General features: G+C 45.1%; 1 protein-coding gene and 1 long non-coding RNA gene across 4 annotated transcripts; one reads left to right on the top strand and one right to left on the bottom strand.

Annotated features, from left to right (window-relative positions):
• Nucleotides 1–13,043: 13,043 nt before the first annotated feature.
• On the bottom strand, nt 13,044–38,544 carry LOC134356966 (GATA-binding factor 2-like). Of its 3 annotated transcripts, none has more exons than XM_063068249.1 (6): nt 38,453–38,544; nt 33,825–34,184; nt 32,955–33,317; nt 30,108–30,253; nt 27,631–27,756; nt 13,044–18,463 (listed from the first exon to the last, which is right to left on the bottom strand). In XM_063068249.1, the coding sequence occupies exons 2-6, from the start codon at nt 34,060–34,062 to the stop codon at nt 18,173–18,175; spliced, it is 1,164 nt and encodes a 387-aa protein (XP_062924319.1). In that variant the 5' UTR covers nt 34,063–34,184; nt 38,453–38,544; the 3' UTR covers nt 13,044–18,172. The 3 variants fall into 3 exon arrangements, with proteins under 3 accessions (XP_062924319.1, XP_062924317.1, XP_062924318.1); XM_063068247.1 differs by having other exon boundaries at nt 32,709–33,317; XM_063068248.1 differs by lacking the exon at nt 38,453–38,544 and adding an exon at nt 34,360–34,507 and having other exon boundaries at nt 32,709–33,317.
• Nucleotides 38,545–38,622: 78 nt separating this feature from the next.
• LOC134356967 (uncharacterized) lies at nt 38,623–40,072 on the top strand. Its single transcript, XR_010020476.1, has 3 exons — nt 38,623–38,720; nt 39,205–39,329; nt 39,795–40,072. It is a non-coding gene; the product is annotated as an uncharacterized LOC134356967 (long non-coding RNA).
• The last annotated feature ends 32,017 nt before the right edge of the window (nt 40,073–72,089 follow it).

The following is a 72,089-nucleotide window of genomic DNA, read 5'->3' on the forward strand; positions in this document are numbered from 1 at the left end:
AAGAAGGCACATCAGCAGCTATACTTCATTAGGAGTTTGAGGAAATCTGACAAGTCATCAAAGACTCTAGCAGATGTACTGTGGAGGGCATTCTAACTGGTTGCATCACCGTCTGGTATGGAGGGGCCACTGCACAGGATCAAAAAAAAGCTACAAAGGGTTGTAGGCTCTGCCAGCTCCATCATGGTCACTAACCTCCCCAGCATCAAGAACGTCTCCAATAGACTGTGCTTCAAGGCAGCATCCCACTACTCAGGGCTCACACCATTCGGGACACGCCTTATTCTCATTACTGCCATCAGCTTCTTCCCCTCTTCCATCAGATTTCTCAACAGTCCATGAACCCATGAACACTACGTCAAATAGTTTCCTCTCATTTTACACAATTATCTGTTTTTCTTTAATATATATTCTTATTATAGTATAGTATAGTATAGTATAGTAATACTTTATTGATCCTGGGGGAAACTGGTTTTCATTACAGTTGTGCCATAAATAATAAATAGTGTTAGAACCATAAATAGTTAAATAGTAATATGTAAATTATGCCAGTAAATTATGAAGTAAGTCCAGGACCAGCCTATTGGCTCAGGGTGTCTGACCCTCCAAGGGAGGAGTTGTAAAGTTTGATGGCCACAGGCAGGAATGACTTCCTATGACGCCTTGTGTTGCATCTCGGTGGAATGAGTCTCTGGCTGAATGTACTCCTGTGCCCAACCAGTACATTATGTAGTGGATGGGAGACATTGTCCAAGATGGCATGCAACTTGGACAGCATCCTCTTTTCAGACACCACCGTGACAGAGTCCAGTTCCACCCCCACAACATCACTGGCCTTACGAATGAGTTTGTTGATTCTGTTGGTGTCTGCTACCCTCAGCCTGCTGCCCCAGCACACAACAGCAAACATGATAGCACTGGCCACCGCAGACTCGTAGAACATCCTCAGCATCGTCCGGCAGATGTTAAAGGACCTCAGTCTCCTCAGGAAATAGAGACGGCTCTAATGTAATTTTTTATGTATTACACTGTACTGCTGCCACAAAACAACACATTTCACAACATCTGTCGGTGAAAATAAACCTGATTCTGAATGGTAGGACACTTGACAGCACGGATGTACAGAGGAGTCTTTGGGTCCAAGTCCACAGCTCCCCAGTCACACAGGTCGATCGGGTGGTACAGAAGGTGTACGGCGCCTCTCTCCTCTGGTCAGAGTGTTGAGTTTAAGAGCCAGCAGGTCCTGTTGCAGCTGTACAATGGTCAGGTCGCGCTTGCAGTATTGTGTACAGTTCTGGTCGCCCGGTTACAGGAAGGATGTCGAGGCTTTGGAGAGGAGGTTCACCAGGATGCTGCCTGGACTTATTTATACAGAGAGGTTGGACACACTTGGACTGTTTTCTCTGGAGCAGCAGAGTTTGAGGGGCGACCTGATAGAAGTTTATAAGATTCTAAGAGGCACGGAGAGGGTGGACGGACAGACTATATCCCCAGAAGCTGAGGGTGTGCATTTAAATTGAGTGACTATAAATCTTACGACTTGGGAGCAGAATTAGCCCACTCCCCGCTCGGCCCATCATTCTGTTCTGACAATCTGTCATGGCTGATTTATTATCCCCCTCAACCCCAAACTCCTGCTGTCTCCCCGTAACCTTTGACACCCTGACTAATCAAGAACCTACCACTCTAAATATACCCAATGACTTGGCCTCCTCATCCGTCTGTAGCAATGAATTCCACAGACTCTCTGCTCTCTAGTTTAAAAAAATTCCACCTCATCGCTGTTCTAAATTGATGTCGCTCTATTCTGATGCTGTGCCCTCTGGCCCTAGACTTCCCCACTGTAGGAAATATCCTCTCCACATGCACTCTAACTAGGTCTTTAAATACTCTATAGATTTCAATGAAATCCCTCCTCATTCTTCTAAACTCTGGCGAGTACAGGCCCAGAGCTTCAAACACTCCTCATACGTTAACCTTTTCATTCCCGGAATCATTCTCATGAACCTCCTCTAGACCCTCTCCAATGCCATCGTATCTTTTCTTAGATAAAGTACCCAAAACTGATACAATACTCCAAGTGCGGACTGACCAATGCTTTACAAAGCTCACTATTACATTCCTGCTTTTATATTGTCCTCTTGAAATGAATGCTAACATTGCATTTGCCTTCCTCACCACCGATTCAACCTGCAAGTTAACCTTTAGGGAATCCTGCATAAGGACTCCCAAGTCCCTTTGCATCTGTGGTGTGGTGGGTCTGTGGTGGCCAGTGCTATCATGTTTGCTGTTGTGTGCTGGGGCAGCAGGCTGAGGGTAGCAGACACCAACAGAATCAACAAACTCATTCGTAAGGCCAGTGATGTTGTGGGGATGGAACTGGACTCTCTGACGGTGGTGTCTGAAAAGAGGATGCTGTCCAAGTTGCATGCCATCTTGGACAATGTCTCCCATCCACTACATAATTTACTGGGTGGGCACAGGTGTACATTCAGCCAGAGACTCATTCCACCGAGATGCAGCACAGAGCGTCATAGGAAGTCATTCCTGCCTGTGGCCATCAAACTTTACAACTCCTCCCTTGGAGGGTCAGACACCCTGAGCCAATAGGCTGGTCCTGGACTTATTTCCTGGCATAATTTACATATTACTATTTAACTATTTATGGTTCTATTACTATTTATTATTTATGGAGCAACTATAACGAAAACCAATTTCCCCCGGGATCAATAAAGTATGACTACTACTACTACTATCTGTGAAGGTGAGATCAGAGGTTGGTCAAGGGGACAGCCAGAGGTATTTTCCCAGGGTGGACTTATGAGAGGGAACAACTTTAAGGTGAGTGGAGGAAAGTATGGGGGGGAGTGTCAGAGGTAGGTTTTTTACACAGAGAGTGGTGGATGCGTGGAACTTGCTGCCGGGGTGGTGACAGAGGCAGATACACTAGGAGCATTTAAGAGACTCCTAGGTAGACACATGGATGAAAGGAAAATGAAAGGCTATGTAGAAGGGACGGGTTAGATTATTCTTGGAGTAGGTTAAAAGATCGACACAACATCGTGGACTGAAGGGCCTGTATGGTGCTGTACTGTTCTATGTTCCAGAACACAGTGCATAGAATACTACAGCACAGTGTCATCAGGGTTTTCTAGAGCTGCAACATTACCTCGCGGCTCTTCAACTCAAACCCCAACACAAAATACAAGTTCAAGTTCAGGTTTATCATTATTCAACTGTACACATGTATACAGCTAAACGAAGCATCGTTTCTCAGGGATCAAGGAGCAAACACAGTACATATATCATATACAGCACATAACATAATATTAACAGATAATAAAAATATCTATAGGTGTACAAGTTGACATAAAGTGCTTATGCAACATTAGATTAGATTATGAGGACACGCAGTCCTCTTTTATTGTCATTTAGTAATGCATGCATTAAGAAAGATAAAATATTCCATATAGATAAATATACTACAGTATAACACTACTGTATAATGTCATAAACAATGTGTACTGGGTGGGAACAGGGTATTCAGTAGTCTCACAGCCTCGGGGAAGAAGCTGTTGCCCAGCTTGACTGCCCTTGTTCTTCTACCTGACGTCAAGAGTTCGAAGATATTGTGGGACAGATGCAAAGGGCCCTCAACAATGCTGAGCGTCCTATAAATACAATGCTTCTGGTATACATTTGTCCTGGCTTGGGGGGAGATGATTCTCTCAGCGGTCCTCGCAATCCGTTGCAGGGTCTTGCAGTCAGATGCCTTGTGATTCCCACGCCAGGTGGTGATACAGCAGGTCAGGACACTCTCGGTGGTACTCTGGTAGAATGGGGTTAGGATGAGGACGGGGAGCTTCGCTCGCCTCAGTTTTCTGAGGAATTGGAGACACTGGTGTGCTTTCTTGATGGGACTGAGGAACCAGGAAGCATCATCTGTAATGTGCACACCTGGAACCTTGGTGCTCCTGGCTTTCTCCACAGAGGAGCCATTGATGTGCCATAGGGAGTGGTCAATCTGCACCTTCTTGAAGTCCTACACTCATCTCTTTTGTCTTGTTGAGTCACGTTGAGACTCAAGTTATTGTATTTGCACCAGTCCACCCACCTCCTCTCTCAGGGTGAAGGAGCAACACCTTATATTCCGTCTAGGTAGCCTCCAACCTGATAGCATAAGTATTGATTTCTCCAACTTCTGGTAATTTCTCCCCTCTCTCACTTCTTGCTTTTTCCATTCTCCATTCAGGTTCCCCTCTCACCCCTTCCTTCTCCTCACCTGCTCATTACTTCTCCCTGGTGCCCCTCCTCATTCCCTTTCTCCCATGGTCCACTCTCCTCTCATATCAGATCCTTCTTCTTCAACCCTTTACCTTTTCCACCTATCACCTCCCAGCTACTTACTTCATCTCCTCCTGCATCCACCTACCTTCCCCCTCACCTTGCCTTACCTAACAAAAACCAATTTCCCCCGGGATCAATAAAGTATGACTATGACTATGACTATCTCCTGCCAGACTGTACTCCTTCCCGTCCTACCTACCTTCCTATTCTCCCCACTGCCTTTCCAGTCCTGATGAAGGGTCTCAGCATGAAACGTCAGCTCTATTCCTCTCCATGGATGCTGCCTGACCTGCTGAGTTCCTCCAGCATTTTGAGTGTTGCTCTGGATTTCCAGCATCTGCAGAATCTCGTGTGTTTACTTACTTACTGCCTGTTATGCCGCTGGCTCGCAGGGCAGCAATAAAGCTCCTCCATCACTCTGTCCATACCGTCGCACACAGATAAATAAGGATTCTATACTGCTGTTTCCATAACAATCGTTTTTTGACCAGTCAGTGTTGTTAGCCCTGAGGTGAACCCCTGAACCAGGAGGGTCAGTAGACTACTTTTAGTCTGGCTTCGACTCTTTGACATGGGTGACCCTACCAAGAGCCAAACCACAAGGCCCTGACTCCGGCTAACAGAGCTCTCTGGGTCATTGAAGCACGCAAGCCTCCAAACCCTACGACAAGGTTGTGGTCTTCTTCGAAGGTTTACCGAAGAGTTCAACCTGAAAGTCACCGCATTCAAATGCAAGTCAGATTCAGCTCTGCCTGGCGATACGTAGCTGAACAAAATGACTCAAGCAGAGGAAATCAAACTTTATCTTTCAGCATCAATAGTGCTTATTGTAAAACCATTACAGGGCATATTCAGGAAATATTATTTGTGCTTACGATCTGCCGCTATTTATAACACTAGCATAGGAAACAATCAGACTGCAATGCGTTCATTTGCAAGGTTTCAGCCGGCTTGGTTTGTTGTAGACCAGATAACTGCCACTCTCTCTCTCTCCTTGTCCACGTTACCACACTTCAAACCGCAGCCGTGAGACACCAACAAGAAACATCTGAGTTCTCCACAACAGTTGGGACTCCTTTAAACGGGGCCTAATTTTTGGATGCATTCTTACTTCAAGGAAAGCTCACTGAAGAGGCAGTTTTTTGAGATTATATCTGTGGATGGGAGGCGGGCTAAGGGCTGGGATCCGACGCGATGGGGTAGGCGCAAGGGGCAGTTAACGCGATAACCACTTCCTGGTGGGTATTAGCTTCCGGTTTCTGCAGTTCAAATCACAGCTGGTTAAGGTTCTGCTTGTGAAAAAAATTGTGGCCGGTTAGGCAGCAAAGGGGAAGTTGGCCTTAGTTGTGATTCTGTCACAGTCCCTATGGTCTGAGGGAGTCGGAGATCAGGCCAGGGACTAGCAGTCAAAATGGCGCGCTGGCTAGTTCAAGCCAGTGAGGCGAAGGGGTGGAACAAGAGCTGGTAGGCAATAGGTGGATCCAGATTAACGGGATGGGGGAGTGTTGTGTTTTTAATGTACCAGAGATAAGTTGAATAAAGTTGAAAATATATTAGACCATTAGACTATAAGTTATAAGAGCAGAATTAGGCCATTTGGCCCATCGAGTCTGCTCCACTATTTCATCATGGCTGATCCATTTTCCCTCTCAGCCCTAATCTCCTGCCTTCTCCCCGTATCCCTTCATGCCCTGACCAATCAAGAATCTATTAGCCTTAAGAATACATAAAGACTTGGCCTCCACAGCTGCCTATAGCAACAAATTCCACAGATTTGCCACTCTGTGGCTAAAGAAATTCCTTCTCATCTCCATTCTGAGGCTGTGATCCATGGGAAACATCCTCTCCACATCCACTCTGTCACCATTCCGTAGGTTTCACTGAGACCCCTCCTCATTCTTCTGAATTCCAGTGAGTAGAGGTCCAGAGCCATCAAACGTTCCTCATATGACAAGCCTTTCTATCCCGGAATCATTATCGTGAACCTCGTTGCACCCTTCTCCAGTGTCATCGTGTTCTATCTAAGATAAGGGGTGTTAAACCGCTCACAATACTCTAAGTGAGGCATCACCAGTGCTTTATAAAGCCTCAACATTACATCCTTGCTTTTATTGTTTGCTTAAGCATTCTTTATTTGTTTAAATCATTCATTACGGATTATATGTATAAATACATGATTTGCATATGTCATCATGCTACTGAGCGATATGTGCTCACTTCACTTAAAGTAAAAACAAAGTGAGACTCACATTTCGGACTTCCATCTTTTCCTTTCAAGTAGTTTAATGTTTCGGACTTAATGTGTGGGCACGTGGCCAAGTGGTTAAGGCATTGGACTAGCGACCTGAAGGTCGTGAGTTCGAGCCCCAGCCGAGGGAACATGTTGTGTCCTTGAGCAAGGCAGTTAATCACACATTGCTCTGCGACGACACTGGTGCCAAGCTGTACGGGTCCTAATGCCCTTCCCTTGGACAACATTGGTGTCGTGGAGAGGGGAGACTTGCAGCATGGGCAACTGCTGGTCTTCCATACAACCTTGCCCAGGCCTGCGCCCTGGAGAGTGAAGACTTTCCAGGCGCAGATCCATGGTCTCGCAAGACTAACGGATGCCTTTTTAATGTAACGGGGGTGTTGATAGGCAGAGGGTGAGGGAGGAGTGGAAAGTTGAGGGTTGGAGCTACACCTCATTTGCCGTCTAGGTAGCCTCCAACCTGATGGCATGAACATCAATTTCTCCAAATTCCAGTAATTTCTCTCCCCTCCCCCCCTTATTTCTTTTCCATTCTCCATTCTGGTTCCCCCCTTCCCCCTTCTCCTCTCCTCACCTGCCTATCACCTCTCCTCCTTCCCTTCCTCTCATGGTCAACTCTCCTCTTCTATCAAATTCCTTCTTCTTCAGACTTCCACCTATGCCCTCCCAGTTTCTCACTTCATCCCCTCCCACATCAACAACTGATGCTGAGAGATAATGATCCCCCTGTCTCTTCCCCCTCCTCCAGCTACCCTCCACCTGCCCATCACCCACACACTCCTCCCACTCAGTCCCCACCTCACCATTCAGCTTCATTACATTTAATGTTCCATGAAATTTATTGTTTTGCGGCAGCAGTTCAGTGCAATATATAAATTACAGTAAGAAATATGAATGTTAAAAATTAAGTTAAATAAGTGTAAAATGAGTGCAAAGAAAGAAAAAAATAGTGAGGTAGTGTTCATGGGTTCATCGTTCATGCAGAAATCTGATGGCAGAGGGGAAGAAGCTGTTCCTGAATGATTGAGGGTGTGTCTTCAGAGTCTTGTATTTCCTCACTGATGGTAGCAATGAGGAGGGGGCACGTACTGGGTGATGGGGGTCCTGAATGATGGAAGCCTCCTTTTTGAGACATCACCTCTGCCTTCCTCTCCTGTTCGTTCTCTCCATCCGCACTTCTCACTTCTATCCATGGCTTCCATGGTAGGCTGGACAGAGTAAATTTATTATCACCTGGGTCAGGGGCATGATGTTGAAGTTTTCCGTGCTGGGTCAGGAGTCTGATGTTGAGATTATCCGTGCCGGGTCAGGAGTCTGATGTTGAGATTATCCGTGCCGGGTCAGGAGCCTGATGTTGAAGTTATCCGTGCCGGGTCAGGAGTCTGATGTTGAAGCTTTCCATGCTGGGTCAGGAGCCTGATGTTGAAGTTATCCGTGTCGGGTCAGGAGTTTGATGTTGAGATTATCCGTGCCGGGTCAGGAGTCTGATGTTGAAGTTATCCGTGCCGGGTCAGGAGTCTGATGTTGAAGTTTTCCGTGCCGGGTCAGGGGCATGATGTTGAAGTTATCCGTGCTGGGTCAGGAGCCTGATGTTGAAGTTATCCGTGTTGGGTCAGGAGTTTGATGTTGAAGTTATCCGTGTTGGGTCAGGAGTTTGATGCTGAAGTTATCCATGTTGGGTCAGGAGTTTGATGCTGAAGTTATCCGTGCTGGGTCAGGAGCCTGATGTTGAAGTTATCCGTGCCGGGTCAGGAGTCTGATGTTGAGATTATCTGTGCCGGGTCAGGGGCATGATGTTGAAGTTTTCCGTGCCGGGTCAGGGGCACGATGGTTGCAGGGTAACAGTGATTCCTGTAGTTGAGACTGAAACTGCAGACAAGTGATGCTGATAAGGCTGTTTGCATCACATCACCGCGTGCCCTCGTGTCTTAGAAAGCACCGCATCAAGTCCAGCTTGTTGACTGGTTTGGAGATGGCAGTGCAAACAAGGCAAATGTTGTTTGTCGCTGTTCTCGCACTCACGACCAGTTCCTCTTTTTATGGAAGTAAATCAACTCAAACCACTGAAAAGGAACACAAATAAATCAACAGCTTCTCCTTCACCTCGACCTGAAAGAGGAATAAAATGGGTGACGAAGCTTACATTAGGTTGAAGCAAAGCATGCGAGTGTGAAATTTGTGCTAGGTCTTTCAACTACTGCACAAACCACAGAAAGCAAGGGTGGGTGGATGGGTGAGAGGCTTGTGGCAGGAGGGGATAGTGAGAAGGCAGCAACCATAATCAAAAACCTCCACCATCCAGGCCACGCTCTCTTCATGCTGCTGCCATCAAGCAGAATGTACCTTAGGTTCCACACCACCAGGTTCAGGAACAGTTATTAGCCTCCACCCATCAGGCTCCTGAACCAGTGTGGATAACTTCACTCACCTCAACATTAAACTGTTTCCACAGCCCACACACTCTCTTTCAGGGACCCGACAAACGCATATTCTCGGTGTTAACGACTCAGTACAGACAGGAGAGATCCAATTTCCCATCAGTGAAAACTTCTGACTGCTGCCATCAGGAAGGAGGTACAGGAACCTCAGGTCCCACACCAGCAGGTTCAGGAACAGTTATTACCCCTCAATCATCAAGCTCTTGAACCACAAGACCATAAGACAGATGAGCAGATCTGGGCTGATTAAGTCCACTCCACTATTCTATCATCACACATCAAAGTTGCTGGTGAACGCAGCAGGCCAGGCAGCATCTCTAGGAAGAGGTACAGTCGACGTTTCGGGCCGAGACCCTTCGTCAGGACTAACTGAAAGAAGAGTTAGTAAGAGATTTGAAAGTGGGAGGGGGAGGGGGAGATCCGAAATGATAGGAGAAGACAGGAGGGGGAGGGATGGAGCCAAGAGCTGGACAGGTATTGGCAAAAGGGAGATGAGAGGATCATGGGACAAGAGGCCGAGGGAGAAAGACAAGGCAGGGGCGGGGAAACCCAGAGGATGGGCAAGGGGTATAGTCAGAGGGACAGAGGGAGAAAAAGGAGAGTGAGAGAAAGAATGTGTGTATAAAAATAAATAACGGATGGGGTACGAGGGGGAGGTGGGGCATTAGCGGAAGTTAGAGAAGTCGATGTTCATGCTGTCAGGTTGGAGGCTACCCAGACCATTCTATCATGACTGATTTATTTTCCCTCTCAACCCTATTTTTCTGACTCCCCCACCCCACAACCTTTGATGTCCTTACTAATCAAGAACCCATGAACCTTAGCATTAAATATACCCATTGGCTTAGTCTCTATAGCCAGCTGTGGCAATTTCCCTTGGTAGGAAGAGATGGGGGAGTTACGGTTGGAGAGGTGGTGGTGTAGATTGAGTTTATACCTGTAACCAGCAGTTTTTTGGTTCCTCCATCCCAGTTAACCAGACCCAGTGATCGTTTCCACCGCCCTCCCAAGCCATCCAAGACCTCCCTTCCCTTTGACCTCTCTTCCCTTTGACCCTGACCCCATGACAAAATCCGAGAATCAGGACAAAACCCCCCGTAAAATGAGATAAAATATTGCACAACATGAATTAATTAAAACAATTCAAATGGAAAGAAATATACTTCAAAGTTAAGTGGCCTTGCTTAATTTTTTGAGTGTTTTTGTTTAACTGCAAGTAACAGCATATGCTATTAGGTTTTTGCAAACCTTTTACCCCCAACTTCTCTGATTTAGACCAGGGTGGATAACTTCACTCATCCCAACACTGAACTGATTCCACAACCTATAGTCTCACTTCCAAGGACTCTTTCAACTCATGTTCTCAAAATTTGTTTATTATTGTTCGTTTTTTTTCTTTTTGTTGTTGCACAAGTTGTTGTCTTTTGCTTGTTGGTTGTTTGTCCATTTCGGTTGTGAGTGGTTTCTCATTGGTTCTATTGTGTTTCTCTGTATTTACTGTGCATGCCCACAAGAAAATCTTAGGGTTGTGTATGGAGACGTATATCTTCTTTGATCAAAAAATTTACTTTGAACTCTGACCTTCCCTCCTGTGAAATGCTCTTTCATGTCACTCTACGACTGCAGTTCTAATATGGTGCCCACACCTCCTTCCTTCCTAGTTAACTCATTAGTAAGCCTCGTTTCTCTGTCACAACCCAAAAGAACCTTTGCAACTGATCAGAACCAAGTATTGACAGCCTGTAGAACATAGAACATAGAATAGTACAGCACAGTACAGGCCCTTTGGCCCACAATGTTGTGCCGAGCCTCAAACCCTGCCTCCCATATAAGCCCCCACCTTAAATTCCTCCATATACCTGTCCAGCAGTCTCTTAAACTTCACTAGTGTATCTGCCTCCACCACTGACTCAGGCAGTGCATTCCATGCACCAACCACTCTCTGAGTAAAAAACCTTCCTCTAATATCCCCCTTGAACTTCCCATCCCTTACCTTAAAGCCATGTCCTCTTGTACTGAGCAGTGGTGCCCTGGGGAACTATCTATTCCTCTTAATATCTTGTACACCTCTATCATGTCTCCTCTCATCCTCCTTCTCTCCAAAGAGTAAAGCCCTAGCTCCCTTAATCTCTGATCATAATCCATACTCTCTAAACCAGGCAGCATCCTGGTAAATCTCCTCTGTACCCTTTCCAATGCTTCCACATCCTTCCTATAGTGAGGTGACCAGAACTGGACACAGTACTGGACAAGTATGGCCTAACCAGAGTTTTATAGAGCTGCATCATTACATCGCGACTCTTAAACTCTATCCCTCGACTTACGAAAGCTAACACCCCATAAGCTTTCTTAACTACACTATTCACCTGTGAGGCAACTTTCAGGGATCTGTGGACATGTACCCCTAGATCCCTCTGCTCCTCCACACTACCAAGTATCCTGCCATTTACTTTGTACTCTGCCTGGAGTTTGTCCTTCCAAAGTGTACCACCTCACACTTCTCTGGGTTGAACTCCATCTGCCACTTCTCAGCCCACTTCTGCATCCTATCAATGTCTCTCTGCAATCTTTGACAATCCTCTACACTATCTACAACACCACCAACCTTTGTGTCATCTGCAAACTTACCAAACCACCCTTCTACCCTCACATCCAGGTCGTTAATAAAAATCACAAAAAGTAGAGGTCCCAGAACAGATCCTTGTGGGACACCACTAGTCACAATCCTCCAATCTGAATGTACTCCCTCCACCATGACCCTCTGCCTTCTGCAGGCAAGCCAATTCTGAATCCACCTGGCCAAACTTCCCTGGATCCCATGCCTTCTAACTTTCTGAATAAGCCTACCATGTGGACACAGTTCTAGCCGACACAGTTCTCTGTAAAACAGCCTGGGGTACCCTGAAGGAGTGAGTTCCAGCCACATTAGGGCTTGCTTGAAGCCCAAGGTTACAAGGCATATCGAGAAGGAGGACAAGAGAGTACGAGGTTTAGATGGGAATTTCACAGCTTAGGTCCGAGGCAGAGTTAGCATTGATGGTGAGGGCAGGCTACAAGATTATTGTTGAAACAAAGTGATCACTGGGGTCCGGACAAGGTTATAATGGTGGTGAATCCAGCAGGACTGTGGAGAATTCTGGCCATTCAGTGAGAACTTTATCATCAAACTCTGCCCAGATGGAATTCAAGCAGCTGTCCATGTTCGGGGGCAATGGTGTCCAGGAGGGAATGAGGGTGGATGTAGCAAGCTGGTTCCCGTAGCTCCTGGGGAGATCCAACATGGGCCCCAAATTAAAGGCAAGAAAGGCAGCTGCTTGGCCACCAACCGGCCCTCACCACTCAGTGACAATCTCATTCCGATCCTGGGGCTTTTGCGTATTGGTTGGCACAACACTTTACATCACCAGGTGTAAAATCGGGGTTCATTTCCCTCCGCTGTCTGTAAGAGCGTGTATGTTCTCCCCGGGACCGTGTGGGTTTCCTCCCACACTCCAGAGACACATGGGTTAGACATAGTAAGTGCAAGCATGCTATTTTGGCACCAGTAGTGTGGCAACGCCAGTGGGCTGCCCCCAGCCCATATTGGGATCCAGTTGGTCATCGACACAAACAACGCATTTCCCTACATGCGACAAGTAAAGCTAATCTTTAATAAAGATCTTTATATTTTCTCCCTAAGGGAGATTGCTAGGGCAGTTTGTGTGGGGTGGCTCAGTAGGGCAGTGCTTCGCACAACATTTTACAGTACAGGCAACCCAAGTTCAATTTGCTGCTTGTAAGGCGTTTGTATGTTCTCACCGTGACCATGGGGGTTTCCTCCTGGTGCTCCGGTTTCCTCCCACAGTCCAAAGACGTACTAGTTGGTAGGTTAACTGGTCATTGTAAATTGTCCCATAATTAGGCTAGGATGAAATTGGAAGTTGCTGGGAAAAGCTCCCTCACTCATAATCAACAGAAGAGGATAACAATGAACAGATATCACTTTCAAAAGCAGATTTCTTTTTACATCTTTTTTATTAATGTTAGCAATGTCCATGAGGAATAATGGTGGTAACATACACATTTATACAGATAATTGTATGAACATGTTGTACATATTTAAACAATAACTTAATCTACCAACAAAAAAATTAACAAGAAGAATGTAAATACTGCAAGAAACCAAAATCTGTTTATGATGACATGATAAAAATAACTTAAAAAAACTCACTGCTTCCAACTACACCACAGTGAGTGACAATATATTGCACTTTGTCCTCTCAACTCTGATTTTTTTTTGCATTTTTTTCTTAAAAAATATTTTTGTCAGTAACTCTCCCATTTTGACATTCCCAGATGAAAATTCAGCTTAATTTCAAATTAATATTCACTGTACCATTACTTTAAGAAACGCATACGCTGGGTTCCAAATCGCTCGGCAAGAAAGGAAAAATAATAAAATCGGTAGAAGATAAAACCGTCTCACAAGACATTGACCTCTGCCCTCTGATATATATAACCAATACAAAGTACAGCTTTATATGTCAAGGACCATTTTAGAAACATTCAAAACAGATTTTTTAATATGGCTGTTCAGTCCTTGAAAAATAATCTTTATAAAATTGCAAAGTAAAAGATCCTCCATTTTGCTTTCTCAGACTGCTGAAGGGCTTGTTAATTGAGATATATATAAAATACTCCCTCTGTGTGTTAGACACAAAGTCTGTCACATGATGGCCAAGTCGGACAGACCTGCATCTGCTCAGAGAACTGGTGATCAAGGAGTTAATCACTGTTACAATGAACACTACAGACCACACACACCTGTTGATATATTTTTGATATTCAGCATTCAAAGGGAAAAGGTGCCCTGGATTGGAATTTCTGTGGTCTTATGTTCCAGCCTTCCAGACTAATAGTTCACCAATGAAGTTCAGTTCTGGTCACCTCATTATAGCAGGTTGATAGGGCGGCTAAGAAGGCGTGTAGTGTATTGGCCTTCAGTTATCGGGGGGATTGAGTTCAAGAGCCATGTTACACCTCAATAAAACTCTAGTTAGACCAGACACCGAATATCCTGTTCAGTTCTGGTCCCCTCATTAAAGGAACGGTGTGGAAGCTTTAGAGAGGGTGCAGAGATTTACCAGGATGCTGCGTGGATTAGACAGCGTGCCTTATGAGGATAGGTTGAGCGAGCTAGGGATTTTCTCTTTGCAGTGAAGGAGGAAGAGATATGACATGAGGTGTACAAGATGATAAGATGCAGAGATCCAGTGTTCAACCAGATACTTTTTCCTGGGGAGGAAATGGCTAATACCATTAGACATAATTTTAAGGTTATTGGAGGAAAATGTAGGGAGGATGTTAGAGTTAGGAACTTTACACAGAGGGCAGTGAGTGTGTGGATCGCATTGCCAAGATAGAGGCAAATACAGTACGGGCATTCAAGACTCTTAGATAGGCACATGGGTGAGGGAAAAATGGAGGGTTATGTGGGTAGAAAGAGTTAGATTGATCTTTAAGAGTAGGTTAAAAAGTCAGTACAGCATCACAGGTTGAAGGGCCTGTACAGTGCTGTAATGTTCTATGTTTTGTGTTCACTTGCCCTTCCCAACCTCAAGATTTGAACCACAGAGATCTAAGAACATTCAACTAAGTCCTCATCCCTCCACCAATACCTCAGGGTCAGCAAAGCAATCAGAACAGGGTAACTCGGTCCGAGCTTCATTCTGCGTGGTGTTGAAGGCCAAACATGGGTAATTTCCTTTTAGTTAGAGACAAGGAAAGGGAATGGAGAAAGAAAACTGCTTTGCAAAACTAAATCTTAGCTGAGATATCTCCCGGTTGAACAGGCTCGGACCTTATTCCCTGGAGCACGGGGAATGAGGGGAGATTTGATAGAGGTATACAGTATTTTGAGTATAGATAGGATAAATGCAAGCAGGCTTTTTCCACTGAGGTTGTGTGAGACGGCAACTAGAGGTCACAAGGAAGAAAAGTGCAATATCTAAGGGGAACCTGAGATGGAACTTTCTCACTCGGAGGTTCGAGTGAGTATGTAACAAGTTGCCAGTGGAAGCGGTGGATGCGGGTTTGGTTGCAACATTTAAGGGAGGTTTGGATAGGTGCGTGGGTGGGAAGGGTATAGAGGGCCATGGTCCCGGTGTGTGTTAATGGAACTGAGCAGAGTAAGAGTTCAGCAAGGAACAGATGGACTGAATGGCCTGTTTCTGTACTGTAGCACTAATACGATTCTCCATCACTCTATATTTGCAGTAGGTAAGTTGCTAGTGGGATTCTGAGGGATAAGCATTTGGAAAGAAAGGGACTGATTAGGGATAGCTGGCATAGCTTTGTGCATGAGCAAACATGCTTTGAAAATTTGGCTGAGTTTTTTGAAGATGTAAACAAGAAGCTATGATCCAGGTATAGGTCCATGGGACTAAGCAGAATAAGAGGACTGTTTATTCCTCTCTATTGATGTTGCCTGACCTGCTGAGCTCTTCCAGCATTTTGTGTGTTACTCTGGATTTCCAGCATCTGCAGAATCTCTTATGTTTATGATTTCCTCCTACTGTTAAGTCCTGAGGATATAGCTAGCAAGATTTAACTGAAATCTCATGTTGCTTTTGGATCTTATCATAGAGAAATTAGACCCATGTCTAATCCTCCTCTCAGATCTTGAAAAACCTCATCTTGATATGCTGTCAAGTTCCCCTTTTCTCTAGCACACTGTTACGCCCTGATTTTGACTGTGCTATGAAGTGGTTTGGTCAATTTACTACAAGCTCCAATACAGAGGATTGCAAGAGGCTGCCCACAGCTGTCGACTTGGCCAGCTCCATCTCGGGAACAACCCTCCTCACCATCAAGAGTCGGTGCCTCAAGGCGGCATCGATCACTAAGGACCCCCACCATTAGCGCCATGCCCTCCTCTCGTTACTATTTGAAGACCCTCACTCAATGATTCTGGAACAGCTTCTTCCCCTGCACAATCAGATTTCTGAATGGTCCAAGAACCCACGAACACCGCCTCATTTTTCCTTTTTTTTTTCCGCACTGTGTAATTCTGTCATTTGCAGCCATTTTTGTCTTTGCCCTGTCCTGCCAGCACAAAGCAACAAATTTCTTGACAAAAGATTCTGCAGATGGTGGAAATCTTGAGCAACACACACAAAATGCTGGAGGAACTCAGCACGTCAGGCAGCATCGGTGGAGAGGAATAAACAGGCGACGTTTTGTGCCAGGGCCTTCACCAGGACTGGAAAGGACTGGGGCGGGGCGGGGGGGGAGAGGCAAAACAAAAAGATAGGGGAGGGGAAGGAGTACAAGCTGGGAGGTGATAGGTAAGACCAGGTGAGGGGGAAGATGGGTGGAGGAGGGCGGACGAAGGAAGAAGCTGGGAGGTGATAGGCAAAAGAGGTAAAGGGCTGAAGAAGAAAGAATTTGATTGGAGAAGAGAGTAGCAGAAAGGGAAGGAGGAGGGCACCAGAGGGAGGAGAAGTTAAGGGGTGAGAGGGGAGCAAGAATGGAGAAAGGAAGAAGAGATAAGGGGGAGGGGGAGAGAAAGGTCTCTTGACTACAAGCTATGACCTGTTTTGATGTTGTGGTTAAGAAGATGACTACACAGCAGACCATGGTAACCAGCAATGCAACTGCTCCCTGTATAACACCCCCATCCTCTTGGTTGGCAGAAATTAAAACTGTGGTGATACTTTTAAACTGAGAGAAGGAACAAGAACCTGTTTAAAGTGAGATGTGGAAAGCAAAACTTTTTTTAAAGAACTCTGGTTTACATACTTGCCTGAGAATGACCAAATAAAAATGTACAACAGTTATCCATCTGCATTGAAATCACTTTTGCCCATTTGGTGTCTTTCCAAGGGTGAGAACTGAGGTTAAGGTAGGGAGGGTTTCGTTAAAAACCACGGGCTCTTGTCTGCACCTTCCCCACTGTTCCACCCCACTCTTGGCCCCCCTCTTTGTTGAAGGATCTAGTTCATTCTAGGGTTCTCCACAATGGATGATACCCAACCAGTACCTCTTGCAACAGTCAAGCATCAGTCAAAACTCATCTATCAATACCAGCTGGCAACTGGGCGATGAAGCTGTCGTATCTGGACACAATCCTTTCTTATGCTTACTCAGAGTCACTGGAGAGCAGTGAGGCATTTGGCTAGTTTCCTCCTACATTCATAAGACCCTAAGACATAGGAGCAGAATTAGGGCGATCAGCCCACTTTGCTCTTCGATCGTAGCTGAATTATTTTCTCTCTCAGCCCTACTCTCCTGCCTTCTCACCATAACCTTTTAGGTCCTTACTGATCAAGAACCCAAGAACCTTAGCATTAACTGTACCCATTAACTTGGCCTCCATAGCTGCCTGTGGCTATTTCTCTTGGAGGGGAGAGATTTGGTGGGGGGGGGGCGGTTATGGTTGTTGAGGTGGTGGTGTGGATTGAGCCTAATCCCGTAGCCAACATTTCCTTGGTTCCGCGTCGCAATTAACCAAACACAGACCAGTTAACCAAACCCTGCAATTGTTCCCCCACCCTCCCTGCCCTTTGACCCCAACCCCGTGACAAAATCCCAGAATCAGGACAAACCCCTCCCGTAAAATGAGATAACATATCGCACAACATGAATTAATTAAAACAATTCAAATGGAAAGAAATATACTTCAAAGTTAAGTGGCCTTGCTTAATTTTTTTTTGAGTGTTTTTGTTTAACTGCAAGTAATGAAAGAAATTCAGCATATGCTATTAGGTTTTTGCAAACCTTTTACCCCCAAAATTCTCTGATTTACAATATTCACATCAACACCAAGAAACAAAGTCGCTTTGCAAGGTGTCCAGCTTGGTTCTGCCTCCGTGTGCCTCCCAGTTCGAAGCAAGCAAAACAAACCAAACTCATCGTCGCCTTCCTGCTTCTTCGCTGAGGAGGCAAAACTCTTTTCGGTTTGACTCCAATTTTGCCTCCCACAAGTCCTGCAATGCCAGCTGGGGTCAGCGGCCGCCCTCCAACCACCACGCAAGTCCGTCCTCGATCTTTCTTGCTTTGGAAAAGATGGAGGCAAAAGCCTCTCGTGTGTTTTTCTTCTCTCCTGTTCCATTTCTCATCGCCCGCCGGAGGGGGAGGTCTCGCTCCCCCCCCCCCACTAGCCCATGGCGGTCACCATGCTGGAGGGGTGCGGGTGCCCGAAGGAGAGGCTGGACGACGGGTGGATGGGGGTGGGGGTGGGCAGCATGTGGCTGGCGTGACTGAAGGGAGGCAGATGTCCCATGTGCTGCATGTGTCCAGCCAGGCTGAAGGACGAGGCCTTGTCCTGCATGCACTTGGACAGTTCCTCGAAGCCATCCGACATCCTCTTGTTCTTCTTCGACTTGCTGGACATCTTCCTGTTGCGTGTTTGAATCCCCTCCTTCTTCATAGTGAGGGGCCTGTTCACCTAAAAGCCCACAGGCAGAGCAGAAAAGAACATGGTCTCTGTTAAGATACACTTACACTCAGTGGCCGATTAATCTTTTATTTTTATTTAAAGATACAGCGTGGACTGGGCCTTTGATACAATGAACCTGCCCCGCTCAACAACCCGCATATACAACCCAAGCCTAATCACAGGACAACTAACTCATACGTCTTTAGACTGTGGGAGGAAACCAGAGCACCTGTAGGAAACCCAAGCAGTCGTGGGGAGAAGGTGCAAGCTCCTTACAGATGGTGCCAAAACTGAACTTTGAACTCTGACACCCTGAGGTGAAATAGAGCCACACTAACTACTATGGTAATGTGGCACACTAATTATTAGGAACACCTGTACACCTGCTCATTAATGCAATTATCTGATCAACCAATCAGGTGACACCACTCGATACATAAAAGCATGCAGACATGGTCAAGAGGTTAAGGCGTTTTTCAGAGCAAACATCAGGATGGGGAAGGGATGTGATCTATGTGACTTTGACCATTGAATGGCTGTTGGTGCCAGATGGGGTGGTTTGTGCATCTCAGAAACTGCTGGTCCCCTGGGATTTTCACACAACAGTCTCAAGAGTTTATAGAGAATAAAGATACAGCTCCCACTTTGTCACAATGGTTCTCTCAAGTGATGCTATGTCTTAGTTTGGAGAAAATTAGAAGTCGAACCTTTGAACCTTTATTTGATTTTGAGAAAAGCTGGGGCTCATTTGCTCGTTATTATCATTTGAGTTAATTGATATAATTTTTCCACGATCTAACTGTAAATTTTTTAGTATATTTTCTTTTCTTGCTGGCAGTTTGATGTTTACTGTTAGAAGCTTTTTGTATGATGCATGACTCCGGGGTTGTACACCTAATGGGTTCTTTTTTCTCCCCCCACTTTTCTGCTTACTAAGTTTTTTTTGTTATCACAATCTTTTTTTCCAATCTTTAAGATAATGTCTTTTTTGAGACATTGTAAGTGTTGTTACTTCAATGTACTCATGTTATTTTTCCTGTATAACAATAAAAAGATTTGAAAAGAAAGAGAATGGTGTGAAAAACAAAAAGCATCCAGTTCTGTGGGTGAAAACGCCTCGTTAATGAGAGAGGTCAGAGGAGAATAGTCAGACTGGTTCAAGCTGACAGGAAGGCGACAGTAACTCAAATAACCACACGTTACAACAGTGGTGTGCAGAAGAGCATCTCTGAACGCACATCTTGAACTTCGAATGTGGATGGGCTACAGCAGCAGAAGACCAAACATACACTCAGTGACCATTTTATTAGAGACAGGAGGTACCTTATAGTCTGCCCACTGGATTTACTGAAATGAGAGGAGAGATCAACCTCTCATTTAAGGAGAGGAGAGGACAACCTTACTAACTACAGTGAGTAAAGTCACAGTGGCGTAGTGATCAGCACAACGCTGTTACTTCACCATTGACCCGGTTTCAATCTCTGCCACTGTCTGTAAGGAGTCTGCACGCTCTCTCTGTGACCCTGTGGTTTCCTCCAGGTGTTCCAGTTTCTTTCCACAGTCCAAAGACGTACAGGTTCGGGTTAGTAAGTACTGGGCAAGCTACGTTAGCGAGGAAAGTGTGGTGACACGCGGTCTGTCCCCCGTTCATCCTCGTTCTGTGTTGATCGTTGACGCAACTGTCTGTTACGATATTTCAATGTACATGTGACAAATAAAGCTAATCTTTAATCTTCACTCATTACAACAGAGCAACCTCTTCTCCTTTCCCTCTACCACTGCAAACTATTCCCTCTTATAGAACTGTAGAGTACAGGGACAGGCTGTTCAGACCACGATGATGTACTGAGCTAATTAAACTCCTGATACACTAATCGCCACTGCCTGCACAAGGTCCTTACTCCTCCAGTCCACACACATTCCATCCAAGAACTCCTTAAACGCCCCTCCACCACCACTCCAGACCATAAGAATAGGAGCACAATACAGCCATTCGGCCCATATAGTCTGCCCTTATTCCATTATGGCTGATGTATTATCCTCTCAAACCCATTCTCCTGCCTTCTCCCTGTAACCTTTGACACCCTGACTAATCAAGAATGTATCCATCTCTGCTTTAAATACGCCCCACGACTTGGCCTCCACAGCCATTTGTGGCAGTGAATTCCACAGATTTACCGCCCCCGGCCTGAAGAAATTCCTCCTCATCTCTGCTTTGAAAGGGAGGTGCATTCAGGGCACCCACCTCTCTCTTGTAAAAATACTTGCCCCACGCATCTCCTTTGAACCTAGACCCTCTCACCTTAAAAGGTATGGTATTAAGGTTCAAAGTTCAAAGTTTTTTTTTTAAATCGGTACATATATGTCACCATATACAACCGTGAGATTCATTTTCTTGTTGGCATACTCAATAAATCCATAGAATAATAACCATAACATAATTAATGAAAGCCCAAACCAACTTGGGTGTTCAACCAGTATGCAAAAGACAGCAAACTGAAAATACAAAAGGAAAGAAATAATAATAAGTAAATAAGCAATAAGTATTGAGAACGCAAGATGAAAAGTCCTTGAAAGTGAGTCCATAGATTGTGGGAACTGTTTATTGTTGGGGTGAGTTTATCCCCTTTAATTCAAGAGCCTGATGGTTGAGGGGTAGTAACTTTTCCTGAACCTGTAGCTGTGAGTTCTGAGGCTCCTGTACCTTCTTCCTGATGGCAGCAGCAAGAAGAGAGCCTGTGCTGGGTGGTGAGGGTCCTGATGCTACTTTCCTGTGACAGCACTTCATATAGATGTACAGGCTGAGAAAATACTCTCAATATACCTCTCCTTATTTCCACAACCTTCTATCAGATCTCTCCTCAGCCTCCAGCACTTACATTCTGATTAGCGTCACTCATCTGCACCAAGATATCACTTACTGCAGCCAATTAACCCACTTATAGGACTTTGGAACGTAGGAAACCAGGAGCAACACGTGCAGTCGCATGGAGAGCATGCTAACTCCACAGAGACAGCGTTCCAGGTCAGCAGTGAACTCGGGTCCCTGGAGCGACTCAACCTACTGCTCCATGCTCCACAACTGAAAGGCCCAGATGGAGAGGATATTTCCTATAGTGGGGGAGTCTTGGACAAAGGGGCAGTTTCAGAATGTAAGGACGTCTATTTAGAACAGTGATGAGGAGGAATTTCTTTAGCCAGAGGGTGGTGAATCTGTGGAATTCATTGCCAGAGACAGACATGGAGGCCAAGACACTGGATATATTTACACCGGAGGTTCTTGATTGGTCAGGGTGTCAAAGGCAGAAAAATGGGATTGAGATGGATAATAAATCAGCCATGATGGAATTGTGGAACAGACTCGATGGGCCAAATGGCCTAATTCTGCTCCTGTGCCTTATGGGAAAATGATACTAACTACTCTATGTACCTCGGGTATGCTCACGTGAACCACAGCCCACCATACCTCTCACAAATGGGTACCTTTCCGTATTTCTCTAGTGCTGCAATCGAAGCAACATCCACCACTTCCACCGGCAGCTCATTCCCTCTCACACCACCCTTTGAATCCCCCCGAATATCCTCAGGTTCCCCTTAAATATTTCACCTTTCACCCTTAACCTATGACCTCTAGTTCTGGTCTCACCCACCCTCAGTAGGAAAAGTCTACAGTCGGCCCTCCGTATCCACGGGTTCGGCATCCACGGATTCAACTAACCGTGGATCGGGATCGGAAAAAAACAGGAAATTCTCTCTCCAGCACTCGTTGTTTGAGCACAGCTCCTGACATTAGTATTAATGAGTCTCCTCCAGCGTCCTTATTCCCCGAACAACAACTATTTACATAGCATTTCCATTGTATTAGGTATTATAAGTACTGTAATCTAGAGATGATTAAAAGTATTTTCAAAATCTTTGATTTGCTATAAAGCACAGATGTTGACTAATAATATGTTTTACTATATGTTAAGGATATTTTCCTCTTTTTTAAACCAAACAGCTGTTTTTTTTCCCCTGGTAGTGGGTTTAGATTTTTTGTATAATAAAATTATTTCTTTTCAATATTATGTTTAAATTTAATTTATATGGATATGGGGTAGTTACACTTCATCTGTGATTTTAATATATTGTAATTGATATATATTATATATCCTACTGTGCTCTGTATTCTTTTAATTGATAAACATATTGAAAAAGAAAAGTATTACTCGTTCGAGCATTGTTCGCCTCGCATCTCGTTCACTCGCTACTTGTGTTGTGAGCGAGAGGAAGGAGTTTAAGGCTAGTAAGGGATGGCTGGCTGGCTATGTAAAAGTGCTACAGCCTCAAGAACTTAAAGATCACGGGAGAATTGGCGTCGGCTGATGCCGAGGCAGCGTCAGCGTTCCCAGAAGAGCTACGATGGTTGTGTCTGTACTGAGCATGTACAGACATTTTTTTTCTTGTCATTATTCCCTGAACAATACGGTATAACAACTCTTTACATAGCATTTACATTGTATCAGGTATTGTAAGTAATCTAGAGATGATTTAAAGTATATGGGAGGATGTGCGTAGGTTATATGCAAATACTATGCCATTTTATATACGGGACTTGAGCATCCGCGGAATTTGGTATCCGCGGGGGGGGGGGGTCCCGGAACCAAATCCCCCATGAATACGGAGGGCCGACTGTACTTGCATTTACCCTATGCCCCTCATAATTTTATATACCTCCATCAAATCTCCCCTCATTCTCCAACTCTCCAGGAGATAAAGTCCTAACCCATTCAAACTTTCCCTGTAACTCAGGAGCTCAAGTGCAGGAAACATCTTTCTCAGCTGGAAGGAGTGCAGCGAAGACTTATGAAGGTGTTGCTAGGACACAAAGGACTGACTTATGGAGAAAGGTCAAGCACTGTGGGGCTTTTTCATTGCTTTGTTGGGTGGCAGGGTGGAGATATGTCTCTACTAAACGAGGCAGACAGCAGGTCACCCGAGGCCAAGGTGTAGCACCTGCTTAGCCCCCTGGATCAGGATCAACTTAAAGCTATGGGAGCAGGTGGTGGATGGTCACATGAGCAGCTGGTGCACATCACAAGTCCTGGCTATGCGACCACTGACACCAGGCAGACAATCTCTGAAGAATATTGATAATAGCTGGGGCCACCCATCGTGTAAAGACACTGCTCAGAAGAAGGTAATGGCAAACCATTTCTGTAGAATAATTTGCCAAGAACAATCATGGTCACCTACATCATACAACACAATGAACAAACTTATAAAAGTTTATAAAATAATGAGGGGCACACAATCATTTTTTTTCCCCAGGATTGGGGAATGAAGAATTAGAGGAACATTAAGGTGGTGGTGTGAACTAAAGAGGCAGCAGATGCTGTAACCTAAAACAAAAACAGGATGCTTTAACAGCACAGAAGGCCAAGCAGCAGCTGCAGAAGCAGAAGATACCAGTCGTCGTTTCAATCAGATTTATATCTCACATCTACATTGAATCACACCACGAAAGAAATCCAGAGCCACACACACAAAATGCTGGAGGAACTCTGCAGGTCAGGCAGCATCGATGGAGATCAATAAAGAGTCAACATTTCAGGCCGAGACCCGCCACCAGGACTGGAAAGGCAGGGGGAAGAATCCAGAATAAAGGTGGTGGGGGGAGAGGGAGGAGGCTGCCTACAAGATGGTAGGTGAAGCTAGGAGAGTAGGAGAGGGGTGAAATAAGAAGCTGGAAGGTGATAGGTGGAAGAGGCAAAGGGCTAAAGAAGAAAGAATCTGATAGGAGAGGAGAGTGGACCATGGGAGAAAGGGAAGGGGGGGGAGAACTGGGCAGGGCGGGGGGGGCACTAATCTCTCTTAAGAAGCTAATCTCTCTCTCTCTCTCAACATTTCCTATGATCTGCTCTAACAAAAATGACACATTTCATTATATTGTTCAATGTACATATTAATCTGATTCTGTATCTGACAAGGTGCGACGTGTCATCAAGGTAGCTGGGAGTGTCAATTTAAACCCTTTCCCGTTCAGTCTCAGATTAAAACACCAACTGATACCTTCTGTCTCTACAGAAGCTGCTCGGCCGTCGGTGCTTTTGAAGCACCCTGTGCTTGTTTTATTTTTCAGCATCTGCTGTCTCTTTTGTCTGCACCACCACCTTAATGTTCCCCTCCAAACTACATCCCACCCTATATCATCACCCTAGAATTGTTAGTGTGAGGGACACCTTCACCACACATGATGGTGCTGAAGACGGCTCCCTCTAACAGCTTTTCGAAGGCCATCAGGGATCAGTAATCAATGCTGTCCTTGCAGCTCTCCTGTAAACCGGGTCACAAATACAGGGTGAGAACAGAAGCCACAGAACCAAGTAAATAGTGAGAGGGCGGATTTTAAATGATGAAAGTTTTCCTTTAATTCAAATTTTTAAAAAAGGTAGGAAAATTAAGACAGGCATGGATAGGGACCAGAGTAGATTAACTTTATTTGTCACGTGTACATCGAAATATAGGAACAGTGAAATACACCAACAACCAGCACAGTCCGAGGATGTGCTGGGGGCAGCCCGCAAGTGACACCACACTTCCTGTGCCAATGTAGCATGTCCACAACTCACTAACTCTAACCCACTTATTTTGGAATTTTGGATGGAAAATGGAGCACCCGGATGAAACCCATGTGGTCACAGGGCAATGCACAAACTCCTTACACACAGCGGCGGGAATGATAGCATTCCGCTAAACATGATGCTACCTGCTGCACCAGATCTTAAATAATGGAAGTCTCTTTTTTTAAATAAATAAATAAATAAATAAATAAGGCATCATCTCTAGGAAGAGGTACAGTCGACTTTTCGGGCCGAGACTCTTCTGTACCTCTTCCTAGAGATGCTGCCTGGCCTGCTGCGTTCACCAGCAACTTTGATGTGTGTTGCTTGAATTTCCAGCATCTGCAGGATTCCTCGTGTTTATGTAAAATAAATAAGGTACGCAACATTGCTTGAGGCATAGATCGGGTGGCGGGGTGGAGGTACGTCTCTGCCAAAGAAAGTGTAATGCACACTTCCCCTCCACCTAGCCTGCAGGTCACCCTTGGTAAGGGTCCAGCGAAGCCTTGGGAGCGGGTGGTGGATGGTCGTATGAGCAGCTGATATATATCACGTCCCGGTTATGTGACCACTGACGCCAGACAGATAATCACTGAAGAGTATTGATAATGACTGGAGTTACCCATCTTGTAAAGACACTGCCCAGAAGGCAATGGCAAACCACTTCTGTAGAAAAACTTGCCAAGAACAATCATGGTCGCAGAAGGACCATCATCACCTACAGCATACGTAATGACGTTTGACAGAATGATGGTGATGATCAATAGGGAAGACTACCGATAGCAGAGGCATCTAATACTGAATAACAAACATTTAGGGTCAGGGCATAAGAGGTTTAAAGAAGAAATGTTTTCACCGGGAAGGTGTTTGGAATCTGTGGATGTGGTGGAGGCAAATAATCAGAATCGGATTTATCTGCACTGAATTAAATGTCCTGAAGTTTGCTTTGCAGCAGCAGTACAAAAGACATAAAACTACCATAAATTGCAAAATAAGTCAAAGTTGCAGAAAGAGAGTGAGGTAGTGTTGATGGATTCATAGATACGGTGTGTCAAACTTTCTGCTCTCTAGTACTTTGGGCAATTGGGAGGAAGTAAACAGAAAGGTGTCACCACCCAAGTTTATAAATCAAGGGAATCCTCTGGAAAGGACGTGCACTTATCCAATTCCAACCTGCTTGGCCACATCTGCATCTTAAATGTAAACCAGAGCTTTTTTTAAAACACTTGGGAAGAAGTCAATTCAGTGTAATAGTGAAAAGAAAAAAAATCTGCCTTAAAACTCCCAGAGGTAGATATCAAACTTGATATGCACAATATGTTGTCACGTTTAATTTAAAATGTTGGTAATTCTAGAGGAAGATTGTCAGCAAATAGAATGGGAAATGTCACTTCGTTCATGTAATTCACTGTATTTTAACTCATTGTGTGACAACTCATGTTCACAATATCTATTATTTTTTTCTTTTTTGTATTTGTTCTCTTTTGAACATTTGATTATCTTCATGTGCATATTTTCATCAATTCTATTGTGTTTCTCTGTATTTACTGTGAATGCCCACAAGTAAGTGAATCTCAGGGTTGTAGTCAGTCAAACATTGAGCAAGGAATTAGCCAATGTTTGACAGATTTAAGCATCGGGCCAGACTGGAAAGGTCAGGCATGGGTCAAGTTAAGCAGGCAGGACCCAGACCTGAGAACGTATCGAAGCAACACAGCCTGGGTCCAAGGGCGAGGGATGACCCACTGCTTGGCTGATCTAAGCGCCAGGCCAGATTGAAAAGGTCAGGGAGTCGGGACTGGAGGCGAGGGACTGGTGGACAGCAAGGTTTCCTCACCGCCGCGCTGAACTGACATTGTGACCTGTAACTAACAGGTTCCTGGATCGGCTGCAGTGATGTAGGGCTTCGTAGCTGTGGACTCACTTTTGTAAAGTTCCGTTCTGAGTGTTATTTGCTAACTTTTATTGCTTGCATGATTTGATTTTTTTCCCCCTACACATTGGGTGTTTGAGTCATTTTCCAATGGGTTCTATTGGGTTTCTTTGTCTTCTGGCTGCCTGTAAGGGGATGAATCTGAAGGTTGTATAATGTATACATACTTTGATACTTTGTAATGCACCTGGATTGGTGACTTAGTTGATTTGGGACAAGTTAATTGTTTAAGATGTTCTACCTTGTGAGGGAGAAGGGGAGAGAGAGATAATTTTAATTAAGCCATTACACTCACTTTCCAAAGAACAACAAATGACAGAGATAGAGGCATAACAGATTAGAATCAGTCAAGTTTACACAATAATTTACCTAGGGCCTCCAGCGGTTAAATAAACAGTCTTTAAGAGTCTCCTTTAAGATGCGCTTTGAAAACAGAGGTGCGGGAGGGAGGGGGAGGCAGGATAAATAAATCACTAGGAGTATTTATCCAGACTAAATTGTATTTTCCACATCAAAACCAAGCACAATGCAAGAGAGAGGCAAGACTTTATCTCGCCCTCCTGTCAACTGCCCCTTTAAATGTTTTTAGTCCATTAAAATATTATGCGGTGCCTTTGACAAGAGAGTTTTATTTTACTTACATTGTGGAGTTTGAAGTAAAGGCCACAGGCGTTGCATACCGGGTCACCGTTGGCGTTCCGCCGCCACAGAGTGGTGGTTGTGGTCTGACAATTGGCGCACGAAGTCCCCGCTCTCCTGGCCGCTGACTGCGTGGAAATTGAAAGAAAAACACAACGCGGGCGATTAGCTGGTTGGAGTGGGGTTTGAACAACAGAATCTGAGATTTAGTGCGCGGTGATCCACCCAGTCTCCGAACCCCGGGCCTTCACCAGGTCAGCCGTGAGACGGAGAATCCCGAACCGGTAAGTTAAGAGGGCTGTTCGGCTTACAGTGAAAAAGATGTTTTGGGGGTTTTTCCCCCCGATTTTGGAGCGGTCACATCAACCGACAACACGACTGCCGTCTGTAATGACGCTGAAATCATCCGGACAACTGTCGGTGATGAAGTACAAAAGCCTGGCTAAGAAATTCCCAAGGCTGGCGGTGACAACCTGACTACGCCAGGCTGTGCTGTACGGGCGCGGCGCGTTGGCGTCTTAAAAGGGATCAGAGCGGGGTTTAAATTGGAGCGAAATTCCAAAATCGTCCGCTAAGACGTCTTTAAAAACGGGCTCGCAACAAGCAAATTCTTCGGGGTTTTTTTCTGAAACACTTCCACTTACTTCCAAGCCCGCGATGGGCTGGGTTTAAGCGCAACTGTTTTCAGAAGAATAACCGATTTTAATAAATACCCGGCCCCCACCGAGGTCTCGTCATTAGGGCAGCGAACTGTTTACCTGTGCTGCGCATTTTATATGCATTTTGAATTGCATCTTATTAAATAATGTGGTAATATATTGTTTTATGTGGTGTGTGTGATATATGTATTGTGGCTACACTGTGGTCCGGACAGAGGTTGTTTCGTCTGTGGACAATCAGCCAGATGACAATAAACTTGAACTTTAAGATACAGAACTTCTAAATCACTCATTTAAAATCCCCCATTTCGATGTAAAAAAAAGTTCTGATCCCGACTATTGCAGGCAATATGTGTGTGTAACTACACAAATAAATTGCACTTTCCTCTCCCTTGTTGATGAGGAGAGATTTTTGGACAAGTCGGTTCTACAGAAACGAAGACCTCTCGTTCTCGCCCCCTGACTGAACACAGAGCCGAGTTCCTTATCTTTAGCGAACAGGCATCCGGTGCGGAACCCGCTGTCAGAATTTATAAAGGCTACTTAAAACCACCCAAACGAAAGTGCAAAATATCGCCGATTACCACAAAGAAAAACTGTTTTTTTTTTACTTTTACAAAAATATACACACACACATTGGGAACACTGCAAGGATAAATCCAGACACTATCTCACTCTGAGTCTAGCGCTAGAAAGAAAATAAATACCTAACAAAAACATTATTAAATTAAAGCGCTTTGATTCACCTTCCTGGAAATACCAACCGTTCGGTGACAAAACCCGACAAAAATACTAGAGATTCTTCTTTTATTTCTGTTATTCCCGTGGGACTCCACATTTGCCCTTCGCTTTCAATGTTAAAATTAATTAGCACCGAATTCTATTTTAATAAGTATAAATTAGTCGCTGTTTCAGAACCGCGCCAGCAATACTTTTAATTTTAAAACGAACTGACTGAGGCGTGCACATAGAATACAGCCCGGAGCCCCTTAACATTAGTCGGTGTAACTGATATTTAAAATATCTTGTCCTTTATTTTTACACGTGTAGTTTAGTGTTACATTGTGTTCACTGCGGGGAAAACAGCCGGCTGCAATATGTAAAAACCATTAGCGATTTTGTTTTGCTAATCTCGTAGCCTCTGATGCAGATTTTAATTACTGTACAACCTACACACTGACGGTCACAAAACCAGACACACATTTAACTTCAAATATGGATGAATAAATAACACAAATGCAGACGCTTGTATACATAAACTGATCCATACAGACATCAATCCCTACCGCACAGGTAGGTGAACACAAGTACACACAGATATAACTGTATACTCTTAACGTTGAAACGCAACAATAGGCAGACAAGATTGATCTTCTCACTCGAGTGTTTTAACTGCAAGCTTAGGGAAACACTACATGGTTGTAGTATATTTTCCAGCATACATCCTCATCTCCTCACACAGAGACACATATACACAGACACACAGAGACACATATACACAGACAAGCATTCACACATATACACACGCACAGTCTTAGCTTCCTCACCTTAAGCACCAGTCCCTGTACTTCATGGACATGCAATTTACCTTATGGATTTATATGTAATGCATTACATTATCTTATTTTGTGTTTATGTGTGTCTGTGTGTGTGTTTTTTTGCTACTGCATTGGGATGCCAGTTACAATTATTTCATTCCCCTTTACACTTACTAGAAATTACATCAAACAATATTGTGAATCCTACGCCTAGGCCCAATGTAAAATAAAAGCGGTTAGCAGCCCTCAGGTCGCGAAGGTTGTCACAATACAAAGACCTACCAATCTCCTTTTGGGTTTGATGAGAGGTCTGTTCTGCCCGTTCATCTTATGGTACAGGCCGCAGGCGTTACACAGGTAGTGGCCGGTACCGTCCCTTCTCCAGAGCGGTGTGGAGGTGGCCCCACAGTTCACGCATTCTCGGCCCTCTGAAATGAGAGACGGATAGACAGCAAAGTGACATGTCTGCTACTGAGCAAAATATCGGACCAACTACACACTCCAATGACCAGTTCAAATTAGGTTGCTCATATATTCTGAGAATTGCTTCGGATTGCGTTGAGGAAGTAACAGTAAATGCCTGTGTTTCTGTTCAAACAGTCCAGATAACCGCGTGCCCTTCACATACAGCGAGTGGGGGGGGGGGGGGAGAAGAGACCAATTTCCCTATTCCATCTGCTCCGGGTTCCATAATAAAATGCCGGCATTTGTTTTCCCAAACAAGAGAAAATCTGCAGATGCTGGAAATCCAAACAACACACAAAATGCTGGAGGAACTCAGCAGGCCAGGCAGCATCTATGGAAAAGAGTGCAGTTGATGTTTGGGGCCGAGACCCTTCGGCAGGACACACTCTAACTTCCCACTGTAATTTCAGATTATATACATATTTTCCCCTCTAATAATTTCCGTCTAATTTGGAGAAGGATTCGTCAGTATTCCGATTAAATAGATACAAATTGTTATCTTCGTTTTGAGCGCGATACATTGAAGGGGCAAGTTACATGGGCCAAAAATTCGGATGGGTATCTGTTTAATACGGAAGTAGAGAAAGCGCCAGCTTTTATTAAACCGAATAGTTAAATTATTCCGGAATAATGTGTCTTTTAAAGGGGTATTTTTATAAATCATTTGCAGCCCATCTGAAACGTGTTTTGATAGCTGACATATATTAAACTGCAAAAGTCCCTTCTTCGACAAAACAGAATCCAGTTTTTTTTAAAAATCAGCTCCGCAGGAAATCAACACAGATTTCGCAAACGTGTATTTTTCAAAGGGAACCTGCTCTGCCACGGAGGGTCGGAAAAGCTCGCGCACCGTTCGCCAGGTCCAGGAAATATAAAGCACGTTAGGTTTGCATGGGGTTATTTTCAAGGGATGATCACCGCTGAACACATCACGGCGCGGAAGATAAGAACTGCTCAACCGTACCTCGCGTTTACCGCCAAGTACAGGCATTAAGCCTTTTAATGGAACTTTGTCAATTTTAAATTAATAAATATCTTCGGGACCTTAACACTCCCTGATTATTAGGGGCTTTTTTTTATATTTAAAGGGTTCTGTGTCGGTAAACTTTTCAGCACAACTTGCAAGGAATAAGATACTTTTGCGGATGTTTCGCACTGTGGGCAGATTGTAACCGTCCTAAGGCTTGGGTAAGGAGACCGGCGCGAGAATAAGCGACTACAGAAGAAAAAAAAAGTCTTTTTGGTGCAGCTCGGAAGTTCAGCAGGGAATTGCGATGACATGTGCTAATTAAACATACGGTTAAAGCGCAAGGTTAAGGCCGGATAGTCGATGTGAGTCGGATTTCTATTACACAAATCAGCAAGAGCAAATCAACGCTGCAAATGTCCCGTTAATCAAATAAATCAGTCGATGAATTAAGACCATGAGCAATTTAACTACTGGATAATTTACTAGTTAGCAGTTCTAACATATTCCCAAGCTAAATCTTCAGTACCCACAGCCGTTCTGTTTTATATATACACACACATATATAACAGTAAATATTTTTGTTCTAAACACACGCTGGAGGTGTATTGGAATACAAAGGGTGGGCAGAAAGTTGCTAAGAAAATCGGTGGATATTTTGGGATTGGTACTGCACTCGGGTGCCGTAGAGAGGCGAATGCTGGGCAGAATTGGTTTTATTTCTGCAAGCGCGGTAATGTGACCCAGCACCGGGCTCTCGCCCTGAGTGCGAGGGAGATCAGGCCGGCAGAGACCGGCTGCGGGACCTGGTGGTGTCGGGGAAAGGGAAAATCGGATAGACCATGACCCCGATCAAGGGGCGGCGAAGGGGAAGTGGGAGGAGGGTAACTGCTGGGCGTTTCCACATTCTTCCCGCATCTTGCCCACTGAAAACTTCTAATCAAGCGTGCATGCGTTGCAACGTGCAGGCAAACAGTTTGAAGACCGGGCCTCGCCATAACGAATGGGAGTGGGGATTATTTCTCAAAATTAATTAATCATTGGGTTAATTTTTGAGGGCCACAATTAGACCTTTGGAATATTCAAAAGCAGGTGCATGTCACATTAATTAAAATTAACATACATCTCGGTTTTTTTCCATAATATATATTTTATTTTAAAACGTATTCTTTGGAGAAAATGTCTTTATTTTAGCTTTTCCCTGCACACTCTTCCAAATTTAATTCTAAACGAATCGACTTTTTAAAAAAAAACACAATTTAATACTTTATCCAAATTTTTTTTAAAAAAAGGTTTATTATAAGATATCCTTGCGTCATGAAGTGGAAAGGAAATAAAAATTTGCAAAGTTATAGTGTCACAGTGGGCTTGGACGTTTGAAACGAAGTTTATTTTGAGAGTCAATCTGATTTTGTTTGTTTGTTTTTAATTTAAAAGTTTAGAATGCTTACCGGCACACGAGCGTGTTTTGCTCCTGGATTTGGGTGTGAAATTAGTGGAGGCGCCGGTCAGGATTCCACTGGGGTGGAAAAGGCCGTTGTTGCACTCGTGAACATAGGAAGGGTAAGTGGGAATTGGGTGATGGGTGGAAGTCGCGCTGGTTCCGAGCGACGGCATAGTACTCCTAGTACATCCCAGTTTCATACTTTCTGCCAATGACACATGATACTTAATGGATTCCTTATCATCCTGCCGACCTGCTGCAGCTGCCACCGCCGCCGCCGTGTTGGACGGGGAAACCGTACTGTGAGCCCCCAGATCCGGCGACGCGTCCTTGGGAGGGGTGGGCGGGAAGCTGAAGAGGTGATGCGAGGTCGGGTGAGCCACCGCAGCCGCCGCCGCCGCCGCCAGGCTGCTGGCCGAGGTGCTTCCGGAGTAGACGCTGAGGCCGCTCGGCCCGGCCGGGTGGAGTGGCCCCTTGGTGAACGGGCTGACGGTCCACGCCGCGGCGTTGTGGTGGTGGTGGTGATGGGCCGAGAGCGCCTTGCCGCTGTCCAGCCACGAGATGGTTGGGCTGTGCAGGAGATGCGGCCCGCAGACCTGAGCGCCGGACAGACGGGCTGCAAACAATTTATGAGACATCCTAATTAATAACTCGCAGGGAGCCAAGGCAAGGGCAGCTAATAAACTGACAGGTCCTTTCCTTTCCAACGCAAAGCGAAACACACACACGCACACAAGTAAGTTAGCCAACTTCCAACGGAGAGAGAGAGAGAGAGGGAGAGAGAGAGGGCGCAGACGGTGGGGCCTCCAAATCTCGAAGCTCTTACAACTGTGGTACTCTCAATTATTAAATATTAAAGACTACGTTTTCGCAGTTTTGATATCATATCCGGGAAGTAGTTGGGTTTTTCGTCGCTCCCCCACCCTCTCCACAGCGAAATAGCAAGGGAGGTGTGGGGTGACAAAATACGTCCACGTTTCTTCCCCTTTTTTAATAAAAAAAATCAATACGAGGAAGTAGACACCTTTCAGTAGAGGCTGCAAGAACCGCGCAGGCACAGAGCGCAGAAATTGCGCATCCTCGGGGTATCACAACGGGGAAGGGGGTGATTAGTGACACTCACCGTGAGCTTGGCGGTAAGAGACTGTAGCCCGGGCGTGCGGGGAGTTACTGTAGTAAGGAGAGACAGGATTCCCTTGCCCGTCGAGATGATTGAAGAATACGTCGACCTCATCCGGCGGGAGAAGTTGCGTGGGTTCCATGTAATTGTGGGACAGGCTCGGGTGGTGAGACTCCGGGTGTTGCCCGTTCAGGACGGCGTGGTGCGACACCCACCGCGGCTGGTCCGTAGCAATTTCCATCGCGGCTTTAAAAGAGTTGGGAGAACCCAGAGTGGTCAACTTTAGGCGATCAAATCTGAACCGTCCGCGAGCGTCCTACGTTCGAGCGGCGGTCGTTTCCCCGTCTGGCGCCTGGATCACACCTGTAACGCCAGCAAAACAACACCGATTTAACGAAGAGAATTTATTCCCTTAAATTCGAGCTATAGCCGCCCTTTGCACCAAGGGACAGAAAGGAGTCGGCGTGCCTCTGAGCTTTTAAAAACCGCACTGGACCCAAAACAAACAATGTATACATTAAAAAGGTATATTACTCACAAGTTGCATGTAAATTGTTGATCACAAACAACTCCCAGTTTCTGCCGGAGGTAAGGTCACTGATAGGATTGGATTAAAACGCATGGGGTCCATTTGTCCTGCACTAAAAAAGCGTGCGCGACACAAGCAAAGACGGGGGGGGGGGAGGAGAGAATGCCTTCAAGTTTGCAGATCGCTGAAGTTACAAAAATGAAAAGCCTCACTGATTTTCGTATCACTAAAACCATCCGATGGCTACACTGGCGCCAGCCAGCCCAACTGCTCAGTAGACATGAACAAGCGCGTCGCAGTCACTAATAATCGCAAACAGCCAATCAGAGCGCGGGAGCCGAGGTCGCAACTCTCAACCCCATTGGCTCCCTCCTAGAGACACGCAAGTACACAATAAAGTTATTTACAACTTGCTAATTTACCAAAATCTTCCATTCGCTCCGTTTTTTTTTAAATGGCGACAAATTCGACAAGCAGGTAATGAAATCAGAAGGCTTTTTTTTGGGAGAGGGAGATAAACTTAAATCAGTCTGTTGGAAGTTCTAAGGCGACTTGCGAATTACTCCCAAACAAGATGCTCTCGGGAACGGGCGAACACGTTCGGTAAAATCTAAATATTAATGACTTATAAACTTCGGGATATCGCGCGGATATATTTTGCTCTATCCAGGTTTTACTTTGCGGGTCAAATCCAGTTGATTTGTTAACGTGGTCTCGCATTGAAGGAGCGAGTTGTGTCTCTTTCTCGCCCTGTTGAATTTTTGTTTTGAAGTGGGGGGAAGCTTTGTATTTGAGTTTGGAAAACGCTGGGCATTCGGACGCTGTGTAATTGGCCAGTGGCAGCGCCGGCGTTTGACTCCCCCCGCAACAGTCAGTCTAACCCCAGCCACACTGACGCCGAGGCTCTGACGTCACCGATCTTTCAAAACTTAACCAGGAAATGAAATTCTCCTCGCCACCCCCCTTCGCCGACCCCAGCCTCTCCCCAACCACCCCCTTCAAAAAAAGGTCAGATCCATAAAGAATAGGAACCAGTTTGAATAAGTCTATCTGCAGCATAACTGGTCGACTTCTTGTTTTAGGTCCGGACTACTAAGGCTAAGGTTTCAAAGAGCTCCCGGGCTCCTCTCTGTGACCACGGGCACCGTCCACCAAGCACTTCCCGAACCGAAGGTTTCAGGTGTGACAATCTGCATCTTCCCCCCCCACCCCAAAAATGCGAATACAAAGCCCCGCCGAATTATCCTCACTGCCCTAACGTCCAGGCGCTTCACCGTCGGAGCGGACGGGGAGAAAAGGAGCGAGTGCCCGCGAACGCTATCGGTACTCAAATCAATGACGAGAAACAAAAAATCAAATTACTCTTTATTATCGTTTCATTTCCGACTAAAAGTGACCAACTAGCCACAGCTTAATTCTTACAAGGGCGGTGGGGTTCTGTTAATATTTACGCTGCCAAGTTCGAATCGGTGTGTGCAAGAAGGACAGGGCGGTCTACAACGCATGCAGTTTGGTCCCTTACACCTAAGTGCCATTAAATAACTCGACATGTTTATGACCACTGCTTTAATCTTATTTAAAGTTAATTGTATTCAGCATCAACTTTATTTTTCTTAAAATTATTATGTGTTCTACCGTCTCCCAGTTAATCCGCGGAGTCTGAGAAGATACGGGGGATATTTCTTTGAATATATATATTGTAACCTAAGTGGCATTAAAGTTAATTTACAGAAACGGTTCTGGCTTGAGTAATATTTTAACTGTGTTTCTATGCAAACGGGGGTGGAAAAAATGGTTAATCTGCGCGATGCGGGCGGGCTCGAGATTGTCCGGATTCGGTTGGACAAACACGCGCACGACGGGTCTCGATGATGAGAACAAGGAGAGACTATTCCCGGCGGCTGTCGGCTCGGTGAAACGAGCGCCCGGGACGAGAAGGCCGCCGTCATCGTGGGGTATACGACTTCTCTACAGCACGCCGATAAGTATCCAGGAGTAGGTGGTGAAGAGACGGAAATTTGTAGAACTGACACAAGGCACGGTGCATGGAACGTCCTCCACTGTTCTGTCCGGGTGGTCGATTTTAACCCCTTCGTCACCACCACGGTGCTAGTGCGAAGCAAACTCGAAAACTGGTACAATGTAAGATAAGAAAACGAGGGCCGAACCCTTCAAATTACCTGGTGTAAACATTATTCGTGACACTGGTAACAGCAGAGAGCTGCGACATTTCTGAAGAGGGGTCTTGACCCGAAAAGCCGACTCCATAGATGCCGCCTGACCTGCTGAGTTTCTCCAGTATTTTGTGGGTTTTTTTCTGTAGTTATATGTCCAGCATCCGCAGAATCTCTTGTGCTTATTCAATTAAACCATTCTGATATTACACAGAGACAGAGCAGTTACCCCTAAAATATCTTACATTATTTATATTATATCCCTTCGATATTTTAGATCCTTCTTATATTTTTCAAATTCGAACATATTTTCTAATCTTTATTGCCAATACGGAGAACGGCCCCGTCTCTCTTGTGAACCCGGAACGGGTTCGCGTCAACGCGAAACATGTTCCTGAAATTCAAACACGAGAGATTCTGCAGAAGCTGGAAATCCAGAGAACCACACACAAAACGCTGGAGGAACTCAGCAGGTCAGGCGGCAGCTATGGAAAAGAGTAGACAGTCGACGTTACGGGCCGGGCCCCTTCCTCAGGATCTAACAATCACCCGTCATTAGCGGGAAACATCCCAAAAGATAACCTAGTTATTTAATTCCGCGCTACACACACACGCTCTCTCTCCCTTTCTCCACATTCCTGCCGCCAATCTTTTGCCATTGCCTGCGTTTCATTTGATGTTTAATTCTTTCGTTGTATGTTTCTTTGTTACCGAGCGTAGGGCAGACGAGCTCATGGGACGGCGAGTATAGCCAGTTTCACAGGATTTCTGCAAAATTGTATTTAAACGATTGAAGTGGTGGGAGCTGATCGGACGGGGGGGTGGTGGTGGAGGTTCTTTAAATTAGCGCGGGTGAACTGTAAACATGTCCAAATGGTAACTGGTTGTAGAACCTTAGACCTGATAACCTCGTTGTGACCTCCAAGTTTATGGAGGGGGGAAAACACGAACTTTAATTCTCCTAACACACCCAACCCCACTGGCGCCTTCCTCCACTACCGCTCCTCTCTTCCCCCTTTCCTTAAACCAGTCCCAAATCGATGCGAGAAAACCTAGCTGTTTAAGGAATGTCATTCATTAACAATCGAATCCCAAAGACCTATCCTTCAGCCCCACACTTTACCCCCCCCCGGGAGAAATCGACACGAAACTTATTTTAAAATGTACAACTTTCCGTTGTCAGCGGCGTGAACACCTTTGAGTCACGTTTATGTCAATCGCGGCTTGGTCTCATTGGGCGAATGATAATGTAAACACAATTTTAATTCGTAGCAAACTAAACCGGGTTTAGACTGGGCGCCTCTTTTTTTTCCCCGGGATTAATTGGGACAGAAACAAAGTAAATATTTTTTGACAGCCCAAGTCGAAGAACAGTTGGGTGTCCATCCCCAAACGCAGAACATGTCAGTTAAACTTGGAGAGGTCAATATTTTAGAGTAATTTTGTTTTTAATACACTGAACCCAATTTAATGTAAACCTCGCTTGGAAAACCCGTTCAGTTAACCAGTAACAATATTATTTATCAGAACCATTCCCAGCAATCTACATTATCCACCAGAGTAAAAATTTTAATCAGGATAAACTGTCTTTGCCTGCGGTATGGACCGGTAATTATTTCAATCCTTCAGCCGCGCGTAGAATTTATATGTTAATGCATTAAGTATCTATGGTGCGTGTATTTTGTGACTGGGTTATTGTTGAAACATTTATGCCGTTGTAGCTCGTTACTGTGTGAGGTAAAATACTTACCACGGTAACCTCCGCAGTGAAGTTTAGAACTTCGGCGTCAATTTAGCAAAGACTGAACAACGCCAGTCTTAATCTGGAGCCTAAATGGGATTAAAATCTCACCCTTCTTCAAGTAGCAAACAACCGAAGTGTCTCGTTCACGAAAGGAAAAAAAAAGAATGGCAAGCGAGTAACTAACCTTTACTTCGGGGAACGGCGAGTCCTGATCTGGTGCGGGCTGCGGTGGTCGGAGACGACTGGCGCTGTGACGGTGGAGCTGTATGTGTAGTAAAGGAACTCCTCCCCGGGGGGCTTCAGGGTTTAATTGAAGTGGCCCTACCGCCACCACGGCTCCCCACACCGCTTGGCCAATGAGCGGGTGATCCAGGTAACCAAAACTGAGACACGTAGGAGAGAACACAGAACCAACTCTTCCGGGTTAGACTGCAATTCGACACATCCTGCAGGTAAACGCGCACGCAAGGGTTAGAGCGTCTCGTTTATCCAGTGTTTTCTATGAATACAATGTAATCGATACACACAATGTATCAAACTGGCACGGTGCACTTTAGATACATTGTATACAGTTGGACCTGCGGGGAAACAGACAATGCCTTTCCCCAGTAACCACATCTCAGCAGCACACCAATCTCTGTCTAAATTCCCGGTCCCCGATGCAGCATTATGTGCCGTCCATTAGAATCATGCGGACGGAACTTTGCAGAAATAAAGCGGGACCGTTCGCCGCGAACGCTTACAGAGAAAGGAGACTGTGACTCCTTAAGATTACCGAGTCCTCCGATCACACACACATAGTGAACGCAGTTTCACTCAGAAACACGCACTTCATCATATCGCACTTGAGATAAATGCAGTTCTAAAGTAAATACTTTAAAGGAAATACATTAATTACTCTTATTAAATGATACTATTTATTATCTCGTGAGAGAGGTTACAGAAGAAAACACCTCCTGACTCCGATCTACCTGTTCTCCACGACGCCGTTGCTACCATCGAGAGACCGTTTGTAAGGCTGCCTGCCGGCTGAGGGACACAGCCTTCCAGCAGATTAGGATGTGAGTTACGGAGAGACGCTGATTTATGACCTTTGCTTTGCCTACATTAATTAAATAAAACCGCCGCAAATATGTCTAATTCGGATAGACTGTCACATTTAGGATCGAATGTTTACTAGCCCGGGAAAACATTGGGAGAAAGGAAATATAATCGGTTTATTCACATATTTTATCCGCGGCGATGAAGACAAATACATTTCTCTAGAGACGCACTGTGGGTATATAAATTAATTATGTTGTTTTGATATTTTCAAATGTGCATTAGCCAGTGATTCCGGCCTCTTTCTTATCAACATAATCTATTTCAGTTTTCGGAGTACATAAAGATACTCTGTACTTTATAAACGTTTCATTGGGTTAAATGTTATGAGCTTTATACGTTTACATTTCCCGCTGGATCGTCCAATTCACCACACCTCTCTTCTGAGATTTAAAATTGCTGCAATCTATTTTTTTAAACACAAGGGATTCCGCAGATGCTGGAAATCTGGAGAAACATACACAAAGTGCTGGAGGAACTCAGCAGGTCAGGCAGCGTCTTTGGAAAGGGAATAAACAGCCGACGTTTCGGGCCGAGACCCTTCTCTGATGACCCAGGATATCCCCTCTTCTAAGTGCTACCGCCAGGGAGGTGGTACAGGAGCCTGGAGATACACACTCAATGTTATAGGAACATCAGATTTCTGAATGGAGAGTGAACCCTACCTCACTATGTTTTCTCATTTTATCTCTTCTTACACTACCTATTAAATTAAATTTTGTGTATATATTCTTACTCTAATTTATAGTTTTTTCAATTAGTTTGTATTGCACTGTACTGCTGCCGCGAAACATCTAATTTCACGACGTATGCCCCTGATATTAAATCCTGAAGATCTCGGAGGGTTCAGAAGACTGGCGTTCTGGGGATAGGGGGTCTGAGGAATCTCGGGGTCCCTAGTATAACTGGTCCAACTGTGTTAGAGGAGAATTGTTCGACGTTTTGTTAATTAAATACTCCTCCAACACCCCGATCCACCGCAACGAGTATCTTTCGGTTCTTCGGCAATGCGGACCCCACATTTATTATAGAGCACACACAGAATTTATTTATTTTAAAAGTTACCTTAGGAGAGGGGGGCGCGGTTGATGTAGAGCGAGTTTATAAACGCCCATGATCGGGCCCAGAGGGCACGTATCTAAATCTTTTAGATTTACATTAACGAGATAGAAAATGCAAATAGTGAATATCACGATCGGTATTAAACCCTGAGCTAAGGCTGTGTTTGCTCCCCTGCTGATGTTTGCGTTGTGTTGTTGTTGTTAACAGCTCTAAGTCTGTGAATACGGTTTAAATCTGCTGTCACCGGGAGCAAGGCGGGCTCTGTAAGACCTGACGCCGGCCTGCACAGAATTACATGGCCCGAAACAGCGTTTCTTTCATTGTGAGATCTTGCTTGCCTTTTGTTTCAAGCGCTGACAATCGCCAGCGAGCTTACATATTAAAAGAGAGAGAGAGAAAAAAAACGGGGATCACGTTGCAACAAAGGCTTGATCATTTTCAACCGCTTCAGAGGGAGAGAGAGAAAAAAATGTTTGTTTAAGATGCAAAGCTGTGTAAATCTCGGGCACGGGACTAGGAGTCGAAGTGTTTGGCGCGGGGCAGGTGCACGGCGCACAGACTCCAGGGCAGCCAAACACTGGGGAGAATCCATGTATCTTTTGCATTTCTTTAATAAAGCCCTCCCGTTCCCCGCCCGGGCAGAGGAAGATTAACTCGGTAACCTGTTATCCTTTTTTTAAAAAAAATGCAGATTAAGATCTCGGTAAAATTTCCCTGAATTTAAACCTTAAAATCAACTCATCCGGGAAAATTAGTCGCATCTGTATTATTTCCAGTACATTTGAAAGAAAGATAGATTAGCGGCGAAGAAAACTACACTATCTCAAAAGACGGCTAGCATAAATCCCGCAAAATGCCCCGCTCGCAGACCTCTTCCACCAGCAATCTCGTCGTTAAAACACCCTCAGCTTTCGGGGAGGAAAGAAAAATCCAGCGAGTCAAAAAAAAACGTTCAAATCAAGCCATTCCTCTTTTGCAAAAGAGAATTTCAAAAGAGTTTTATAACACTTCCTAATACAATACAGTCCGAGGCGGTCTATCAAGCGTCCTGTCTGCATCAAAACTTGAAAATAAATATTTATAAACCCACTCGGTATTTATTCCTGTTGATTTCCTCTTGTGAAATATATATGTAGCCAATTCAATACATTTTTTGTTTCTAGAAGTTTAGCGAAAGAGGGGAATAATTGTCTAAAATTAGGATATATTGTAATATTTATCTTCTAATACTTAAAATACTGCACTGATCAGGATCACTTGTAAGAAGAAAACTGAGTTAATTGTTCAGGATCGATCATTCTTCATCAGAAAAAAAAACATTTTTACATATCTTTTGTTTTCTATTTTGCTTTTCTGTGCATTTACCAGGAGTTTCGTTAAGCGATCTTTGAAGCTGATTGTATTCTGTATATAAAACGCGGTTAAGTTGCCATTTGTCAGTATTTATTGATATATAAAATGTTGCGTGTTTTGGAGTTAATTGAGTGGGGATGATATTTTATTTCTGGGGCTTTCGTTATTTGAATTCTGGCTGTACTCTCGGCGAGGTATCGGTAAACTCCGATTTCCAAAACCAGGCCGTCGCTATCAGACCCGGGATTAAAATGAAAATCCCACCCCGACTCAGCTCAGGGGCAAAAGCGTCTTGTCGTTCATACCGGTTACCCCGCGGAGAGACAGGCGGGATCTCCGTCCGTCAGTCGGTGGACCCAGAGAGCTCTTTCGCTCCTTGCCTGTCCCAGCCTTGTGTGCGTGCGTTAGAGAGCGAGAGAGAGTCAATTTGTATGCCTCTGTTTACATGTTTGTGTGTGAAAGTGAAACAGTTTGTGAGTATGTACATGTGTCCGAGTGTGTTTCTGCTTGTCTAGTGTGTGTGTGTGTAACTGTGTATCTGTGTATGTGAATGTGTGTGTGTATCTGTGTATGTGTGAGTGTATGTAACTGTGTATCTGTATATGTGTGTGTGTGTGTAACTGTGTATCCGTGTATGTGAATGTGTGTGTGTATCTGTGTATGTGTGTGTGAGTGTATGTAACTGTGTATCTGTATATGTGTGTGTGAGTGTATGTAACTGTGTATCTGTGTATGTGTGTGTATGTGAGTGAGTGAGTGAGTGAGTGTATCTGTGTATGTAACTGTATCTCTGTATGTGAGTGAGTGTGTGTATCTGTGTATGTGTGTGAGTGAGTGTGTGTACTGTGTGTACTGTGTGTGTGTGTGTGTGTGTATGTGAGTGAGTGAGTGTGTGTACTGTGTGTGTGTGTGTGTGTGTATGTGAGTGAGTGAGTGTGTGTACTGTGTGTACTGTGTGTGTGTGTGTGTGTGTATGTGAGTGAGTGAGTGTGTGTGTACTGTGTATATGAGTGCTTTCTGTTGCACTGTGTGTCTCTCTCGCCACCCTACTCCATTTGCTACATCTCTATCTCATTACCTTTCCCTCTTTTTCCTCCACACCCGTCCTTTCACTCTCACTATATCTCCCACTATCTCCCCCCCCCCCCAGTTCCCCGCACCCACCTCGTCTCTCACGCTGTGTTTGGGTGCGGGCGGGACCGGTCAGAAATCCCACAATTGCTACCAAGGCGCCTAGAAAATTCCAGACTCCTGTACCCTCTCTGTTTCTCTCTCTCTATCTATCTATCTATTTCTCCTTCTCTCTCTCTTCCCTCTCCCCTCACACACGCACACACAGTCGCTCACACTCTCTATCTATCTCTCTCTCATACACTCACACTCTCTCGTTCTCTCTTGTCTCTGTCTCTCTCTCTCTCTCTATCGGTACAGTTATTTATCGATGTTATTGATTTAAACGGACATTGAGGGCCGAGCCTGGGCCTGGTTGTGGGATCTTGCTCATCCTTTGCTCCTTCCGCGTCGCTCTCCCCGTGACAACTTGACATTCCCTGAACCAATAAATCAAAATATTGAAAGTGACGGGACCGGGCCCGAAAGGGTCGCGGCGACCGTTCAAAACCGTCCCCTCCTGGTCCCAGGACTCACACTCATTCAGACCATAGTAAATACCCATCAAATGAAGATCGTCTGTCTCCTAGCACCCACCCACCCACCCACACACACACACACCCCGGGGAACCGTGTACACAGAACGAGCACACGGCCACCAACAACCGCGCTGTGTTCATAAGCGTGGCTGCCTGTTTGTGTACAGAGGTCTGTGCACAATCCCCTGCTCCACAACCGATGAACTCAATTTTAAGGACTCCACAACTCCCGTCCTTAATATTATTTATTACTTATTTATCTAATATTTTTTGTTTTTCTTGTTGTATTTGCACAGTGTTGTCTTTTGCACGTTGGTTGTTCGTCTTCGTGTGTAGTTTTTCATTGATTCTATTGAGTTTCTTTGTATATAGTGTAAATGCCCGCAAGAAAATAAATCGCAGGGTAATACATACGCGCTTTGATAATTAATTTACTCTAAACTTTGTTCACACAGCTTGCGATACACATTTTGTGCATCGTATCCGTCAGTAACATACTGACCAGAGGCTTTATACTTGAGCCAATGCATTTTAAATATATACTTCATGTCATAAAGAAATCCAAATATGTCCATTTTATTTGGATTATTGCAATACGCATATTAAAATATACAAACACCTAGGGACGCATTTCTATAAACATTAACTAAGATTGTTCTGAACATGAAATTAATTAAAACCAATTCATCATTTAACATCATAAACATCTATAATATTTATATTTATTGTGTTTTTTAATGTTTCATTGGATCGGGGCTGACAATCGTTTTTCTTCACACTTGTGCACTGAAGAATGTCAATAAACAATCTTGAATCTGGAAACTGCACATAAGTCTATCAATTGTGATTCGTTATATGTATACAGGTTGAATGGATAATGCATACAAAGTACTGCTGGAATTCAGCAGGTCGGGCAGCCTGATGAAAGGTCTCGGTCCGAAACGTCGACTGTTTATTCCTCTTCATAGATGCTGCCCGACCTGCAGAGTTCCTTCAGCATTTTGTCTGTATTATGGTGGATTTCCAGCGTCTGCAGAATCTCTTGTGTTTATGACGTTGATTATGCATCGGGTTTAATATTCTGTATTAATGAATCCCGTATATCACTTATATACGAGTTTTCTTTAACTAATTGACCTATACGTAGCCAGGATTTCGTTCAGTTTAAATTGTATATTCAAAAATTCGGTACCTTCGAAATCTATTCCAATCTATCGTAAACTGAATGAATGACGTTTATGTTGAGAGAGAGAGAGAGAGTTAGTTGGTTGATTTAACACCGAGATGATCTCCCTTTCGGATTATTCACGGGCGATCTGAGAAGTTTAAACAGATATTTCTCCACGAGGTGTTTATATGGAAATTTAAATCCCAAGCGAGACTGGACAAGAGTCGAAAATATGCGGAACTCCGCGTAAAAAGTGTTATGATACCAAATGCGATTTAAAAAACTAACGGTATTAAAATCAGAGTAAGGCAGATTCATAAAATAAATGTGAAGAGCAGATCAGGGACTAGAATTTATTATAACCGCCCCCCCCCCCTTTGTCGCGATGTAATTCCCGCCTGCCCGAGACCTCGCTTATGGGGAACGTTCCTTGATGTTTGGCTGATTAGAGTTATCAGGTACTCTCAGTCACAAAACCCCTGGCCCGGAGAACAGGACTTCAATTAATCTTAAATCTGGGGAAAGGAAGATCGTATCATCGCTCGCGATTAATGCAGAACCGACTGGGAAAGAAATTAAAATGTGTGGACACCAAAAATCCCAGTAAATCTGAGATCGCACACTCGTAACTGTTATTATTCAAAAAGATACTTTAAAACAGATATGATACAACTTATGTGCAGTCTCGTGTCACTTTATGCACATACAATCTATGTATACAAACTATCTTATGTGTTTATATTTATTGTGTTCTTTATCTTATTGTGTTTTTTGTGCTCCATCGGATCCGGAGTAACAATTATTTCGTTCTCCTTTGCACTTGTGTACTGGAAATGACATTAAATAATCTTGAACTGTGAAATTACACGCTTCTATAGCGAGCAAAGAGGTAGAACAACCAACATAATAATGGTGCTGTTTATGAACAAGTATCTTGCTTTTTTAAATTACTGGCATTGTCAGATTGTCTTTAATTTTTATTAGAGATGCAATCAGAAGATGTTCAGAGAGAGAAAAAGTATATAATCCTAATTTAGACCTCTAAGTCATTTATAATTGCAAACACCAGGACATTTTCATTCTGGACCAATCTATCGATAATCAGCATAGTCCTTTCCCACACGCACGCACACAACCGACGAGCCTGAAATCTCTCCATCCATTGCTCAGTTAAATAACTGTGATTTCTGGTAAATCTCCCTTAATCAAAATGTTATTTTTTTCCTTAAAAGTGTAGCTGCATTGACAGCTCTAATCATTCCAGATTTACACAACGCAGCCTTTTATTTTCGCTTTTTAATAAGACACACGACATTTATAATGCTGGTTCTTTATATAAATACATTTACACGCGAGCGCCGTTTTATTAACCCGGAGCAAATTTTCATTCCAGAGAACTAATCTTTTTTTTCCCCTCTTTTTTTCCTCGAGAGAATGGAATGAAATAAAGTAGGCGACATCTTATCTCGCTTCTCAATAAGGTCGGATGCGAGCAGTGATCAGTGGGTATTCTGAACTAAATTAGTCATAATCTGATGAGTGGGGGGAGGAGGAGGCAGGAGGGGAGGAATAAGCGTCCTCTTATCTCGCTTCGCCAGATAATCACTCAGTTCGCCACGCCGCGTTCCCCCTGCGCGCTACCTACAAAGAGTTTCTAAATACATCGCCTAAGCGCCGGGCGTCCGCCACCCAACCGCCGCAGGTAACTCCGCCGGCCCATATAAACTACCTTCCCGCAGAAAATGCATTCAGGAATAAATCTGTGGGCCGGAAATTCGTTCCAGCAGCTTGTCTTACACATTCAATCCAACCCAAGAGTCAACAGTTTAAAAATATTATCCATGTTATTTTGTTTAGAGAGATGTACACTACGCACAGCTCCCACTGAATTAATTCCCCGCGCCGAGAGGTGTTTAAACCATTTAACCTGAATTCTGGTTTCGAATCCCCTCCTGCAATTGTTATTGTGATCTTGCTCTAAAATATCGCATTGTTGCCCAGTGTAATTCAGTAAAATATATATTAAATCTCTCTCTCTCTCTCTCGCACACACACACACACAACTGAAGAAGGGCCTCGGCCCGAAACGTTCACTGTTTATTCATTTCCATAGATGCTGCCTGACCTGCTGAGTTCCAGCATTTTGTGTGTGTTGCTCCGTAGTGATATGTCCGTCTCCAAGAATCCGTCAGCGAGTTGAGTCAATCTGTACTACCCTCCACCCCCTCTCTTCCCCCTTCTACCTCTCTCAATAACGCACGAACAATTCACGCACGTTTGTGAAATTGCCAGTCGAATCAATAGGTCGTTACGCCGGCAATAACTCACATAATCAAAGCCAAGTGCAGAGATGCTCAGAATTACCAGTACGTAATTCTAATTATTGATGTGTTATAATACAAAACATTTAAACATTACTCACATGAGAAGTATGGCCGTCCTCGCTCAGATCTGTACACACGAACAGCCTCGTTCTTTGGTGTCTAAACTTAACACCAGGTGAGGTTTGAGAATAGAAATCCCCTTTAAAAATCGATACCTGTGTAAGGTTTAGAAGCTGGTGAATTACAGTCGATCGGCTTCCAGGCGGAGAGACACCTTAAATTAACTCTGCCGGTAGATTTGGACAAATATTCGTTGCTCTCGCAAGTGACTTTTCAGACCGAATGAATGGGTTTAATTCAGACCCACGCGAGCACAGAGTTGTATCCTCCGTTACCAGATCTCTTCACTTATCCGGCGTCGGTCCATGTTATATAACCCCGTGCGTAGGAAAGTTAAAGTCGAGGTTTAAATTTTTAAATATTGTACTCTTAGATTTCCTACTTTGATAATGACTTTAAAAAAAACGATTAAACCCCAAAGTTAAAACGAATCGGGGACAATAAACGGGACAATTTCGTGGTCTTAATCCAATCCACCTCGAGGTTTCGGTGTCCTTGGTAAAAGCGCCCGGCAACCGTGATCATCCCCATTATCCTCAACGATTAATTAGTTCGTCTTGTTCTGAAGGTCACTTCCAGGGAGCGCACAATATATCAAGCGGGATGAGGACCATAGGGCACAGGAGCAGGATTCGGCCATCGAGTCTATTACGCCATTTCATCATGGATAATTTATTTTCCGTCTCAACCCCAATCTTCTGCCTTCTCCTCATAAACTTTGACACCCTTACTAATCAAGAACCCATCAAACTTTGCTTTAAGTCTACCTAACGACTCGGCCTTCACAGCCGTGTGGGAAGGAATCAGAATTGGCTTCAATATCAATGATACATGTCATGAAATGTATTGTTTTAAGGCAAAAGTACATTGCAATACGTAAAAGTACGTAAATTACAATAAGAAATATATAATTAAGTTAAGTAAGTACGGCAAAGGTCGTGAGGTAGTGTTAATGGGCTGTTTCAAAGAATTCCACAGGTTGACCGATCCCTGGGCTGCAGAAAATCCCCCTCAACTCCGTTCTAAAGGAACACGCTTCTATCGCCAGGCTGTGTCGCACGTGAGGGAGGAGGGTGGCCCAGGAGATCTCAGGGGTCTCTGCCTCAGAAAGAGTGGGGAAACTCTCCCAAATCTAGTGGATCTTTCGAATAATCAATACCTGGGCTGTGGAGGTTTAAACCCAAAATGGATAGCATTTTGGGCATTGGGAAAGTCATTGAATGTAGAACATTGAACAGGACCAAGCTCCTGGACCCACAATGTTCTGCCAAGACAACCCACTAGTAATCAAATGGCCAACTGAACTAATCACTTCTGCCCACACAATGTCCATATCCTTCCACTTTCTTCACATTCATGTTCCTGTCTAAACATCTCTTAGAAGTCCCTAATGCATCTGCCTCTACCACCACTCCAGACAGGGCATTCCAGGCACCCTCCACCCTCAGTGCAAAAAAACTCGCCCCTCGCATTTCTTTTGAAATTACCTCCTTCCATCTTTAATGCATGCCCTCTGGTATTAAACACTTCAATCCTGGAAAAAAGGATACTGTCTCTCTACTCTATCTATACCCCTCATAATCTTACAAACCTCCTATCAGATCTCTCCTCAGCCTCCGTCACTCCAGAGCAATCAACCCCAGTCCAGGGGGATTGGGTAGAGTGAGATCTGCCATGACTTGGCTGAATAACGGGGCGGTGTCAAGGGTCAGAGCATTACTCACTTGCTCGTGGATTTTATGTTACAATGGAAGTTGGGTGAGATTTTGAAGTGACTTCCTACCAGCCCTTGAACTCAGCCCGACCCATCACCCAGAGTCAGCCTGAGGGAATACCTCCCCAGGCAGGCTGATTTTGGTCGATTATTCATTCCTCATCTGCTGTGTCGTACGACACAGGCGATCACAGTCTTTCTACTGTTCTTGGCAATTTTTTCTACGGAAGTGGTTTGCCAATGTCTTCTTCTGGGCAGTGTCTTTACAAGATGGGTGACCCCAGCCATTATTAATACTTTTCGGAGAATGTCTGCCTGGTGGTTGCATAACCAGGAATTGTGATCTGCACCCGCTGCTCACACGACCATCCACCACCCACTCCCACGGCTTCACATGACCCTGATTGGAGGAGGTTAACTTAGCCCCGGTTTTAAAGACAACATCCTAACAGGTACTTGTGGGCATTTTTAGTCCATCAGCTAGAGGACCAGAATTAGTCCATTCAGCGCATCAAGTCTACTCTGCTATTCCATCATAGCTGATTTATTTACGTTCTCCTGTCTTCACCCTGTGACCTTTGATGGAGGACAGTTTTGGGCAGCACAGTGGTGTAGCGGTTGGCACAATCGATTTAAGGCCCCAGTGATCACCGACCGGGGTTCAATTCCCACTGCTGTTTGTAATGTTCTCCCCGAGAGCGTGTGGGTTTTCTCTGGGTGCTCTGGTTTCCTCCCACTGTCCAAAGGCCTACAGATAGGATTAGGGTTCATGAGTTGTGGGCAAGCTTTGTTGTGTTGGACGCACAGCTATGCTCGCTGGCTGCCCCCAGCGCATCCTCAGACTGTTGTTGGATGTTGATGCAAAATGATACATTTTACTGTAATTTTCAATGTTTTAGTATCAATGTGACAAATAAAGCCGATATTTAGCTCTTTAATCAAGAATTTATCAACTCCAGCTTGAAATATACCCAATAACTTGGCCTCCACAGCCATCTGTGGCAATGAATTCCACAGATTCACCACCCTCTGCCCAAAGAAATTCCTCCTCATCTCTTTTCCAAAGGGACATTCTGAAGGGAGTCTGTGCCCTCAGGTCCTGGACTCTCCCACAATTGGAAACATCCTGTCCTCTCTTTACTTCTCAGACATTCTCTGACGATCAAGGATGACAGCCCAATCCACTGACGTGCTGAAGTGGCTAACCATTGGAGTCAAAGTCAAGGTTACTATCAAAGTACATTTATATTACAATTTACTATCTTAAGACTCATTGCTTGCAGGCATTTATAGGAAAATAAAAAAGTACAACAGAATTTATGAAAGACTACACATAAACAAAGACGGACAAACAACCACTGGGCAAAGGGAAACAAATTGTGCAAATATTAAAAAAATAGTACTGAGAAAATGAGTTGTAGCGTCTTTGAAAGAGAGTCTTTAGGTTGTGAATTCTGTTCAGAGTTGAGGTGAGTGATGTTATCCACACTGATGGTTGAGGGGTAATAACTGTTCCTGAACCTGGTGGTGTGGGACCTGATGGTTGAGGGGTAATAACTGTTCCTGAACCTGGTGGTGTGGGACCTGATGGCTGAGGGGTAATAACTGTTCCTGAACCTGGTGGTGTGGGACCTGATGGATGAGGTGTAATAACTATTCCTGAACCTGGCGGTATGGGACCTGATGGTTGAGGGGTAATAATTGTTCCTGAACCTGGTGGTGTGGGACCTGATGGTTGAGGGGTAATAACTGTTCCTGAACCTGGTGGTGTGGGACCTGGTGGTTGTAGGGTAATAACTGTTCCTGAACCTGGTGGTGTGGGACCTGATGGTTGAGGGGTAATAACTGTCCCTGAACCTGGTGGTGTGGGACCTGATGGCTGTAGGGTAATAACTGTTCCTGAACCTGGTGGTGTGGGACCTGATGGATGAGGTGTAATAACTGTTCCTGAACCTGGCGGTGTGGGACCTGATGGTTGAGGGGTAATAATTGTTCCTGAACCTGGTGGTGTGGGACCTGATGATTGAGGGGTAATAACTGTTCCTGAACCTGGTGGTGTGGGACCTGATGGTTGAGGGGTAATAACTGTTCCTGAACCTGGTGGTGTGGGACCTGATGATTGAGGGGTAATAACTGTTCCTGAACCTGGTGGTGTGGGACCTGATGATTGAGGGGTAATAACTGTTCCTGAACCCGGTGGTGTGGAACCTGATGATTGAGGGGTAATAACTGTTCCTGAACCTGGTGGTGTGGGACCTGATGATTGAGGGGTGATAACTGTTCCTGAACCTGGTGGTGTGGGACCTGATGGGTGAGGGGTAATAACTGTTCCTGAACCTGGTGGTGTGGGACCTGATGGTTGAGGGGTAATAACTGTCCCTGAACCTGGTGGTGTGGGACCTGATGGTTGAGGGGTAATAACTGTCCCTGAACCTGGTGGTGTGGGACCTGATGATTGAGGGGTAATAACTGTTCCTGAACCTGGTGGTGTGGGACCTGATGATTGAGGGGTAATAACTGTTCCTGAACCTGGTGGTGTGGGACCTGAGGCTCCTGTACCTCCTGCCTGATGGGAGCAGTGAGAAGAGATCATGGTCTGGATGGTGAGGGTCCTTGATGATGATGCAGCTCTGAGTAGTTACGCTCAGGGGTGGGGAGGGCTTTGCCTGTGATGGACTGGACTGTGTCCACCACTTCTGTAGGCTTCTCCATTCCTGGGCATTGGTGTTTGCCTATCAGGACGTGATGCAACCAGTCAGGACACTTTCCACTGTGCACCGATAGAAGTTTGTCAAAGTTTTCGATGACATGCCAAATCTATGCAAATTTCTAAGAGAGTAGAGTTGCTGCTGTTCCTTCTTTGTGACGTCAGTTATACCCTGGTCCCAGGACAGATACTGGGAGGGTGGGAGGTGTCCAATGAGAGGCAGCTTGTGAGGAGTTTCATTCATTCCCCCAGCCCCCAGTACCATCCCAGGTGCTTTCTGGGTCGTAGGTCAGGAATTCCCAGGAATGGTAAAAGACCTTGAGAACTTCCTTGGGCTGGACCTCCTCAAGTCTGTTGACTGTTACTTAAAAGGTAAGCTGGGTCAAACAATGTTTTTGCCAAAACCTAATGAAATTGAAACTTTAATTCAAAAAGGGAAAATTAAAAAATTTATTTCTTGTATGTATAATTTGATTCAAGAACACACAATTAAACAAGGAATCCATAAGTCAAAGCAAAAATGGGAAACAGATCTGAATATTAATATTGATGAAACAAATTGGTCAAGACTCTGTCTTGACAGTATGACAAATACAATAAATGTTCGACTTAGATTAGTACAATATAATTTTTTACACCAATTATATATTACACCACAAAAAATAAATAGATTAAATTCAAATCTATCCGATAAATGCTTTCGGTGTAATCAAGAAATTGGTACTTTTTTACAGTCTACTTGGTCTTGTTTTAAAATTCAACCCTTTTGGATAAATTTAAGAATCTTATTGGAACAAATTACTGGAACTCAGCTTCCACATAACCCTGTATTATTTCTACTAGGTGATATTGAAGGGATAAAACCAAAACTTAAATTGAATAAGTATCAGAAAGAATTTATAAAAATTGCATTGGCAGTAGCTAAGAAGACTATAGCAGTTACTTGGAAATCTGATTCGTATTTAAGTATGGATCGTTGGAATAATGAAATGGCTAGTTCTATTCCACTCGAAAAAATTACTTATAATTTAAGAGATAAATATGTAACATTTTTGAATATTTGGCGCCCTTATTTATAAAAGATAGGATGGCATATTTAAGTGCTCCGATAAAGATCTTGGTCCCTTGGGGAAAGTAACGAATAATTATACCAGATTTATTTTGAATCCCATGGAGCATGTGGAAACCTTCCAATACCCAGGCAGCTCCTCTTTTTTTTTCTCTTCTTTCTTTTTAGGTAGGACTATATATGGGGGGGGGGGTTAAGGGGAGGGGGGAGGGTAGATTTTATCTTTTCATGTATTCTTTTTGAAAACTCAATAAAAATTATATTATAAAAAAAAGTCTGTTGACCGTGGCTTGGTCTGGGAGGATGGTGTGAAGTCTGTGACCCATGCACTGGATTTGTGCATTGGTAACCAGCACCTCACTGTTTAGAGAGTTGACCAGCCATGGCTCAGATATCAAAAGGCCAAGATGGAATGGACATTGAGAAGATGTTTCCAATAGTAGGAGAGTCTACATCCTCAGGATAGAAGGACAGCCCTTCAGGACAGAGATGAGGAGGAATTTATTTAGGCAGAGGGTGGTGAATCTGTGGCATTCATTGCCACAAATGGCTGTGGAGGCCCAGTCATTGGGTATATTTAAAGCTGAGGTTGCTAGGTTCTAGATTAGTCAAGGCTTCAGAGATTATAGGGCGAAGGCAAAAGAATGGGGTTGAGAGGGATAATTAATGAACCATGATGGAATGGCAGAGCAGAACTGATGGGCCAAATAACCCAATTCTGCTCCTATGTCATATGGACTTATGACTGACCTATCACTGTATCAAACAACACATAAACAGGCCATTCAGCCCTACTCAACCATTCTGACCAAGATGCCTGCCAGATCTACTCCCATGTGCCCATGTGTCTCTCTAACCCTTTCCAATCCACGTACCTCGGAGACACAAGAGATCCTCAGATGCAGGAAATCTTGAACAACACACACACACACTGCTGGATCCTGATGAAGAATCTTGGCCTGAAACATGCTGCCTGATCCAGCATTTTTTTATTTTGTCTGGTGCTTTGGATTTCCAGCATCTGCAGAACCTCTTCTGTCGTGGAATATTGAGAGCGGCCCTGACCTTGTTCACATTCTGAAGTGGGACTGTGGGAGGGATCACGGCTCATGTGTAACATGAACAATATTGAAAATCTGAGCACTACTGAACTTGCAAAGGTCCACAATGGACAGGCACAGTGGCGTAGCAGGTAGAGCCGCTATCTCAAGGCACCCGAGACCCGAGTCCGATCCCAACCTCTGGCCGTGAAGTTTGTGCCTTCTCCTGTGACCACATGGGTTTCCGCCGGATGATCCGGTTTAGAATGTACAACAATACACTGCAGGAGCTTAATAAGCTGATGTTTAAACACCTTCTGACCACACAATGTTCATGTCTGATAAATAACTTTCAGCCTTATCCAAGGACCCTGGCATCACATTCCAGGCACTCTCTAGTTTACAGTTCAAGTTTAATTGTCATTCAATCATACATGAATACCCATGAGTACAGCCAAACTAAACAGTTTTACTCTGGGGCCAAGGCGCCAACAATCACGCACAGCACAAGGCACATATACCATGTATAGCAAGCACATATAGGATATCAACAAAATACAGTCACACAAAACAAAATAGTCCAATTCCCTGAGTCCATGAACGTTGCAGCAGTCTGCAGTCGAACACAATATGGCTTGTCTTCTGCTGAACGGACACTAGGGGGCAGCACCGACATCAACTTGGATGCCATGCCATACTGCCTGGGCAGCTGTAAACTGGCAAAGCAGGCTCTCTATGTAAAAATCCTGCCTCCACATGTTCCTGCAGCCCAAAGATAGGGGTGGCTGTGGTTTAGTTGCCCCTAGTGTGTAGGAGAGGGGTGGAGTCTGGGAGGAGATGATGAGAGTGGAGGGGGTTGATGTAAATGGGTGGTTGGTGGTGAGCACAGACTAAAACCTGTTTGTCAGTGTGACTCTGAAACCTCCCAGGTCCCAGCCATCATCCATTCGTTACGTGTCGTGTCGTTTGAAGTAGGTGACTGTGGTCTTTCCATGACTGCGATTGTTCTTGGCAAATTTTGAAGCCTTTCTTGGCCATCCTTGAACAATGCTGTGGCATCACCCAGTGCCTTTCATAATTCGCGTTGAGTTGACGCTGTTGCAGGAGATGTGGCATGCAAATGGCGGATGGATCTCCAACCAAGTTGTCTCAGCCAAGCCTCAGCAAATAGAACCAGTTTAGATGGGCAGCTGGGTTAGTATGAACGAGTTAGGCTGAAGGGCCTATTGCTGTGCTGTATGACTTTGTGACTCTAAACCACTGAGAAGGAATGGTTGAGAGGGATAGTGGTTGTATTTCATTAGGAGTTTGAGCAGAATTGGGTACGTCACCAAAGACAGTCACAAGTTTCTACAGACGTGCCGTAGAGAGCATTCTGACCGGCTGCATCACCGTCTTACCAGGGGCGCACTGCACAGGATCAGACAAAGCTGCAGAAAGTTGTAAACTCAGCCAGCTCCATCACAGGCACCAGACTCCCCAGTATCGAAGACACCTTTAAAAGACGATGCTTCAATAAGGCGGCATCCATCATTCAGGACCCCCATCACCCAGGACAAGCCCTCTTCTCATCGCTACCATCAGGTACAGGAGCCTGAAGACACACACCCACCAATTCAGGAACAACCTCTTCCCCTCTGCCGTCCGATTCCTGAATGGACAGTGAACCCATGAACACTACCTCACTATTTTCTCCTCTCTTTTTCCACGACTTATTTAATGTAATTTCCTTTTTGATATACACAGTACTTCTCATTGTAATTACAGTCTTTATTATCATATATCACAACTTACTGCTGCAGCACAACACATTTCACTACATATTCCAGTGATATTAAACCTGATTCTGAATACATGTATGTGTACAGTGTGTGTGTGTGTGTGTGTGTCTGTGTGTCTGTGTGTCTGTGTGAGTGTATGTGTGTGTGTGTGTGTGTCTGTATGTGTGTGTGTGTGTGTGTCTGTGTGTGTGTGTGTGTGTGTCTGTGTGAGTGTATGTGTGTGTATCTGTGTGTGTGTGTCTGTGTCTGTGTGTGTGTTTGTATGTGTGTGTGTGTGTCTGTCTATGTGTGTGTGTGTGTGTGTCTGTATGTGTGTGTGTGTGTCTGTCTGTCTGTGTGTGTGTCTGTCTATGTGTATGTGTGTGTGTCTGTGTGTGTGTATGTGTCTGTGTGTGTGTATGTGTGTGTGTGTATGTGTCTGTGTGTGTATGTGTGTGTGTGTGTGTGTCTGTATGTGTGTGTATCTGTATGTGTCTGTGTGTGTGTGTGTGTGTCTGTATGTGTGTGTGTCTGTATGTGTGTGTGTGTCTGTGTGTCTGACTGCCTGTGTAAAACACTCATTTGAGTTTACTGCAGATGCGCAAGTCCATGTTTGCACAGGTGCAATGAAAAACATACGACGGCATCACAGACACAAAGCTTCAGAGACACAGCACTCACAGAAAACATAACTCTTACATAACATTTTCTCCATTCCTGCTGAACGGCTTCGGCCCGAAACATCGACTGTACTCTTTCCCATAGATGCTGCCTGGCCTGCTGAGTTCCTCCAGCATTTTTTGTGTGTTGCTTAGATTTCCAGCATCTAATTTTCTCTTGTTTCTAACTTATACAAAATTATAGCTAATTTTATACAAGAAAACACAATTGAAACAAAACAAATCCATTGTAGTGCAAATTAGTCGGAGTGTGACTGCACTGAGGTTGGGAAAACGCAGCCAAACAGAACCCAAATTTAATTACTATCCGGGGCCATGTGTGGTCAGGTGAATTGGCAGAACGAAAAACGGTTTTCTCCGCGTCATTACTGGGGTTCGAATTCTCTCTGGCTTCCTGGACCATTATCGAGATCATTAAAGCTAAATCTTTATCTTTAAATAAGGCTAATCTTTATGGGGAAAGATTAAAGAATCGTTAACGCGCTTCATTTGCGGGCGGCGGGTGCCACCTAGCGGCGCCGTCCTCGAGGTGCAAGTGTTTTCAGCGCCGCGGCTGAATTCAGGTAATTGGACCATTTCGGGCCCAACTCTGAGTTCAGTTTATATCTCATTGCTGTACAATGATGGAGAGAGTCTCTGACTCAGGAGGTGGCGCCAACCCGATTCAAGTGCTGCCAGATAGAAGACGGTTTGTGTCACAGGACAAAGGAACAATATATTTATTTTAGGAAAGAAATATAATTCAGACTGAGTTTATGGTGAAACCCCTTGTAAGCCGGCCGCCAGGGACCCGCTCGCAGTTGTCGTGAATTTAACAGGGGAATTTCTCTCTGTCTCTCAGTACAATGGAGACTTTGAGTGCCAAGTGATTTGGAAATTCTGGCCTTTTTGTAATTGTAATATGTTTGAATATAGTGGGGTGGGGAAAAAAAAGCACGTCATTAGGTTTTCTGCCCTAGGACTGGGTCGGATAGGAGCCGAGATGTTTCACAACCACAGAAGTACTTCCCTCTCCCCCTGCCCCCGCCCTCTCTTTTTTATTACAGTGAGTGCCTTCTCCTGATAACCAATATAATGACTCGTCCCTTCGCCTGCACCAACTCGCGCACAGCAAGATCCCATGGGAAGTATTTTGAATGAAGGAGCCACGTTGGAACTGGGACACACATCAAAGTTGCTGGTGAACGCAGCAGGCCAGGCAGCAGGTACCTCTAGGAAGAGGTACAGTCGACGTTTCAGGCCGAGACCCTTCATCAGGACTAACTGAAGGAAGAGTGAGTAAGAGATTTGAAAGTTGGAGGGGGAGGGGGAGATCCAAAATGATAGGAGAAGACAGGAGGGGGAGGGATGGAGCCAAGAGCTGGACAGGTGATAGGCAAAAGGGATATGAGAGGATCATGGGACAGGAGGTCCGGGAAGAAAGACAAGGGTGGGGGGACCCAGAGGATGGGCAAGGGGTATATTCAGAGGGACAGAGGGAGAAAAAGGTGAGTGAGAGAAAGAATGTGTGCATAAAAATAAGTAACAGATGGGGTACGAGGGGGAGGTGGGGCCTAACGGAAGTTAGAGAAGTCGATGTTCATGCCATCAGGTTGGAGGCCTCCCAGAAGGAATATAAGGTGTTGTTCCTCCAACCTGAGTGTGGCTTCATCTGTTACTTATTTTTATGCACACATTCTTTCTCTCACTCTCCTTTTTCTCCCTCTGTCCCTCTGAATATACCCCTTGCCCATCCTCTGGGTCCCCCCACCTTGTCTTTCTTCCTGGACCTCCTGTCCCATGATCCTCTCGTATCTCCTTTTGCCAATCACCTGTCCAGCTCTTGGCTCCATCCCTCCCCCTCCTGTCTTCTCCTATCATCTTGCATCTCCCCCTCCCCCTCCAGCTTTCAAATCCCTTACTCACTCTTCCTTCAGTTAGTCCTGACGAAGGGTCACGGCCTGAAACGTCGACTGTACCTCTTCCTAGAGATGCTGCCTGGCCTGCTGCGTTCACCAGCAACTTTGATGTGTGTTGCTTGAATTTCCAGCATCTGCAGAATTCCTGTTGTTTACATTGGAACTGGGACTAACTTTCCAAGGAGGGAAAGACTCCCCTCCCTCCCTCCCCCCTCCCCAAACACCTCCACCTACCTCGTCTGCTCCTCCTCAGGAGTCTTGGGACCTTAAGATTACCTTCAATGGTTAGATTGTACATGGATACATACAGTGAAATGCGTCGTTTGCGTCAACGACACAGTCCAGCCTGCGTCGTCACCATGGTTCCGGCACCAACGTAACCCCAGTGGGAGGAAACTGGAGCGTCCGGAGTGAGCAAACGCTGTCACGGGGAGAACAGCGGGAATGAACCCGGATCGCCGGCGTTGTAAAGCATTACCCTCACCACTATGCTCTCACGCCACCAGTTTATCGAGTCTCCCATAGCCTTGGTCTTCCTGACACTGCACGTCTGTCTTAGCCTCTTCAGTGATCGGCGAGGAGGCAAAGCCGGATCTCTGAACTCAAAGGCCAGGACAGAATGGAGGAGAGCTTCAGAACAGAGAGACGTCTCCCTCCACCAGAGGGTGGTGAATCTGTGGAATTCGTTGCCACAGAGGCCAAGTTATTGGGTTTACTTGAGAGATTCTGGCTTCTGCCCTCTTCCTTTCCAGGCCTGGTGAAGGGTCTCGGCCCATCCCGTTTCAATAGGTCTCAACAGGTACATTTAATGTCAGAGAAATGTTGACAAAATACGTCCTGAAATTCTTTTTGTTCACAAACATCCACATCATCTGTTTATTCCCCTCCAGGTATGTCACCTGATGGGGGTCCTTAATGATGGACGCTGCCTTTTTGAGGTATCACTCCTTGAAGATGCCCTCGATGCTGGGGAGGCTGGTGCCCACGATGGAGCTGACTGGGTTTACAACCTTCTGCAGCTTTTTCCGATCGTGTGCGGTAGCCCCTCCATACCAGACAGTGATGCAACCAGTAAGAATGCTCTCCACAGTACATGAGAGGCATGGATAAAGAGGGTGGTAACAGTTTTTAACCCCAGGGTTGGGGAGTCCAAAACTAGGCAGCAGAGGATTAAGATTAAAAGTGGAAGGATTTAAAAGGGACCTGAAGGACGTTTTTTTTCACCCAGAGGGTGATTGGTGCATGGAATGAGTTGCCAGATGAAGGGGTCGAGTCAGGGACAATAACGCCTAGAAGACATTTGGACAGGCACTTGGAGCGAAGGCTTAGAAAAAGACTTCTCTGTAGGAGAGGTCCATTCGGATAACGGCAGACTGGTGGTACTTGTTTTACAGCTTTTATACCTTCTGCCTGATGGGAGGCTGTACATCAATGTCCTACCATTTAGAATCAGAATCAGGTTTATTGTCACTGACAGATGTTGTGAAATTTGTTGTTTTGTGGCAGCAGTCCAGTGTAATACGTAAAAATTACTATAAATTACAATAAGAAATATTTATGAAATATATATGAAGTAATTAAGTAGTACAAAAAAGAGTAGAAGAAAGTGAGGTAGTGTTCATGTGTTCATGGACTGTTCAGAAATCTGATGGTGGAGGGGAACGAGCTGTCCCTAAAATGTTGAGTGTGAGTCTTCAGGCTCCTGGAGCTCCTCCCTGATGGGAGTAACGAGAAGAGGACATGCCCTGGGAGGTGGGGGTCCCTACTGATGGAATAAAGGTTGGTTCTGGGTGGGGTCTTTGATGACGCTGGCTGCTTTACCAAGGTGGTGTGAGTGTAGTCAGAGCCCATGGAGGGGAGGCTGGTTTCCATGATGCACTGAGATGTGTCCACAGCTATCTGCAGTTTCTTGCGATCCACTGCAGAGCAGTTGCCGTACCAAGGTGCGATCCATCTGGATAGGATGCCTTCTGTGGAGCATCAACAGAAATTGGTATTGCTTGACTAACATAACTGACCGACATGTTAGTCAAACACAATTTACCTTTCAAAAAGTAACAACGAAGGTTAATGAAGGGAACGTAGTAGATGTTATATATGGACTACGGACTCTACACTTCTAGATGCCTCAGCAACGTACCAGCATAATCAAAGACCCCACCCAACCCAGACATTCTCTCTTCTCCCCCCACCTCCCATCGAGCTGAAGATTTAAAAGCCAGAAAGCACGAACCACTAGGTTCAAAAACAAAGACAGCTTCCATCCCCCTTAAACTATCCCCTAACACGATAAGATGGACTCTTGGCCTCACAATCTACCTCACTATGACTGCACTTTGTTGTCTGCACTTTCTCTGTATCTGTAAGACTTTATTCAGCATTGTTGCTGTTTTCTCTTGTTCCACTGCAGTGCACTGTGTCGTAATCTGATCTGTATGCAAGACAAGCTTCTCACTGCATCTCGGTACACAAGGCAACAACAAACCAATTCCAATATCACTGCCCTGCACTTTTCCTGGCTGATTGATCGCTGGTGTAGGGGTAGGAAGCTCTGCAGGAAGCCTGGCAGGAAACTGTGGGACTTGCCGAGGGGTAGGGGTCGGGGTCTGTTCACACAGGCTCAGGACGCGCCGCTGTTTCCAGACGCATCCGTCGAAGAACCGACCTCCAGGCCTGCGGACTAACCTTACAGACCTGAAACCTGGAGCCCAAGAGGCTGGTTTCTGGCTGGTTCTGCGAAGGTACCTGGTCCTTGCCAATCCTGCTCCCTGCCTCCCGGTCCCAGAGGTCACAGATTCAAATTCTGGCTCCATCCCATAACCCAGGCCGGTGTTGCTGGGAGTTTGTGAGCGAGTACCCCAAGCTAAGACACTGCTTGTTTCAGATCTCCCTTTTCCTGACAAAACAGAGCCCACGGTGTGCTGAACTCAGCTTTGTGGGGCTCCCTGAGACACAGCTGAGACCCTCTATTGGCTCTGTAGTTCCAGTCGGAGTATTTGCCCTTCGAGCGCAGATCTGGAAGAAGCCGAGAGGTTGGATTTGAACAGTGTCACATACCCCGTGATGGGTTAAAGATGCAGCAGAGATGGAAAACACTTTGGAGTCTGGTATTGCTGTTAACTAATGGTATTTATTAGTAACTACGCAATACAGTAATATAAATGCAGATATATAAAACAGATTAGCAATGATTATATATAAGTAAGCGTGGAAATATATGAAAACCAAGCTTCTTCAAGTCTAGGGGTAAATAGTCTTACGATGATGAGTAAAGTTCAGTTCAGTTCGTGGTATTGAGTTGAGTAGTGACGGAGAGAGAGAGGGAGAGATTTGAGTCTTCAGGTGAGCTGACGCCGTCGATCTTCCCATTGTCCTCTGAAATCCTTTAGAAGTCACCGACCATGACCACAACAAAGGGGACCGTTCTTCTGTGGTGGAATTATCAACCCAGGCAAGGGTTGGACACATGAATAACTCCCCACCGGTCACATCCTTTTCACACTGCGAGAGCCACTGATCGATCCGCCTGATCGACCCTCCAAAACCCACCTTTTCTGTGGTCACAACAAAGCTCATTCAGTGTCCAAAACCATGTGTCTGTAGGTCTAACAGCTGACCTTCTATTTATCTCACTGTGCTGAACACCAGCTGTCCATCAAGCAGCCCCTCCCTTCTCTCTCTGTAAGAACATGGAAGCTGCTAGTGTCCTTGCAAAAGTGTAAACATGCTGCCGAAAAACCATAACACCATCTCAAAGCAGTCTTCACCTCTCTCTCTCTTTAACAACAACAAGGTGTTTGTGTTAAATAACTCTCCCCCTCTCTTCAAAAACTCAGTGCATAGGGGTAATTCAGGACCCCGTCACAGTGGTAAGAGTGGGCTCCCTCACCTCTGCCCCCCGACCCTCAACACAGGTGCCCCTCATCTTTGTTCTAAAAGGACGTCCCTCTATTCTGAGGCTGTGTCCTCTGGTCTTAGACTCTCCCACCATAGGAAACATCTTCTCCCCATTCACTCTATCAAGGACTTTCACCATTCGATAGGTTTCAATGAATTCACCTCTCATTCTTCTGAATTCTAGTGAACACAGGCCCAGAGTCATCAAACACTTTTCATACGACAAAACGTTCAATCCCAGAATCATTTTCATGAACCTCCTTTGAACCCTCCCCAGTTTCAACACATCCTTTCTAAGATAAGGGGCCCAAAACTGCTCACAATACTTCTAGTGAGGCCTCACCAGTGCTTTATAAAGTCTCTACATTACATTCTTGCTTTTACGTTCCAATCCTCCTGAAATGATGGCTAACATTGCATTTGTTTTCCTCTGAAGAAACTTTTGGTATCCTCTGTAATATTATTGACTAGTTTACTTCTGTATTCCACTTTTGCCTTCTTAATAACTTTTTAGTTGCTTTCTGTTGGTTTTTAAAAGCTTCCCAATCCACTAACTTCCCACTAATATTTGCTCTATTATATGCTCTCTCTTTGGCTTTTTCGTTGGCCTCAACTTCTCTCGTTAACCATCTTGCCTTTAAGAATACTTCTTCCTCTCTGACATGTATGTATATATCCTGAGCCTTCTGAATTGCTTCCAGAAATTCGAGCCATTGCTGCTCTGCCGTCATCCTTGCCTGTGTTCCTTTCCAATCAATTCTGGCCAACTTCTCTCTGTAATTCCCATTACTCCACTGTAATACTGATACATCTGATTTTAATTCATCCTTCTCAAATCTCAGGAAGAATTCAATCATATATTTGTCCCTAAGGGTTCTGTTACCTCAAGCTCTCTAATCAATTCTGGTTCATTGCACAAACCCCCAATCCAGAACAGTTGATTCCCTTGTCGGCTCAACCACGAGCTGCTCTAAAAAGCCATCTCGTAGGCATTCTACAAAATTCCCCCTCTTGGGATCCAGCACCAACCAGATTTTCCCAACTTACTTGCATATTGAAATCCCTCATGATTATTGTAACATTGCCCTTTTGGTATGCATTTTCTATCTCCCATTGTAATTTGTAGACCACATCTGTTGTTTGGGGGTCTATATACAATTGCCATCAGAGTCTTTTTACCCTTGCAGTTCCTTAGCTCTATCCACCTTCTGACCTTATCTCACCTCTTTCTAATGATTTGATTTCATTTTCTACCAACAGAGCAATGCCTCCACCTCTGCCTTCCTTCCTGTCCTTTCAATACAACTGGTATCCTCAGACATTAAACTTCCAACTATAATCTTCCTTCAGCCATAATTTAGTGATGCCTGCCAATCTGTAACTGTGCTACAAGTTCACCAACCTTATTCCATACACTCTGCACATTCAAACATAACACCTTCCGTCCTGCATTCACCATATTAAATTTTGACTGCCTTTTACATTGCAACTCATCCTGTTGACAGCAATTTTGCCCTACCATCAGCCTCTCCTTGCTAGGAGTCTCACTACACAGTGCTTCTGTTTGTAAACCAGCTACCTCATCTTCAGCACTGTCACTCTGTTCCTCATCCTGCCAAATTAGTTTAAGCCCACCCGAACAACTCTAGCCAACCTGCGCGTAAGGGTATTGGACTCCCTCCAGTTCAGGTGTAACCTGTCTCTTTCGTACAGGTCATACCTTCCCTGGGAGAGGTCCCAATGGCCCAGAAATCAGAACCCCCGAACCCCTGCACCAGTTCCTCAGCCAAATCACCCTATTCTCACCCTCACTGGTGTGTGGCACAGGCAGCAATCAGAGATGAATACCCTGGAGGTCCTGTTACTCAGCTTTCTACCCAGCTCCCTAACATCTCTCTTCAGGACTTCCTCACCTTGTCTACCTGTGTCATTGGTGCCAATATGTACCAAGAATTCTGGATGCTCACCCTTGCCCTTGAGAATGCCATGGACCCGATCTGAGACATCCCTGATCCTGGCACCAGGGAGTTAACATACCATCTGGGTGTCTCTATCTGCCCACAGAATCTCATCTCTGTTCCTCCGCCTAAGGAACCTCCTATCAACACTGCAGTTCTCTTCACCTCTCCGGTGTTCTGAGCCACAGCACCAGACTCAGTGCCAGAGACCCGGTCACTGTGGCTGCCCCTGGTAGGTATTCCTCCAAGGTTGTGTACTTATTATTGAGGGGAACAGCCACAGGTGTACTCTGCACAGGCTGTGCATTTCCCCTCCTTCTCCCGACAGTCACCTGCAAGCTAGGGGTGACTACCTTCTTGTAGCTCCCACCTATCACCCCATTCTCCAGTCTGAGTTGAGGGTCATCGAGCTGCAGCTCCAGTTTCTTAATGTGTTCTCTGAGGAGCTGTAGCTCAGTGCCCCCGGTGCGGATGCGTCTGTCTGGGAGTTCCGCAGGAGTCGATGTTGGGACCGATCCTTTTCACATTTCCGTCAATGACTTGGATGAAGGAATTGAGGTTTTATGGCCAAGTTTGCGGATGATACGAAGATAGGTGGAGGGGCAGGTAGTGTTGCGGAAGCAGAGAGGCTACAGAAGGACTTGTACAGGTTGAGAGAACAGGGAAAGAAGTGGCAGGTGGAATCCAGTGTAGGGAAGTGTACGGTCATGCACTTTGGGAGAAGGAATAAAGGAACAGGCTACTTTCTAAAGGGGCAGAAAATTCCAAAATCAGAGGTGCAAAGGGACTAGGGAGTCCTTGTGCAGGATTCTCTAAATTAGGGGTTCCCAACCTGGGTCTGCAGACCCCTTGGCTAATGGTAGGGGTCCATGGTATAAGAAAGATTGTGAACCCTTGCCCTAAAGGTTAACTTGCAGGTTGATTCAGTGGTAGTGTTATGCCAGTGATTGGAGTCACCGGAGAGACACTGAAGCTGGCAATATAGGAGTCTTTATTCATCACAACAAGCAGACATCATTTTGGAGACACTCTCAGTCGAGGCTCACAAGCCCAAAAGTACATCACATTGTAGGAAAGTTTTGGTAAGAACAATTATGGTCATGGAAAGATCAAGATCGCCCACATCATATGACAGCACATAATGATGTTGATGATGTTACCTTGTTTGTTTGATGCAGGCCAATTAACACAACCCCATTGTCTTAAGGTTTGGCTGATGCATATGCAAACGTCTCATGGTCACCATATCTCTTAGACTGTGGGCTTTTAACTTCAGTTTTCTGCTTGCAATTTACAATAAAAACTAAAGGCTGATTGCAAGCTCCTTGACCTTATTTACTAGAACTGAAGACAAGTTCTTGTTTGAATTAATATCTGCTATAGTCACATAACTCCAGAATATTTCCTGTAATTTTTCATCATCATTTTGTGCCATGTCGTATGACCATGATTGTTCCTGGTAATTTTTTCTGTCAAAAGAGGTTTGACATTGCCTTCTTCTGGGCAGTATCAGTACAAGACAGGTGACCCCAGCCATTATCAATACTCCTCAAGAGATTGTCTGCCTGGTGTCAGTGGTCACATAACCAGGACTTGTGATCTGCACCAGCTGCTCATACAACCATCCACCACCTGTTCCCATGGCTTCACCTGACCCTGATCGGGGGCTAGGTAGGTGCTGCACCTTGCCCAAGGGTAACCTGCAGGCCAGCGGAGGGAAGGAGCACGTCACACCTCCTTTGGTAGAGACGTATCTCCACGCCGCTAACCAGTCTCTACCATTAAGGAAGGCAAACGCAATGTTAGCGTTGATTTTGAGAGGACTAGAATATAAAAGCAAGGATGTAATGCAGGGGATTTGTAAGGGACTGGTCAGACCACACTCAGAGTATTGTGAGCAGTTTTATCCAAGAAAAGAGCACTTGATAGCTTTGGAACTTTACTCACTGGAGTTTAGAAACATGAGGGGGATTTCATTGAAACATCAAATATTGAAAGGTTTGGATAAAGTGAATGTGGATCGGATGTTTTCTATAGTGTGTGAAGTCTAGGACCAGAGGGCACAGCCTCAGACTAGAGGAGTGCCCATTTAGAAAAGTGAAGAGAAATGTCTTCAGCCAGAGGGTGATGAATCCGTGGAATTCACTGCCACAGACGGCTGTGGAGGCCAAGTCATTGGGTATATTTAAAGTGGAGATTCGTAAGTTCTTGATTAGTCAGAGCATCAAAAGTTATGGGGAGAAGTCAGGAGAATGTGGTTGAGAGGGATAATAAATCAGCCATGATATAATGGTGGGGCAGACTTGATGGGCTGATTCTGCCCCTATGTCTTATGGTCTTAAATGGCCAACTAAATTAATTCCTTCTGCCCAGACAATATCCATATCCTTCCATTTTCCTCACATTCATGTTCCTGTCTATCTAAACACCTGTTAAAAACCCCCAATGTGTCTGCCGCCACCAGCACCCCAGGCAGCTCATTCCAGGGCCCCACCACTCTCTGTGTAAAAAACTCGCCCCTCACATCTCCTTTGAAATTACCCCCTCTCATCTTAAATGCATGCCCTCTGCTATCAGACATTTCAACCCTGGGAAACAGACACTGTCTGTCTTCTCTGCCTATGCCTCTCGTAATCTTATAAACTTCCATCAGATAATCTAAGCCTCTGCCGCTACAGAGAAAACAACCCAAATTTGTCCAACCTCTCATTAAAGCCTCCAATCCAGGCAGCATCCTGGTCAACCTCTTCTGCATCCTCTCCAAAGCCTCGACATCCTTCCTATAACGGGGTGACCAGAACTGTACACAATACTCCAGATGCGGCCTAACTAAAGTTTCAATTTATGATTTTTTTTGTGAACGCTGCTTACCTGGTGCTGCATGCTCACGATGCTGCTGCAAGATTTTCATTACACCTGTCAGCATGCCTTCATTTCGTTTTCGATTAGAGGCTGTGTTGCTGGAAGTTAGAAGCAGAAATATCAAAGGGGCTAGTCAGCCTTGATGGGCCGAGTGGACAGCATCTCTGTTGTCAATGGGATTAGTTACGGTTCATCATTTTCCAACCCCAGCTCAGAGCAGTTCCTGGAAAACTAACATTGACGTAAATTCGATGTCAATATTATCTGAGTTTCTTAAAATAGAAACATTGGAAATTATTTTATTAAGCTGACTGTCATTTCTTCTCTGTTGTGGAAGGATTTAGTCTGGTTTATGTACAAAGCCTGGGCCCCTGGAACATCTCCCATCCCTTACTGCTTATTAGAAGTGTGAATCTCTCTTCATCTCCCCAGCAATCTGGTCTCAGAGTACTTTAACTCTTTACTGACCTCTTTCAATGAAACTCTTGGGATAGTGACATGGCTACAGTCCAGCTGAGGTTGCTACAATGTTCACAGTATGTATACTTTATACAACCTTGAGATTTGTCTCCTCACAGGCAGTCACAAAACAAAGAAACCCAATAAAACTTGTTACAAAAGACCGACAAACACCCACGCAAAACCAGAAGGAACAAATTGTGCAAACAATAAAGTAGGCAAATAACATTCAGAACTGAAGTTTACAAAAGTGAAGCCCGTCATCACTGAGGGTGATCCAGAAGCCTGAGCCCAGAGATGAGTAAACTTCACAGACCAGCGAGCTGAACTCCTGCCCCGACACCCCGCCAGCCTGACGCTTAAATTCTCCGAACCTTGGGTCATTCCTCATTGTCTGACCGGGGTCTTGCCGCTTCGATATGTTCTCGGTCCCGGGCCCTGCTTCCTCGGTTTGGACCTTACCCGACCTTTCCCATTCAACCTGGTGCTTAAGTTGATCGAACCTCGGGTCTTCTCTCACTCTCGGGGCCCAGGATGGGAACAAGTGGTCAGCATAAGCAGGATGGGCCGAAGGGTCTGTTTCCGTGCTGTGAGGAAAACGTTTATTGTCCTTCCCTAACTCTGGTTCTACGAGGTGAGGCGGAAGACAACTGCTCACTGAACGTGAACATGACTCTAATTCAGGATCTGGTACAAAGGATGAGGGGGACGGCATTCACCACCTGCTCAGTCTCACACAGATATCAACAAGATTGAAAGAGGGCAGGGAAAATTGACAAGGGTGTACCCAGGACTTGAGGACCCGAGTTATAGGGAAAGATTGAATAGATTAGGAAATCATTCTCTGGAAGGTAGGGAAATGCAGGGAGATTTGATAGAGATATACAAAATCATGAGAGGTATAAATTGGGTAAACGCAGGCAGGATTTTCCCACTGAGGTTGGCTGAAACTAAAGGAAGAAAGATGAAATGTTTAAGGAGACCCTGAGAGGGAACTTCTTCAGTCAGAGGGTGGTGAGAGTGTGGAACGGGCTGCCAGCAGAAACGGTGGATGCAGGTTTTGGTGGCAACATCTAAGAGATGCTTGGATAAGTACCTGGATGGGAAGGGTGTGGACAGCTGTAGTCCAGGTGCAGGTCAATGGGACAGAGCAGAGTAACAGTTCACTACAGACTAAATGGGCCGAAGGGCCTTCTTCTGTGCTCTATTGTTCTATGACTCCCTGCTGCAGCCCATGAGATGTCCGTGTTCTTTCCGTGTACTCTCCGTGCGGTGTCTATGTGTTCACAATAACATTGCGCCCACGTGCCTCCCAGGTAATGTCTGTTTCACAGAGCTTGGGAGCAGACCCCCCCGGCCGACTACGATGCCTGTCCAAGCTGGAGGCACAGGGGACCGACAGAGGCTAAATCCACTCCTCCTCGCTACTCTGTACCAGAATCAGGTTCACTCCACTGACAAATGTTGTTTTGCACAACAGTACCATGCACCACATAACAATTACAGTAAGTTACAATGAGAAAGATTTTTTTTAAAGTAGTGCAAAGAGAAAGCAAAAAAAGAGTGAGGTAGTGTTCATGGGTTCATTGTCCATTCAGAAATCTGATGACAGAGGGGAAGAAGCTGTTCCTGAAACATTGAGTGACTAAGTGTATCCTCAGCCCAGGCGGAGGGTTTCGACCGGAAACGTTGACAATCCCTTTCCCTCCACGGATCCTACTTGACCTGCTGTTCCTCCGGCACTTTGCATCTTGCTGCCTGCCCATTTGCCCCTGTTTCACCCATATCCCTCAATTGCCCGTGTTTGACCCATATCCCTCGAAACCTCTCCTGTCCATGTACCTGTCCAAATGCGGTAATTCTACTGTAGCAGTCTTGATCACCTCTTGTGGAAGCTCATTCCAAATATTCACCATTCTCTGGGTGAGAAACCAGAACCCTCAGATCCTCTCTAAATCTCACCCCGTCACCTTCAACTTGCACCCTTTTTTGCTTTAGACTCCTCTACCCTGGGGTGGTGGGGAGGAGATATGTCTCTATATGAGATGTAAGGAGTTCCTTCCCTTCACTAGCCTGCAGGTCACCCTTGGGCAAGGTGTAGCACCTGCTTAGCCCCCCCCCGATCAGGGTCACGTGAAGCCGTGGGATCAGGTGGTGGATGGTCGTATGAGCAGCCGGTGCAGATCACAAGTCCTGGTTTTGTGACCACTGACACCAGGCAGACAATCTCTGAAGAGTATTGATAATTGCTGGGGTCACCCGTCTTGTAAAGACACTGCCCAGAAGAAGGCAATGGCAAACCACTTCTGTAGAAAAGTTTCCCAAGAACAATCATGATCATGGAAAGACCGTGATTGCCCGTGTCATACAACATGGCACACAAGGTAGACACAGAGATACTTTATTGATCCCAAAGGAAATTACAGTGTCACAGTAGCATTACAAGTGTACAGATATACAAATATTAGAACAGAAGTAAGAAAGAATAAAAAATAAGTTACCTCAAACAATCTAACAGGAGTGGGCATCACTTCCCTGGCTATAGGTTGACATTATAGAGCCTAATGGCCAAGGATAAGAATGACCTCATATAGCGCGTTTGGAGTCTCAGTTGTCTTAGCCTATTACTAAAAGTGCTCCTCTGTTCAGCCAAGGTGGCACGCAGAGGGTGAGAAACACTGTCCAGAATTGCCAGGAATTTCCACAGGGTCCTTTGTTCTACCACAGCCTCCAGTGTGTCCAGTTTGACTTCTATAACCTTTCTAATCAGTTTATTGAGCCTGTTGGCCTCCATATTTATGCCATTGCCCAGGCACACCACTGCATAGAAGATTGTGCTGGTGACAACAGGCTGGTAGAACATGTGAAGGAGATGCCTGCACACTCCAAAGGACCTCAGTCTCCTCAGGAAGTAGAGGTGACTCTGGCCCTTCTTGTACTCAGCCTCTGTGTTGATGCTCCACTGAAGTCTGTCATCCAGACGCACCCCAGGTACTTGTAGGTCCTCACCATCAACAGTAACAGGGAGCAACACAGGTTTATTCTTCCTAAAGTCCATCACCATCTCCTTTGTCTTACTAGTGTTGAGCTGCAGATGATTCAGCTTGCACCACTTGACAAAGTCTTCCACCAGGGCCCGGTATTCATCCTCCCATCCTCCCTTTATACTTTATTATCGCCAAACAATTGATACTAGAACATACAATCATCACAGCGATATTTGATTCTGTGCTTCCCGCTCCCTGGAGTACAAATCGATAGTAAGTATTAAAAATTTAAATTATAAATCATAAATAGAAAATAGAAAATGGAAAGTAAGGTAGTGCAAAAAAACCGAGAGGCAGGTTCGGATATTTGGAGGGTACGGCCTAGATCCGGGTACACAACTATTATACGCCCAACTATTGCCAAGTCAGAGAATTTCTGCAGATGACATGACTCAGTGTTGTATCTAAAGTCCAAGGTATACAGGATAAACAGGAAGGGAGCCAATACAGTCCCCTGTGGGGCCCCAGTGCTGCTTATAGCCATGTCTGACACACAGCTCTGAAGCCACACATATTGTGGTCTGCCAGTCAGGTAGTCCATTATCCAGGACACAATGGAAGTGCCAATCTGCATTGAATGGAGCTTTCCTCCCCAGCAATGAGGGCTGTATGTTATTGAAGGCACTTGAGAAATCAAGAAACATGATCCTCACAGTGCTGCCCTGCTTATCTAAATGGGAGTAGACTCTGTTCAGCAGGTAGATGACAGCATCATCGACTCCAATATGCTCTGGTAGGCAAACTGCAGAGGATCAAGGGCTGATCTGACCAGGGGTCAGAGGTGAGCCAGGACAAGCCTCTCTAGGATCTTCATGATATGCGAGTTAGGGCCAAAGGACGGTAGTCATACAAGACTTTCGGTTGGCCCCTCTTGGATACCGGGGCCACACGTGATGATTTCTACACAGTCAGGACCCTTTCCAGGCTGAGACTCAGGTTGAAAAAGCACTGAAAAATTCCACCCAGCTGCTCAACACACTCCTTCAGGAGCTTGGGGTTCACACCATCCTGTCCTAATGCTTTGCCGTGTCTGAGTTTCCCCAGAGCCCTTCTCACCTGGCTCCATAGTGAAGGAGAGTCCATGACGACTGGGGAGTTGGTGGAAGCTGGGGGCTAGGGGAGGTGAAGATTGGCACGATAACAGTCAGTATGTGGAGGTGTGGATGGCAGGTGCAGGGCAAGGAGGGGATGTAGACAGTGATAGCCTATGTTGTTCATCTACATGTTGAATTGGAGGGGGTAGGGGAGGAGGGAGGACTGGAGGCATTGGTGCTGAGGGACCATTGGGAGCCTCGGCACCTGGGCTGGTGTGCTGAGGGGGTGAGAACAGGAGGGCAATTGAAGAATTGGGTTAATTCATTTGACCATTCTGAGGCCAACTGAACAAACTGGAGTAAAGACCACGACTGTTCACTTATCACAAGAGATTTACTTTATTTGTTTTTATTTAACGACCAACACAGTCCAGGGGCAGCCCGCAGGTATCGGCATGCTTCCAATGGCAACATAACGTGCTGACAGTTTACTAACTCTAATCCATATAACTTCAGACTGTGACTGAAGCACGCGGAGGAACTCCCGGTGGTGACAGGGAGAATGTGCAAACTCCTTATAGACAGCAGTGAAAGTGAACCTGGGTTTGCTGGCACTGTGAAGCATTATGCTAACTGTTACACTACTGTGCCTCCCCAGTAATCCTCTGTGAGGCGACCCCTCAGCCTCCTTCACTCCAGGGAAAACACTCCCAGCCTGGTCCAGTCGCTCCTTATACCTCAAGCCCTCCAGTCCTGCTAACATCCTGCTGATCTTTTCCTACACCCTCTCTAGCTTAATTACATCCTTCCTTCAAAGTCAAAGTTATAAGAACATAAGAAATGGGAGCAGGAGTCGGCCATCTGGCCCATCGAGCCTGCCCGCCATTCAATAAAATCATGGCTGATCTGTCTGTAAACT

Source organism: Mobula hypostoma, chromosome 15, assembly GCF_963921235.1.
Source record: "Mobula hypostoma chromosome 15, sMobHyp1.1, whole genome shotgun sequence".
NCBI classification, from domain to species: domain Eukaryota; kingdom Metazoa; phylum Chordata; class Chondrichthyes; order Myliobatiformes; family Myliobatidae; genus Mobula; species Mobula hypostoma.

What these genes read in the sequence shown, in the direction of transcription:
- LOC134356966 (XM_063068247.1), bottom strand. Translation starts at nt 34,062, where the DNA reads ATGGAAATTGCTACGGACCAGCCGCGGTGGGTGTCGCACCACGCCGTC. An exon ending in CTCTTACCGCCAAGCTCACG is followed by an intron (nt 33,318 to 33,824) that starts GTGAGTGTCACT and finishes AATTGTTTGCAG; the next exon opens with CCCGTCTGTCCGGCGCTCAG. An exon ending in TTTACTTCAAACTCCACAAT is followed by an intron (nt 18,464 to 27,630) that starts GTAAGTAAAATA and finishes GTGGGCTTTTAG; the next exon opens with GTGAACAGGCCCCTCACTAT.